This window comes from Coregonus clupeaformis, chromosome 19 (genome assembly GCF_020615455.1).
Source record: "Coregonus clupeaformis isolate EN_2021a chromosome 19, ASM2061545v1, whole genome shotgun sequence".
Taxonomy (NCBI): domain Eukaryota; kingdom Metazoa; phylum Chordata; class Actinopteri; order Salmoniformes; family Salmonidae; genus Coregonus; species Coregonus clupeaformis.
The window spans coordinates 42,764,269-42,836,357 of record NC_059210.1 but is presented as its reverse complement, the minus strand read 5'-3'; the positions used below and the strand labels follow the sequence as shown (position 1 = coordinate 42,836,357).

The 72,089-nt window shown below is 43.3% G+C and overlaps 1 protein-coding gene across 6 annotated transcripts; it reads left to right on the top strand.

Moving 5' to 3' along the window:
- Positions 1-44,784: 44,784 nt before the first annotated feature.
- Positions 44,785-70,841, top strand: LOC121531938 (NACHT, LRR and PYD domains-containing protein 12). Of its 6 annotated transcripts, XR_005994218.2 has the most exons (20): positions 44,787-44,987; positions 45,097-45,144; positions 54,917-55,162; positions 55,651-55,701; positions 55,828-57,619; positions 57,792-57,965; positions 58,102-58,275; positions 58,357-58,530; positions 59,117-59,293; positions 59,439-59,612; positions 59,961-60,134; positions 60,265-60,432; positions 60,519-60,692; positions 60,811-60,984; positions 61,146-61,319; positions 61,430-61,600; positions 61,797-61,937; positions 69,169-69,273; positions 70,285-70,432; positions 70,555-70,841. XR_005994218.2 is itself a non-coding variant. In XM_041837508.2 (17 exons), the coding sequence occupies exons 2-17, from the start codon at positions 45,111-45,113 to the stop codon at positions 61,840-61,842; spliced, it is 4,020 nt and encodes a 1,339-aa protein (XP_041693442.1). In that variant the 5' UTR covers positions 44,787-44,987; positions 45,097-45,110; the 3' UTR covers positions 61,843-62,470. The 6 variants fall into 6 exon arrangements, 4 of the variants coding, with proteins under 4 accessions (XP_041693444.2, XP_041693442.1, XP_041693441.2 ...); XR_005994219.2 differs by lacking the exons at positions 69,169-69,273; positions 70,285-70,432; positions 70,555-70,841 and adding an exon at positions 62,171-62,470; XM_041837508.2 differs by lacking the exons at positions 69,169-69,273; positions 70,285-70,432; positions 70,555-70,841 and having other exon boundaries at positions 60,018-60,134; positions 61,797-62,470.
- Positions 70,842-72,089: the final 1,248 nt, after the last annotated feature.

Sequence of the window (72,089 nt, the reverse complement as noted above, 5' to 3'; positions counted from 1 at the left end):
GGCAGGACCACCTCCGATCATCCTAGGAGGAGGAGGAGGAGGCGGAGGAGGCAACAGAGGACTGAGGAAGACAGGCTTGAGGCAGGAGACATGAAAGGTGGGATGGACTCTGAGCGTCCTCGGTAGTTTGAGTCGAACTGCCACTGGATTGATCACCTTCTCCACCACAAACGGACCAATGAACTTCGGTAACAACTTCCTAGACTCAGTCCGTAAAGGAAGATCCCGTGTGGCCAACCAGACCCTATCTCCGGTGGTGTAGGTGGGAGCGGGGATCCGCGACGATTCGCCTGGAGCTGATACCGGTCCGAAACTCCTAAGGAGTGCCTTTCTGGCCCGATGCCAGGTCCGGTGGCAACGACGAATATGGGCCTGAACAGAAGGCACTGAGAGCTCCTTCTCCTGAGAAGGGAACAAGGGAGGTTGGTAGCCATACAGGCACTGGAAGGGAGACATCCCAGTGGCAGATGTAGGGAGAGTATTGTGGGCATACTCAACCCAAGGCAACTGAGAGACCCAGGAGGTGGGGTTGGAAGAGACCAGACAGCGTAGCGTGGATTCCATCTTCTGGTTGGCTCTCTCCGCCTGACCATTGGATTGGGGGTGAAAACCAGATGTGAGACTGACTGTAGCTCCAATGGCCAAACAGAAGGACTTCCAGACAGCAGAGGTAAACTGAGGGCCACGGTCGGAAACGATATCACAGGGCAACCCGTGGACCCTGAAAACCTCCCTAACCAGGATCTCGGACGTCTCCGAGGCAGAGGGAAGCTTGGCAATAGGCACAAAGTGGGCGAACTTGCTGAATCTGTCCACGATCGTCAGAACGACCGTGTTCCCCTCAGAAGCGGGCAACCCAGTGACGAAGTCCAGGGCCAGATGCGACCATGGTCGCGGGGAATAGGAAGGGGGTGAAGTAGTCCAGAGCTGGACCGATTGGTACTCTTATTCTGCGCACACACTGGACAGGCAGCAACAAAACCCCGAGTATCCTCGGCCATGGCAGGCCACCAAAAACGTCTGCGAAGAAACGCCATTGTCCGAGCCACGCCAGGGTGACAAGCCATCTTGCTGGCGTGGGACCATTTGAGGACAGCAGGACGAACCGACTCAGGCACAAACAACCGACCGGGTGGACCGTTACCGGGACCGGGCTGAGTCCGAAGGGCCGCCAGCACCTCCTCCTCAATCTTCCACATAACTGCTCCCACGACGCAGTTCCGGGGGAGGATTGTCTCGGTCTTGGACCCCCTCTCCTCCGTCTTGGAGAACATCCGGGACAAGGCGTCCGCCTTGCCGTTCTTAGATCCAGGTCGGAACGTCAGGGCAAACTTGAATCGTCCGAAAAACAACGCCCACCTGGCCTGACGGGGAGTTGAGACGTTTAGCCGATTGCACGTAAGCAAGATTCTTGTGGTCAGTCCAGACAATAAACGGTTGCTCCGCCCCCTCCAACCAGTGGCGCCACTCCTCCAAGGCAAGTTTCACCGCGAGAAGCTCCCGGTTACCCACATCGTAATTCCTCTCCGCAGGCGAAAGGCGGCGAGAGTAGTAGGCGCAGGGATGGAGTTTACTGTCCGTGGAGCATCGCTGCGACAGGATGGCGCCAACTCCCACATCAGACGCGTCCACTTCAACGACGAACTGACGGGCCGTGTCCGGTTGAGAGAGAATCGGTGCGTTGGTGAATCGCCTCTTCAAATCCAGAAACGCTTCGATCCGCCTCCGGATTCCACTTGAAGGTCCTGATACTGGAAGTCAAGGCAGTTAACGGAGCGGCCACACGGCTGTAATCCCGGATGAATCTGCGGTAGAAATTCGCAAACCCCAAAAATCTCTGGAGCTGCAATCTCGTACCGGGCTGGACCCATTCCAGAACCGCTCTAACCTTCTCCTGGTCCATCCTAATCTCTCCCCTGGAGATGATGTACCCGAGAAAGGATGTCGTGTGGGCGTGAAACTCGCACTTCTCGGCCTTCACGAACAGGCGATTCTCCAACAATCGCTGCAGAACCTGCCGGACATGCTGGACGTGGTCGGAAGGTTCCTTCGAGAAGATCAGAATGTCATCCAGGTAAACAAACACAAAGAGACCGATCATATCTCTCAGGACGTCGTTCACCATACTCTGGAATACCGCTGGAGCATTGGTCAGTCCAAACGGCATCACCTGATACTCAAGTGACTCATCGGTGTATTGAAACCCGTCAACCACTCGTCCCCCTCTCTGATCCGGACCAGGTGATACGCATTGCGTAGGTCTAGCTTGGTGAACACCGTAGCACCCTGTAAGGAGTCGAAGGCAGAACTCATCAAGGGCAGGGGATACTTGTTCTTGATCGTGATGTCATTCAACCCCCGATAATCAATACACGGTCGAAGAGAGCCATCCTTCTTACCCACAAAGAAGAATCCTGCCCCCAGGGGTGATGACGAGGGGCGAACGAGACCAGCAGCTAGGGACTCCTTGATGTAGGTCTCCAACGCCTCACGTTCAGGTCGGGAGATACTGTATAACCTTCCCTTGGGGTAGACAGCTCCAGGGACCAGGTTGATGGCACAATCATATGGTCGGTGGGGAGGGAGTGACAGAGCCTTCTGCTTACTGAAAACTTCCCCCAAATCGTGATATGTCTCGGGAACCAGGGACAAATCTGGGGGTTTAGCCTCAATCACCTGACTGGGAACCGAATGGGGGCAGGCAGTCTTGAGACAGTTAGCATGACAATCAAGGCTCCAACTCGTTACCTTGCCCGTCACCCAATCGAACGTGGGATTGTGTTCCTTCAGCCAGGGGTATCCAAGGACCAGAGGAACATGGGAAGACGGCAGAATGAAGAATGAAATCATCTCAGAATGATTCCCCGACAACCGCATCTTAACCGGTTCAGTCCTCATCGTAATACGTGCCAGACTACTGCCGTTCAGAGTGGTCGCTTCAATGGCTTCCGGCAATTGCTCCTTGGAAAGCCCCAGCTGTTCCACCAACTCGGCATCAAGAAAGCTTCCATCGGCACCTGAATCGATAAAAGCGTTAAGCGCTAAGCTCTGATTCCTGTTCACAAGGGTAGCCGGGAAACGGGGTCTGACAGAGGTACTGAGAGGTTGAAACTGGCTCGCTAAAAGTCCTCCCAACTTTAGCGAGCCGGGCAGTTTGACGACCGCCGGGAACAGGTGGAGATGTAATGTCCCGAGCTACCACAGTAGAGGCAGCAGTTGGTCTGACGTCTATGTTGACGCTCCTCCTTGGTTAACCCGTGCCGCCCCACTTGCATGGGTTCAGAATCGGGAGAGAGGACCTCTCCACTAATCCATTGTGGAGGAGAATGATCGACGTGTTCTGGTCCACCACCCGACCCGACTGGGAACTGAGAAGCTGATCGATTGGACGGACCCCATTGCTTCTCCCTCCTTCGCTCTCGGACTCGATTATCCACCCGAATAGACAAGGCTACCAAGCTGTCCAGGTCACTAGGCTCCGGATAGGAGATCAACTCATCCTTGAGCTGCTCCGACAGACCCTGGTAAAAGGCCGCTTGCAGAGACTCCTCGTTCCACCCACTCTCCACAGCCAACGTCTTGAACTCGATCACGAAGTCGGCCACGCTGCGAGTTCCTTGGTGAAGCGAAAACAGGCGCCTAGCTGCGTCCCTCCCTCGGACGGAATGGTCGAAGAGCTTCCTCATCTCGGCCGTGAACCCCTGGTATGAAGCCATGCAGGGGTCTTGTCGTTCCCAAACGGCTGAAGCCCACTCCAGCGCTCGACCACGCAGCAACGCAATCACAAAGGCTATCCTAGCCTTGTCTGTGGCATAAGAGTAGGGCTGTAGATCGAACACTAATCCACACTGCATAAGGAAGGAACGGCATCTTCCCAGCTCCCCCTCATATCTATCCGGCGTCGGAACCTCGGGCTCACGGAAGGACACAGCTCCCAAGCGGCAGGCGAGATGGGGGAAACCGGTAGTGGATCCTCCACCGGAAACTTGCGTTGGTTCTGGACCTCCGTCAGACCGGTAGAAAGGTTCCGAACTGACAACGCGATCTCCTGTAGTACCGTGCTATGATGGCCCAACATCTTCTCCTGATGGGTAATGGCATGGCGAACAGAGTCCAGGTCCGCTGGGTTCATTACTGGCCGGATCGTTCTGTCACGGTATACTACGCCAGAACCCAGAAGCAGACCAGGACAAGGTACTTAGAGGAAAAGGTGAGTGTTTATTAATTGACTCCCGAGTGAGGCTGAATAATCCAGGGACAGAGCGGGTGGCGTGGATGGGTTGTTGAGGGTGCAGTGGTAGGTCCAGACATGGCTCGGCAGCCGCCGACCATCAGGCAGAGGTTGGGTGAAGGTTCCGGGTGAGAGACTGCAGACAGAACAAAACGGAGGTGAGTACACAGCAATTCAACAAGGTGCAAAACAACAAAAACTAACGCTAGAACTCAAGGCTGATACGCTGACAAACATACTGTTCATGGCTAACGATCCGGCAGGAACTGGATGTTTGGCCAGAGCCTAAGAAGGGTGATGATCAGGACCAGGTGTGCAGATTGCTGATGGGATGCAGGTGCGGAAAACAAGAGAGCTCCCCGGAGCGTTCCCGAACCCTCGGGAAACTGGAGATCACGAACAGGAAAAACTAGTCACCAGACAGGACCCGACTCAGACTGCCGGGATCGTTACACTAACTTTAACCATCAGTTGTCAAAGCAGCTTACCGATCACTGCAACTGTACACAGCCATTCTGAAATTAGCCCACCCAACTACCTCATCCCCATATTGTTATTTATTTTGCTAATTTGCACCCCAGTATCTCTATTTGCACATCATCTTTTGCACATCTATCATTCCAGTGTTAATTACGAAATTGTAACTATTTTTGCACTATGGCCTATTTATTTATTGCCTTACCTCCATAACTTACTACATTTGCACACATATATATATTTTCTGTTGTATTTTTGACTTTATGTTTTGGTTACCCCATATGTAACTCTGTGTTGTTGTTTTTATCGCACTGCTTTGCTTTATCTTGGCCAGGTCGCCGTTATAAATGAGAACTTGTTCTCAACTGGCTTACCTGGTTAAATAAAGGTGAAATAAAAAATTAAATAAATAGGCACCTTCTGCAGCTTGAGCATGAAAATGTGATGAGAAATGACACTGAGTTGTTCTACACATGACTTAAGTACCTGTCCACCAATGTTGTCTGATCCTGGGCTCTTTTTAACTTTGTCGGTCTAAATAGGCTGGTGACACTCTGGACGCTAAATTCCATCTTGGGAGTAGCAATTGTCCTTATACACATCTCAGTAAATAATCCACTAAAGTTCTGATTGTCAAATCTGAGATAAAAACCATTTAGCTCATCAGCCAGTCCTTTGTTTGAGTTAAAAATATCAACCTGTATCATCTTGTTTCCCTTATCTTGTAGCCCAACCATAGTTCTCATTCCATTCCAGGCAGCCCTAAGATTGTTGCTACTGAGTTCACCCTCAATCTTCTCCTTATATTTCAGTTTGGCCTTCTTGATTTCTGATCTCACCTCAATTCTAGATTCCCTTTTAGCGGTCACATTGCCCTCATAGAAAGCAGTATTCCTTTTACACAATAAGCACTTCAATTACATTTACATTTTCATTTTAGTCATTTAGCAGAGCGACTTACAGTTAGTGAGTACTGGCCCCCCGTGGGAAACAAACCCACAACCCTGGCGTTGCAAACGCCATGCTCTACCAACTGAGCTACAGAGGGCATGAAAGGCATGGACCCCATTAAAAACATTGAGACTGTAGACGTGGAAGGGGTGTGTGCCAGGACCGATCAGAATCGAACAGTCGTGTATAGTCTGCAGGTGCAACCACAGTAGATAAGAAAATGGATGGTTAGATTTTACTTACTAGTAACAATTTTGCTAGGGATCACTGTATTTTCACAGAAGGAGATATAACTGCACACCACATCATTGATTTCATCTATATTGTCGCCAGAGTCTTGACACACAGCCCAATCTGTGCAGCAAAAACAGCCCTGCAACGCCAGATTGCTTTTATTGGTCCAAACCCCACTTTTGCCCTTTCTCCCTCTTCAGCACAGTCCTGTAGAGACGCAAACTCACAAACTTTTACAGATGCACAATTGAGAGCATCCTGTCAGGCTGCACTGCACTGCCCGCAACCGCAGGGCTCTCCAGAGGGTGGTGCGGTCTGCCGAACGCATTACCGGGGGCAAACTACCCGCCCTCCAGGACACCTACACCTACAGCACCCGATGTCACAGGAAGGCCAAAATGATCATCAAGGACATCAACCACCCAAACCACTGCCTGTTCACCCCGCTATCATCCAGAAGGCGAGGTCAGTACAGGTGCATCAAAGCTGGGACCGAGAGAATGAAAAACAGCTTCTATCTCAAGGCCATCAGACTGTTAAATAGCCATCACTAGCACATTAGAGGCTGCTGCTGCCTATTGAAATCACTGGCCACTTTAAGAAATGGAACACTAGTCACTTTAATAATATTTACATATCTTGCATTACTCATCTCATATGTATATACTGTATTCTATAATATTATACTGTATCTTAGTCCATGCCGCTCTGTCATTGCTTGTCCGTATATGTATATATTCTTAGATTCTTACTTAGATTTGTGTGTATTGGGTATATGTTGTGAAATTGTTCGATATTACTTGTTAGATATTACTGCACTGTCGGAGCTAGAAGCACAAGCATTTCGCTACACCCACAATAACATCTGCCAAACACGTGTATGTGACAAATAAAATTTGATTTGATTTGAGAAGATGCACTGTGTTGTGGTCAGATGAGCCGCTATAGACTTGTAGGCCCCTCTGATGGAGCCATAACATAGGTCCAGGGTCTTGTTGAGGCGAGTTGGGCAGGTGACATATTGATAGATGTTATTCAGAGTTTTCTCATGTTACAGTGATTAAAATCTCCTAAAATAATATTGGAGGCATCAGTTATTTTGCGCTCTGACAAGAGTGCTCTGAAATCGGAGTAGATATCCAGAATTAACAATGTCCATTGAGAACTCTATACCACTTAGCTAAGAATTATGTGAATAATCAAATCAATAAACGTTGGGTAGTTAGTTAGATAGCATATAGTATATAGTTAATATACTGCCTGGCAAGTTTGATGTATTAGTAGCCAACTAATGTTAGGAAGGTAACTAGCTAACATACCGGTACATACTATGCGGTTCGTAAGGACAGCGTAGCTACCAAATTGTCAGCCAACAACGTGTAACGTAACTTATTTGAAAAGTCATTACTTTATTACATTGCTCAACATTTTCTTAACATTTGTCCAAATGTTACTCCGGCTGCATATTTTCCGCCATTTTCTTCAAATCTGAAAACGTGAAGCCATGCCCATTTTGGAAGAATTGCATTATGGGCCCTAAAAGTACAGAAATAGTGTCCACTGCTTCTTCTTCTTCTTCAATGAGGTTTAACGGCGGTTGGCATCCAATTTGTTGCATTACCGCCACCTACTAGACTGGAGTTCATCTCCCTTATCTTTCCTTGACAAATAAAAAATAAAACAAAGCAAAGAAATATCCTACCATCTAACACCACACTCACACCTTCAACACTACAACTAATACTTAACCCCACCCTTCTCCACTATTTAAATATACTCAGTCCTACCTCATGCCCTCAACCTGAATTGATGGGACATCACCACTCAACATTCCCTGTAACTCTTCTGCTGTCAAGTCTCGCACACCCAAATATCTCTCTGCAGCTGCCACCACTACCTAAATTTTCTTTGATTTGCGTTCCATCCCTGCAGTACAATTAATAACCATTGCTATAAACGCTAAAAATTCAATCTTACTGACATATATCACTTTCTGGTTTATCCCTCTGTACTGGTACATCTCTACTACTCACACCATTTCTCTCAGGATCCCTCCCCCTTGACCCATCCTCCTCTACTTTCTTCACTGCCTCCGCATATGACAACTTCTTCTCTACTCTTACCCTGGATACCTCAACCTGCTTCTCTCGCACTGGACATGTCTGATCCCCAGCCCCATGGCCACCCCTACAATTAGCACATACCACCACTTTCCCCACTACTTCACACTCCTTGGTCTCATGCCCTTCTGCACACTTCTCACACCTTGGAATCTCCCTCCTACACACTGCTGCCACATGCCCATAAGTTTGACACACGTAACATCTTAAGGTATTCGGCACATATGCTCGCACTGGATAACTTATATATCCTAACCTCACTTTCTCAGGCAAAGTCTCAACTTCAAAACTCTAAAGAACAGACAATGACTCTTCTGTTTCCCCCCTCTCGCCACCCTGTTTACGTGGCACCAAACGACGAGCATCACACACACCGGGAATCATCTCCTTCAGTTGATCAACTTTAACATTCACTGCTACCCCAGTAATCACTCCTCTCAATGGCGCCCTTTTCTGAAGAGCGAAACAATTTACAATTCTTTCCCCCATTTGTTTAACTCTGAGCGCCTTCTCCCTCTGACCAACAGAAACACAAACAATGGTCATTAGACCACTTCTGGTTACCCTCACCGATTCCACTTTACCCAATGTTCTTTTCACCCATCTTGAAACCACAATTGGATCAGCCAAAAGGCAAGGATCCATTTTTTCCATAAACTTTACTCCTACTGTCACAGACTCCTCTTTATCCTGACCCGCTGTGCAATCCTCTGCCACCAAGTGCTTCACCACACCTTCCACCTCCGATACTTCACCCTCATTCACTTCCATTTCTACTCCTGTCTTCAGCTCACTTTGCTTACATTTCCTACCACTCTTCTTTAACAAACCTTCTCCCTTTTTCCCGCCATTTTTACCAGACTCAACCTCACAATCTTCCTCCATCTCTCTCTTAGACCTCATCTGCCTCTATTTTTCTCCTTATGATAATACTGCATTTCTCCTAACCACCATCTGTCTCTTGCCTTCTTATAGGACTCCATTTCCTCCCTCCCTTCTCTTCCGGCGTCTATTCTATCCTCGGTCTTGACCTCTTCATTGCTCTCCTCTTCTGATCCGCTTTCCTCCTCTCCTGAATCACCATCGTCTTCCGATCCCTCATCCGATCTGTTATCCTCACTATCATCGGAACTTACTCCCTTTCCAACTAGTCGTATTTTCACTGATGACGCCATGCTCCACCTTCACACCACAGCATGTTCCTCTTCTTTTCGAGAGATGAGCTTTTCATTACGAGGAGAGCAACGTCCAGTGTCCACTGCTTAGCAGTGTTCGAATACTCATACTAACAACACTAACCGTACTATTTGTGACGTGAATTGTGTATATAGTATGCTTATTGGTCATAGTATGGATATACAGTGAGGGAAAAAAGTATTTGATCCCCTGCTGATTTTGTACGTTTGCCCACTGACAAAGACATGATCAGTCTATAATTTTAATGGTAGGTTTATTTGAACAGTGAGAGACAGAGTAACAACAACAAAAATCCAGAAAAACGCATGTCAAAAATGTTATAAATTGATTTGCATTTTAATGAGGGAAATAAGTATTTGACCCCTCTGCAAAACATGACTTAGTACTTGGTGGCAAAACCCTTGTTGGCAATCACAGAGGTCAGACGTTTCTTGTAGTTGGCCACCAGGTTTGCACACATCTCAGGAGGGATTTTGTCCCACTCCTCTTTGCAGATCTTCTCCAAGTCATTAAGGTTTCCAGGCTGACGTTTGGCAACTCGAACCTTCAGCTCCCTCCACAGATTTTCTATGCGATTAAGGTCTGGAGACTGGCTAGGCCACTCCAGGATCTTAATGTGCTTCTTCTTGAGCCACTCAATTGTTGCCTTGGCCGTGTGTTTTGGGTCATTGTCATGATGGAATACCCATCCACGACCCATTTTCAATGCCCTGGCTGAGGGAAGGAGGTTCTCACCCAAGATTTGACGGTACATGGCCCCGTTCCTCGTCCCTTTGATGCGGTGAAGTTGTCCTGTCCCCTTAGCAGAACCCCCCAAAGCATAATGTTTCCACCTCCATGTTTGATGGTGGGGATGGTGTTCCTGCGGTCATAGGCAGCATTCCTCCTCCTCCAAACACGGCGAGTTGAGTTGATGCCAAAGAGCTCCATTTTGGTTTCATCTGACCACAGCACTTTCACCCAGTTCTCCTCTGAATCATTCAGATGTTCATTGACAAACTTCAGACGGGCATGTATATGTGCTTTCTTGAGCAGGGGGACCTTGCGGGCGCTGCAGGATTTCAGTCCTTCACGGCGTAGTGTGTTACCAATTGTTTTCTTGGTGACTATGGTCCCAGCTGCCTTGAGATCATTGACAAGATCCTCCCGTGAAGTTCTGGGCTGATTCCTCACCGTTCTCATGATCATTGCAACTCCACGAGGTGAGATCTTGCATGGAGCCCCAGGCCGAGGGAGATTGACATTTATTTTGTGTTTCTTCCATTTGCGAATAATCGCACCAACTGTTGTCACCTTCTCACCAAGCTGCTTGGCGATGGTCTTGTAGCCCATTACAATCTTGTCCCTGACATCCTTGGAGAGCTCTTTGGTCTTGGCCATGGTGGAGAGTTTGGAATCTGATTGATTGATTGCTTCTGTGGACAGGTGTCTTTTATACAGGTAACAAGCTGAGATTAGGAGCACTCCCTTTAAGAGTGTGCTCCTAATCTCAGCTCGTTACCTGTATAAAAGACACCTGGGAGCCAGAAATCTTTCTGATTGAGAGGGGGCCAAATACTTATTTCCCTCATTAAAATGCAAATAATTTTATAACATTTTTGACGTCTTTTTCTGGATGTTTTTGTTGTTATTCTGTCTCTCACTGTTCAAATAAACCTACCATTAAAATTATAGACTGATCATTTCTTTGTCAGTGGGCAAACGTACAAAATCAGCAGGGGATCAAATACTTTTTTTCCCTCACTGTATAGTGAGCATTATCTACAATGCAGTTAGTCTCAGGCACATGCACTTCCTCTGGCCACTGTAGAACATCTTCATGAATACATTAACAACATCCAATATAACTACAGTTGTGCAGTCACTTTGTTGTTCATTTTAAGTTACACTGTAGTTACAAGTCACCTACACTGTATCCAAAATAAAACACCTTCACTGCTTAGAATTTACAGCTACAATAATGGAGAAACAGAGCTTATGTAGACGTATGATCATGGCTAACTTACAGTGCCTTGCAAAAGTATTCATCCCCCTTGGCGTTTTTCCTATTTTCATTTGGATTTCATGTAATGGACATACATAAAATAGTCCAAATTGGTGAAGTGAAATGAAAAAAATAACTTGTTTCAAAGAATTCTGAAAAATAAGTAACGGAAAAGTGGTGGTGCATATGTATTCACACCCTTTGCTATGAAGCCCCTAAATAAGATCTGGTGCAACCAATTACCTTCAGAAGTCACATAATTAGTTAAATCATGTCCATCTGTGTGCAATCTAAGTGTCACATGATCTCAGTATATATACACCTGTTCTGAAATTCCCTGGCTGGGGCAGGTGATTAGAATGCCAAGAGTGTGCAAAGCTGTCATCAAGGCAAAGGGTGGCTATTTGAAGAATCTCAAATATAAAATATATTTATATTTGTTTAACACTTTTTTGGTTACTACATGATTCCATATGTGTTATTTCATCGTTTTGATGTCTTCACTATTATTCTACAATGTAGAAAATAGTCAAATAAAGGAAAACCCTTAAAACCTCTAAAAGTTTTGACCGGTAGTGTACATGTAGATAGAGTTAAAGTTACTATGCATAGATAATAAACAGAGAGTAGCAGCAGAGTAAAAGTGGGGGTGGGTGGGGGGGTGACAATGCAAATAGTCCGGGTAGCCATTTGATTAGCTGTTCAGGAGTCTTATGGCTTGGAGGTAGAAGCTGTTAAGAAGCCTTTTGGACCTAGACAAAAGGAAGGCCCTTTTGGACCACTTGCCGTGCGGTAGCAGAGAGAACAGTCTATGACTAGGGTGGTTGGAGTCTTTGACAATTTTTAGGGCCTTCCTCTGACACCTCTTGGTATATAGATCCTGGATGGCAAGAAGCTTGGCCCAAGTAATGTACTGGGCCGTATGCACGAGCAGTTGCTATACCAGGCAGTGATGCAACCAGTCAGGATACTCTCGATGGTACAGCTGTAGACATTTTTGAGGATCTGAGGACCCATGCCAAATCTTTTCAGTCTCCTGATGGGGTATAGGCTTTGTCGTGCCGTCTTCACGACTGTCTTGGTGTGTTTGGACCATGATAGTTTGTTGGTGATGTGGACACCAAGGAACTTGAAGCTCTCAACCTGCTCAGCTACAGCCCCGTCGATGAGAATGGGGGCGTGCTCGGTCCTCTTTTTCCTGTAGTCCACAATCATCTCCTTTGTCTTGATCACGTTGAGGGAGAGGTTGTTATCCTGGCACCTGGCACGACTTCCTCTGAGGCTGCCTCCTCTCCTTGTTCGGGAAGGCTTCGGCATCGTCGTCACTGGCCTTCTAGCCACTGCCGCTCCTCATCTCATCATTCCATTAGTTTTGTCTTGTTTCTTATACACACCTGGTTCATATCCCATCATCAGTACATGTATAAGTGTTCCCTCTGCCCCCTTGTCTTTGTATGTGATTGTTTATTGTGGAGGAGAGAGAAGCTTGGTGGTGCTCCGTGTATTTCGTATCGCCGGGAATATTCCCTGTGTGCCTTGTATTTTCCAGTGCGCCTGTTTTGCGCACTGGAGTGTTTTTACGCATTACTGCGTAACTCTGTGATTCAGAATAAATCCAGTCATTCTGTGATTTACACTCCTGCGCCTGACTCCTTCAAAATCTCCTCATCACAGAATCACACACCCGAACATGGAGTCAGCAGGAGAGGAGCACCTGCCTGGAGTCGTGGCACGGGTCTGGGAGCATTCGACTATGCTAACCAGCTTGGGAGAAGCGATGGATCGGGTTCTCCAGGTCATCCAACGCCTGGAGAGGAGAGGACCCAATCTTTTGGGACCAGCTGAGCGACCGGATCCAGCCACCCATACCCCAGCACCCAGAGGGATTCACATATCTCGACCACAAGATTTTGACGGGACAGCTGCCCTCTGCCAGGGATTCCTCCTACAAATGGATTTATACTTCTCGACCATCAGCCCGGCTACATCGGAACGGGAGAAGGTGTCCGCCCTCGTCTCCTGCCTCTCGGGGAAAGCCCTGGAGTGGGCCAACCCGGTCTGGAGTGAAGGAGAAGCCGCATTGGACAACTACTGGGAGTTCGCTTGCCTCTTTCGGGCCGTCTTCGATCACCCGCCCGAGGGTAGAGAGGCAGGCGAGTGGCTGGTCCACCTGAGGCAGGGGACAAGGACCGCGCAGGACTTCGCCCTGGAGTTTCGTACTCTAGTGGCTGGGTCCGGGTGGAACGAGCGGGCCCTCATCGACCACTTCCGGTGCCATCTACGAGAGGACGTCCGAAGGGAGCTAGCCTGCCGGGACACCACGTTGTCTTTCGATCAACTGGTGGACATTGCCATCTGGTTGGACAACCTGCTGGCTTCTAGAGGACGTCCTGGAAGGGACCTGCCCATTCTACCCCCCCAACCCGGATCATGAGATGATGGAGCTGGGTGGAGCGGCGATCCGGGAGAGTGGAGGACGACAATGCCAGTGTCATTATTGTGGCACGGGAGGACATTCTGCTGCACGCTGTCGTCTGCGTTCTTTTGGGTCTGTAGGCGGCAGGCAGGGCACTCTCGCGTCACCCCAGGTATCGAACACCCACACTCGTTCACATTTCCTGATTACACGTTAGTTCCCCAGTGTAAGGCGCTGGTCGATTCAGGCGCTGCTGGGAACTTTATGGACAGGTCATTTGCACATAGTCTAGGCATTACATTGGTTCCCCTATCCATTCCACTCCCCATCAGAGCACTTGACAGTCGACCATTAGGGTCCGGGTTCGTTAGGGAGGTTACAGCACCAGTCACTACGGTTACGCACAAGACTCATCGAGAGCAAGTCACTTTTTCTTATTATTGAGTCTCCTGATTTCCCTGTTGTGTTAGGTCTTCCCTGGTTAGCACTACACAGCCCCACCTTTTCATGGCCGCAGAGGGTTCTCACGGAGTGGTCGCGAGATCGTCAGGGTAGGTGTCTAGGTGTTTCCGTTGGAACCACGGTGGAAAGTCCAGACACTACATCCACAATGCGCATTCCCCCCGAATACCTTGATTTGGTGCATGCGTCCAAATTACCACCTCATCGGGTGGGGGATTGCACGATAAACCTCCGGGTAGACGCTGTGCCTTCCAGGAGTCATGTTTATCCCCTGTCGCAGGCTGAAACTGAGGCTATGGAGACACACGTCTCTGAGTCCCTGCGCCAGGGGTTCATACGTCCCTCCACTTCGCCCGCCTCCTCAAGTTTATATTTTGTGAAGAAGAAAGACAGAGGTCTGCGCCCTTGCATTGATTACCGAGCACTGAACAAGGGGACAATACGTTATAGTTATCCTCTACCCCTCATTCCATCTGTGATCGAGTCAATGCATGGGGTGCGCTTCTTCACAAAATTAGATCTCCGGAGTGCGTACAACCTGGTGCGTGTCCAAGAAGGGGGCGAGTGGAAGACAGCATTCAGCACAATCACGGGGCATTACGCATACCTGGTGATGCCTTACGGTTTGATGAATGCTCCATCCGTCTTCCAGTCCTTTGTGAACGAGGTGTTTCGGGACATGCTTGGTCGCGGTGTAGTGGTCTACAACAATGATATTCTGGTGTATTCCGTTACGCGCGCCGAGCATGTGTCCCTGGTTCACAGAGTGCTGGGCCGACTGTTGGAACATGACCTTTATGCCAAGGCAGAAAAGTGTCTGTTTTTCCAACAGTCCGTCTCCTTCCTCGGAATACCGCATTGCCACCTCAGATGTGGAGATGGAGGGAGATCGCATTTTAGCCGTGCATAAATGGCCGACTCCAACCACGGTTAAGGAGGTGCAGCGCTTTATTGGCTTTGCCAACTACTATTGGAGGTTTATCCGGGGCTTTGGCAAGGTCGCAGCTCCCATCACATCTCTGTTGAAGGGTGGGCCATCCCGGCTCCGCTAGTCTGCTGAGGCTGACAGGGCCTTCAGTTGTCTGATCTATTGGGCACACACATCCCCCTCCTCTGGTCACCCAGGTATTGGTCGTACAGTGCGCTGCCTGACCGGAAAGTACTGGTGGCCTACCTTTGCTAAGGACGTGAGGGTGTATGTCTCCTCCTGCTCGGTGTGCGCCCAGAGTAAGGCACCTAGGCACCTAAGTTACAGACCTTACCAGTTCCACAATGGCCATGGTCCCACTTGTGTATTGACTTCCTTACTGATCTTCCCTTCTCTCAAGGTAACACCACCATCCTGGTCGTTGTGGACCGCTTTTCCAAAGCCTGCCGCCTCCTTCCTCTGCCCGGTCTCCCCACGGCTCTGTAGACTGCGCAGGCCCTGTTTACACACATCTTCCGGCACTACGGGGTGCCAGAGGACATAGTGTCTGACCGGGGTCCCCAGTTCACATCCAGGGTCTGGAAGGCGTTCATGGAACGTCTGGGGGTATCGTCAGCCTGACCTCTGACCCCGATTCCAATGGGTAGGTGGAACGGGTGAATCAGGACGTGGGTAGGTTCCTGTGGTCCTACTGCCAGGACCGGCCGGGGGAGTGATCGGTGTGGTCGGTGTCCTTGCCATGGGCCGAATATGCACAGATATCTCTCCGCCACTCCTCCACTAGCCTAACGCCATTTCAATGTTTTAGGTTATCAGCCGGTTCTGGCACCGTGGCATCAGAGCCAGACCGAGGCTCCTGCGGTGGATGACTGGTTTCGGCGCACGGAGGAGATGTGGAACGCTGCTCACGTCCTCCTCCAATGCGCTGTGCGTCGCCAGAAAGCCAACGCTGACCACCACCACCGCAGTGAGGCCCTGGTCTTTGTACCGGGTGATCGGGTCTGGCTCTCGACCCGGAATCTGCCCCTCCTCCTGCCCTGACTCCTTCAAAATCACAGCACCACACGGCCAGGTCTCTGACATCCGGGAACTTTTGGCATACTAACTACATCCTTACTATGACCAATAAGCATACTACATATTCCATTTACTTCACAAATATTATGGTTAGTGCAGTTAGTATGAGTATGCGACCACAGCTATAGTCTCTCACAGACAGTTACATTGTTGCACCCCCCCCTGTGATTTCCCAGTCGAACTGCTGTCCCAGTGCAGTCGGAACAGACACCCAAATGCGTTTACAGTGCCTTGCAAAAGTACTCATCCCATTTTTCCTATATTTTTGCTTTACAACCTGTAATTTAAATATATTTTTATTTGCATTTCATGTAATGGACATACACAAAATTGTCCAAATTGGTGAAGTGGAATAAAAAAAAATATATATATAAATAACGGAAAAGTGGTGCATGCATATGTATTCACCCCCTTTGCTATGAAGCCCCTAAATAAGATCTGGTGCAACCAATTACAATGGCTTGCGAAAGTATTCCTGAGTGGCGCAGTGGTCTAAGGCACTGCATTGCAGTGCTAACTGTGCCACTAGAGATCCTGGTTCGAATCCAGGCTCTGTCCCAGCCGGCCGCGACCGGGAGACTCATGGGCGGCGCACAATTGGCCCAGGGTAGGGGAGGGAATGGCCGGCAGGGATGTAGCTCAGTTGATAGAGCATGGCGTTTGCAACGCCAGGGTTGTGGGTTCGATTCCCACGGGGGGCCAGTATAAAAAAACTATATGTATTCACTAACTGTAAGTCGCTCTGGATAAGAGCGTCTGCTAAATGACTAAAATGTAAAATGTATTCACCCCACTTGGCATTTTTCTTATTTTGTTGCCTTACAACCTGGAATTAAAATTGATTTTTTGGGGGGTTTGTATAATTTGATTTACACAACATGCCTACCACTTTGAAGATTCAATATATATATATATATATATATATATATATATATATATATATATATATATATATATAAAAGGCAAAACTGCTCCAGCTCCTGATGTATATTCTTCAATAAATTAGAACATAGAACTGGGTTAATCACGAACATTGAGTTAGAATTGTTTGTTACTGGGCTAGGAATTTTATTGGGGCATTTCACTGTGTGTGTGGGGGAGTAGAGGAAAACTGCCCTAGGGTCAAAGTGCTTGCTCTTACTTAAATCCATGGCTGCCTATTGTCTCTCTCTTCAAACATTGTGAAGAGAGCGGCACCAGGGTTGAATAGAGTTTGGGCTAGACCTTTGTCTCCTTGGTATGTTCTTGATTGATTACAGCTTGAGGGGGTGAGGTACAGGGGAGCGGGTGATTGGTTGGAGTAATAGTTCAGCCGTCCTCAGGGACAAAGGAAGTGGGCGGAGCAATAAAAGAGCGGGAAAACTGAAGAGGACTATATATAAGATGGAGAAAGACCTTAAGAAGGGGTGCTCCTCTGCAGATGAGTATCGGCTTTGTTGGAAACTTTAATAAAATAATTTCTTGGTGCAACAAAAACTCTGTAAGACCTTATTTGTAATAAAGTATGGTGGTTATTTTCCACAACATAATTGGCGATCCCGGCAGGACTGGTTAGAGACCTTTGATTGCTTTACCGTCTGAGAAAGTTTGAGCGACTCACACAGACTCAGTGGCCGCTGTTTAAAAGGTAAGCTATGTTCTTACTTAAACTGTGTGTTTCGATCAGGCTGAATCTGAGGGTGGGGTATGGAAGGGTTCTCTCCAGAAATGTAAGGACCAGGTTTAGCAGAAGAAGCAGAGTTTTTGTTGGAATGAGGAATAAGCATGCATGCAATTGATTGTTGATGAGTTAAATCCTACGGATACCGCTTTGGGGAGCTAAAATTAGCACCCCAGAGGACAGCTCGGAGGTAGGTGGCTAGCCAGACATCCACTGCGGATACCGCTCTAACGTGTTGATCATTGTTAGAGGCTGCTCGGAGGTAGATTGGACATACAGTACTGAAACGTCCCCTGCGGATACCGCTCTAACGTGTTTATCATTGTTAGAGGCTGCTCGGAGGTAGGTTGGACATACATTACTGAAACGGCCTACGGCTACCGCTCTAACGTGTTTATCATTGTTAGAGGCTGCTCAGAGGTAGGTGACGCATCAGCCTGGGTGAGGTGATGCACAAATTAGACAGCGAATCGGGTAAAAATTAAGTCATCCTGAGAAGGTGACAGCATAAATTGGATGTCGCGCTTTTCATCCCTAGTAGGTGAACGGTTGTGAACGCCGCCAGGGCTTCAAAGTATAGAGAAATAATAAGATAGAGTAGGTCTGCTCATCTTGTGCGGGGGAATAATTTGTTTGAGCGGCTGTGGTTCATTCAATTGTGATTAAGTTGTCATTTGGTCAGCTTCGTTCAATCGTCTGACACTATTGTTCGTCCTGCTTGTCATTCTGTCGGACTCATTTAAGCACGAGTGGGGGCTTATATGTGTGGATGATCGGACAACAAAAATAAATCCTGAAAATAATATCCTTGTCTTTGTGGAGAAAGTGTAAGGAAAGGGACTATATTTTAGGTCGTTTGAAGCTTCTAAGGCTGGTGGAGAAAGGGAAAGACCAATCTTGCATTAGGGAGAGAAGAATTAATAGTAAGTGGATATTCATTTACTAACGGAAAGGAGAGAGAGAAATCCTGTTGAAGGAACAGGTCACGTGTACGGGGGTGATCATATGACGTCGACACATTGAATTTCGGTCAAGCTTTTAGGGGGTAATTAAAAGTTGGGAAATTTTGAAGGGATTATGGTCAAATTGACCATAGTAAAGGAATATTCCGGTAGGTTATGCAAATAGTGATGAAGCGTGTTTGAGAACAACGTTGTGTGGATGTGGTATGATGAAGAGATAAAGAATGATCATGTTATAGAGCGTGTGGCGATGAAAAATTTGAAATACGAATGCGGTGGATGATGAATAATATTGACATATGATGTATGTTATGTGGGGGTAATTGATTAATGGAGAGTGGATAAAAGTGGAAGAATATAAGTGCTGGCTTGAGCACCAAAACACGTAGACGTACGTGGGGGGTGAGTGACAGTGCATAGAGCGTCTGGGAGAAAAGGTTTTAAGCAATATAATAATTATCTATCATTTCAGAAGCAGAGGTGATATAGTCAAGGAATTTTAGTATATTAGGGGGAAAATATAATTCATCTGGTTAAGTCATTATATCTGTTTTCAAATCATTGAATGTGGGTTTGACTCGTTGGCTGCTAAGGTATTTACGTTGAGCGTGTGAGATCTGTGTCCTTCAAAGCTATTTTGTGATAAATGCGGTATGTGCCAGATACTAAAAATACGGACCTTTTAGAATCTGAATAACGGAGGATTTACTTGTCATTCAGATAAAGCATAGATTCTGCATTAGATTTTCCAATTACGTTTATGGGGTTGCTTAGATTGATAGAACAGTCAGTGTTCATTTTGTGTTATAAGACTGAACGATTTAGCAGCTTGCTGATTTAAAATTGAACAACTCCCGTAGTTAACCGTCAGTTGGCAGACGCTCTTGTCCAGAGCGATTTACATGAGCGGTTAGGGTTGGGTGCCTTGCTCGGGGGCACATCGACAGATTTTTTACCACTAGGCTACCCGCCGCCCGAATGATTTGATAATTTGAAAGCTACTGAGAATAAAATTGAATATGGATGTGAATTAAATGTATGCTTGTAAATTATAGCCAGTGACTAACTTGACTGGAAGACAGTGCTTTGATAAATTGTAATTGTTATTACTTTATTCGATAGGTTGCTTAACACCAGTGGTGTATGCAAATAGTTGATGAATTCTAGAACAATAATTTATTTTCGTTACGGGGACCAGGGGATGCAAGTAGCTTTAGCTATTATGCTGAGGGAATAGCACCAACCTATAGTGGGTTCTAGATTTGTTGAATAAACAAACTTATATTTTAAACTAAAGTAATGCAATAGGCTACAATTATAACATTATCAGAAAAAGGCACAATTTAATGCGAAATAGTTATTACGAGTGTCATTGATCCAGTAATGATAGAAGGGTAGTAAAGGAAAGGCAAGGGATAAAATCTCATTTAAGGAAAGGGGAGAGTTGAAAGCCAAGGTTTGGGAATAAATGTCGAGACAGAGATTAGAAAGAGAACCACGGGAAAACAGAAACAAAAGTTTGGATATGGGGAAAATAGAGTACGTTAGTACAACGGGAGGGTTTTTGAAAAATAGAGTAACGAGGATATTGATCGGGAAGTAGGGTGTGGTCTAGCGACCTAGAATGAATAGGGTACTGGGAAAATAGCAGGGGACAGGAAAAGTCTCCAGTGCTATTTTATAGGTTTGGGATAAGGGAACAAAAAATAAGAAGAATATTAGAAGAGGGAGAAAGAGAGAAAATGGAGAGAGGGAGTGAACCAAAAAAGGCTGGTTCAACTACACCACCACCATACGCAGAAGGGGGGCAGTATTCTCAGGTCACAGGTTTAGTCGCAATAACAGGGAATGTAGAGATAGAAGTAGAAAAAAGGAAGCAGCAGGTTTCCACACCAGGAAGAGGAAAACAATCACATTTAGATATAGACTGTTATGAAAGACTGAGGGGGATGTTAACGGAGCTGGAAAATTATGGGATAGATGAACAAGAGTATGATGGGCAAAGAGATGGGGGGAATACAAGTGATGAGGAAGGTGAAGAATTTAGACAGTATGCTGACTCTGATCAAGGACAGAGTGAGACAGAGGGACTAACGTCAGAATCACGCAAGGAATTGTGCGACCATATTATCCACGCAATGGAGAGATACAGGAGGGATGAACGGAAATTGGCGAAGCAGTGGAGAGAGATTCTGAGAAAACTGGGACAGTTGCAGCTGGAAGAGCTGACAAGAAAAAACAAAAAGAGAACACAAGCTCCAGTGATTACTTCGGTCCCGACGGAGGAGGGTGACATGGCACCTGTCATCCAGGGAGGTCAACAACTACCGCCTCAGCAGCAAGGCCAAAGAGCTCATGCCTTACCAGTAGTGAATGTGTACACACAACAATCCCCTGGGCAGTGGCAAAACAAGAATAATGAAAATGGACCCAAGAATCAATGGTACCAACCACAGCATCAAACACACCAGAGTGGTGGACCAAGAAGACCAGGTGTCTGCTGGAGGTGCAATCAATTAGGACATGTGAGAAGGGATTGTCCTACCAACCCATGGCTGCCTAGGCAACCACAACAGGAAAATTGGCAAATAAATGGAACCAGCTAAGATGAATGGCAGCAGTCTTAGAACTCATGGGGAGGACCACATCAGGGTAGCTAGAGAAGCATTTATTTTGGACTAGGGGACAGGACTAACTTTTTGTAGGTTCTGGATTGATTACACAACAATTTATATTTTTACTAAAATCAAGGCAGCAAATTGAAATAATTAGAATACTGGAAAGTGGTTATGGGTTTGTTGTGTTATAGGTGTATTCCACTTAATGAAACATTACAATGTCTGATGTGTCTTGACTGGGAGTCTTTCTTCACGGATTGATGGAAATCCCATACAGTATGTATGATGAGGGAGATGTAGGAGACCCACGTCTCAAACAACATTTTAATAGATACTTGGGATCAAATATCACTGATTCCTTACACTGAGGAATTGACTGTATTTGTGAGAGGGAGAAGTATTACATTCAGTGGGGTTAAAGAATCCTTCCGAGGGTCAAAGATATTAAATTCTGAAAGGTGAAATGTAAATTGACAGTATGTATGGGTGACAGCGCGAATGAGGGTTACAAATAGTAGAATGGTGTATCATGCTGCATTTAAACAATCGCTAGAGGGGTTGAATTTGTGTGTTATGGATTGTAGTAAAGTGTTATGGGTGTCGAATGACGATGACGCTAATGGGAGAAACCATCACATTAGTAAATTATTTTATAGGAGGGGGACCACAGGGCATATGGGAGAGTACAACCAACGAGGCAAGAGATAGCATATTTGAGTTTCCGACTCACGAAGCATGTTGGGGGTGATTGAGTGGTAGCAGTGCGGCTAAGGAAAAGCCTAGGGGTTTAAATCATATGGGATTTTATTTCGTTTTATGTGCACTAGATTGTGGAATTGTTTGTTTGTTTGTTTGTTTGTTTGTTTGTTTATTGTTTTACTATATGGTGTTCAAATAACCACAAACAAACCACTTCGTATGAATGTTAGCTGTATAGGATTTTTTATTTGGGTTTTGGGTTTTTTCACAGGATGGAAGTGAAATATCTTAAAGGGGCAAACACATGTAATTTGGGCTTTTATTTACTGAGGGATAAGTAAATACGTGTGATTTATTTTGAAAAGAGCTGTACTAAAGACATACTGTACACTTGGGATACAACATTTATTAAATGTTTTGACGGTTGTTAATGAGTAGTATACTATTTGATGGAACAATTAATTGAATGATTTCAATGACCTCTGCAATCTATCCTGGCTTTATAGTGTGATCTGATCATCCACACTATACATATTGGAGGCATGCTTAATTAGGGGTTCATTATAATAAGCAATTGTAAAGAAGTATATAATTTGGCATTAATCCTATATATCATCCCAAACAGGACAAAGATGAAGTGGGAGAGTTAGTCTTGAAGGAGAGATATCCTTGAATAACGAATGCAATTGGGTTAAGATATCATCAAGGATTGTCATTTTAAGTTCAGTTATTATTTTTGGTTTAACAAGCAATGTTGTTGTTTTGTTTTTTGAACACATGAATCACGATGCGATGCATGTGTCCAAAGGGGGGAAGGTGTTAACGATTTTGATTTTGGGCTTACAGGAGTTTTAATGGTTTTTAATGGTTTTAATATTTTTAATGTTTTTGTGGTAAGATATGCAAATTGTATTAAGGATATGAGCAGTAGTAATAATGTGTTATGGGTTAGGTTAAATCTTTTTTGTTTTTGTGATAGGAGGCAGGGTGTAGAGGTCTGTCTATGAATTGAGGGGACTACAACGAGCTGGAAGGAGGTGCGCTTCATAATCTCAAGGCTTCTCCTAACGGATGAGAGGACATAAGTAGCATACTGTGTCTCACCTAACCTAACAATGTTCTTAAGATTTTTTTCCCATGAAGGGAACTCTGCCCAACGGAGTAGGAGAATCTGAGTGTTTTCTGCACCCTGGAGACTATGTAATGGTAAAAGACTACGGAAGAAAGAGTTGGAAAGACCCTATGTGGAGGGGCCTGTACCAGGTGTTGTTGGCTACCTCAATGATGGTAAAAGTGGCGGAGACAGATACTTAGATCCATGTTTCCCACTATAGGAGTGTTCCAACCCCAGCCATTGCGTAGCATTGTTGTCTTTTGTGTGTGTGTGTGTGCTTGTGTGTCCTTGCAGCAGTAACTCAGAGCTTACTTATGGGTAGGCTGATAGAAGGACACTCTTCGCAGACCGATGTCGATAGATTGAGAGGGACTCTGTCTGATCCGGAGACCCTAGTGACGGGAGAAGGTTAACAGCTAAAGTGACCATACATCATCGTCCCGGTTACACCAACGGCGGTACGGATAGAGGGTAGCGCGATCGGGTATCATCTAAACCATTGTACCAGAGTGAGGGAACTGATGACTAAGAGACCGCCAAGAGATTCCAGACCTCCAAGACATTCCAGACCGCCGAGAGATTCCAGACCTCCAAGACATTCTAGACCACTGAGAGATTCCAGACATCCAAGACGCACCAGATATCCTCATCATTGATTTCTCTGCACTTGACTAGTTCCCTGAGAATGAGGGGAATGGGGTACTGATAATAGTAAACAGCAGAAGAACAAGACATAGAAGGGATAAAGACAGGATTAGAATGTATATTCCTGCACAGGCAGGAACCATAACTAAAATACAGAAAGGGATCACTATTAAAATACAAGTGTTAAATGGTTATTGGTGTGGGAGGAACCAACACAAGGATTATGGGGAAATCACATGGGGTAACTGTGACCTTAAGATAATAAAAGAAAAAGACAGATGGATCATAGACATAAGAAACAGCCCAGGTCTTAGATAAACAATTGGATGTAGTACTTATACAGTGGGGGAAAAAAGTATTTAGTCAGCCACCAATTGTGCAAGTTCTCCCACTTAAAAAGATGAGAGAAGCCTGTAATTTTCATCAAAGGTACATGTCAACTATGACAGACAAATTGAGATATTTTTTGTTGAAACAAAAGTTTCTCAATACTTTGTTATATACCCTTTGTTGGCAATGACACAGGTCAAACGTTTTCTGTAAGTCTTCACAAGGTTTTCACACACTGTTACTGGTATTTTGGCCCATTCCTCCATGCAGATCTCCTCTAGAGCAGTGATGTTTTGGGGCTGTCGCTGGGCAACACAGACTTTCAACTCCCTCCAAAGATTTTCTATGGGGTTGAGATCTGGAGACTGGCTAGGCCACTCCAGGACCTTGAAATGCTTCTTATGAAGCCACTCCTTCGTTGCCCGGGAAGTGTGTTTGGGATCATTGTCATGCTGAAAGACCCAGCCACGTTTCATCTTCAATGCCCTTGCTGATGAAAGGAGGTTTTCACTCAAAATCTCACGATACATGGCCCCATTCATTCTTTCCTTTACACGGATCAGTCGTCCTGGTCCCTTTGCAGAAAAACAGCCCCAAAGCATGATGTTTCCACCCCCATGCTTCACAGTAGGTATGGTGTTCTTAGGATGCAACTCAGCATTCTTTGTCCTCCAAACACGACGAGTTGAGTTTTTACCAAAAAGTTCTATTTTGGTTTCATCTGACCATATGACATTCTCCCAATCCTCTTCTGGATCATCCAAATGCACTCTAGCAAACTTCAGACGGGCCTGGACATGTACTGGCTTAAGCAGGGGGACACGTCTGGCACTGCAGGATTTGAGTCCCTGGCGGCGTAGTGTGTTACTGATGGTAGGCTTTGTTACTTTGGTCCCAGCTCTCTGCAGGTCATTCACTAGGTCCCCCTGTGTGGTTCTGGGATTTTTGCTCACCGTTCTTGTGATCATCTTGACCCCACGGGGTGAGATCTTGCGTGGAGCCCCAGATCAAGGGAGATTATCAGTGGTCTTGTATGTCTTCCATTTCCTAATAATTGCTCCCACAGTTGATTTCTTCAAACCAAGCTGCTTACCTATTGCAGATTCAGTCTTCCCAGCCTGGTGCAGGTCTACAATTTTGTTTCTGGTGTCCTTTGACAGCTCTTTGGTCTTGGCCATAGTGGAGTTTGGAGTGTGACTGTTTGAGGTTGTGGACAGGTGTCTTTTATACTGATAACAAGTTCAAACAGGTGCCATTAATACAGGTAACGAGTGGCAGACAGAGGAGCCTCTTAAAGAAGAAGTTACAGGTCTGTGAGAGCCAGAAATCTTGCTTGTTTGTAGGTGACCAAATACTTATTTTCCACCATAATTTGCAAATAAATTCATAAAAAATCCTACAATGTGATTTTCTGGATTTTCTTTTCTCAATTTGTCTGTCATAGTTGACGTGTACCTATGATGAAAATTACAGGCCTCTCTCATCTTTTTAAGTGGGAGAACTTGCACAATTGGTGGCTGACTAAATACAATTTTTCCCCACTGTAGCCTTTGTAATACAGGGACCCCTCAAAGAAGAATGTATCAGGCAGCAGGATCAAGTATTACAAATGAGTATTAAGAATGAGTGGTGAAACATAATACTTTGTCATATAGTCAATGTTAATAGGGATGTTTTGGATTGGAAATTAACTCAACTGAACTGTTGTGATCTGTCCTTTCCCGAGGTTACTACGGATGGTGTCGTAATGCATAGCAGAGATAATTCGGTCCAGAACGGTGTAAACCTCAATAAAAACCAAAAACCCTCTACCCGGCTGAAGAGGACCAACAAAGGCGTTGAAGACGTTCCTGTCCGACACCACCTCTGCCAGGAGACCTGAATCCAGCATCAAATCAAAGCAATCAATTGCCTTCTCTTTTGTGCCTTTTCTCTGTGGAGTGAGCAGGAGGAAAGATCTATGCCAATACAAAGTTCTTCATAGTTACTGGTTGGCAAAATGGACAAAACAGAATGATGGTGGAGGTGGGGCGGCTCAGGTGTGACATTGGAATTGGGGCATTGCCATGGGCAATCCAAGATTAACTATGAAGCTATCTGAAAGACATAAGGAAGACGCCAGAAGACTGAGTGCCGGTAGAGGAAGGGAGTGTTAGTTGAGGTAGTATGTTGGATTGAGGAGTTATTATACACTGCTAAATTGATAGTAATTTAGACTAGGAATGCATTAAGATACTGATCTGTTGTAATTCTCGTTATGAGGAAGGTAATGCTAAAATTATGGATAATATAAAGGTACATTCTGTTAGTGTCAATATGTGCCGAGGTGAGGGTTTAAACTTTGAATGAAGGAACCAAGGTGACTGGCTAAGAATTGTCATTCTAAATTTGTTTTGGGTAATTAATTTGAGTATGATTATGAATTGTAAGCTGACTGATTGATCTGAATGAAGATATGTGAGTTAAAAATGTTGACACTATTCTTAAACATGTCCTAGGTAGTATGGTTAAAACAATGCTGGACAGGACGCACGTGATTGGGATTGGTTTGACTTAATTATTGGAAAATGGGGAGCAATGTTTACTAAAATGGCAATGATGATAGGTATAGCACTGATAGTAATGGGAATAGTATTTTGTTGTGTGTTGCCATTACTGAAATCCCTTTTAATCAAAAAAACTGTAAAACAAACGACTGTGAGAAAGATGGCTATAAGGACCAAAACGGAATGGGACATGAAATTGACAGAGGTGATTCCTATTCCAGGGAAACCAGGACATTATATGAATTCTAACAGGAAACCTTGCAACATCAAAGGAGGGCCACTTGACTGTCCTTATGGAAACCCAGAATGTGTATATGGTGTAGTGGCAGGAGGAGGATGGGCTTGTCATGGCTACAAGGAGCAGCAAGACTTGGGCAAATCTGGAAGTGAAGATTATAATCTCTCTGACTTGTATCCCATTCCATATTATTTTAGTGATGATAAGGACTCTAAATAATATCAAAATGACTGTTTTAAATAGGGATCATGATTAAAACAATTTTGCATGTATTTTATGTATTTTAATGTGTTAGGATACTAACACTTATAATGGAATTATTTTGAGTAGAAATAGTGATTTTTACAATGAGTATAACCTTGAATGCAAAGATTGTGATTGATAGCATAAACATGATATACTTTTGTAAATTTATGGGATTAGTAACCCCATTAGGAGGGATATGATGTATATTCTTTAATAAATTAGAAGATAGAACTGGGTTAATCACGAGCATTGAGTTAGAATTGTTTGTTACTGGGCTAGGAATTTTATTGGGGCATTTCACTGTGTGTGTGGGGGAGTAGAGGAAAACTGCCCTAGGGTCAAACTGCTTGCTCTTACTTAAATCCATTGTGAAGAGAGCGGCACCAGGGTTGAATAGAGTTTGGGCTAGACCTTTGTCTCCTTGGAATGTTCTTGATTGATTACAGCTTGAGGGGGTGAGGTACAGGGGAGCGGGTGATTGGTTGGAGTAATAGTTCAGCTGTCCTCAGGGACAAAGGAAGTGGGCGGAGCAATAAAAGAGCGGGAAAACTGAAGAGGACTATATATGATGGAGAAAGACCTTAAGAAGGGGTGCTCCTCTGCAGATGAGTATCGGCTTAATTGGAAACTTTAATAAAGTCATTTCTTGGTGCAACAAAAACTCTGTAAGACCTTATTTGTAATAAAGTATGGTGGTTATTTTCCACAACACTCCTTCAAGTTGGATGGGTTCTGCTGGTGTACAGCAATCTTTAAGTCATACCACAGATTCTCAATTGGATTGAGGTCTGGACTTTGACTAGGCCATTCCAAGACATTTCAATGTTTCCCCTTAAACCATTCGAGAGTTGCTTTAGCAGTATGCTTAGGGTCATTATCCTGCTAGAAGGTGAACCTCCGTCCCAGTCTCAAATCTCTGGAAGACTGAAACAGGTTTCCCTCAAGAATTTCCCTGTATTTAGCGCAATCCATCATTCCTTCAATTCTGACCAGTTTCCCAGTCCCTGCCGATGAAAAACATCCCCACAGCATGATGCTGCCACCACCATGCTTCACTGTGGGGATGGTGTTCTCGGGGTGATGAGAGGTGTTGGGATTGCGCCAGACATAGCGTTTTCCTTGATGGCCAAAAAGCTCAATTTTTGTCTCCTCTGACCAGAATACCTTCTTCCATATGTTTGGGGAGGCTCCCACATGGCATTTGGCGAACACTAAACGTGTTTGCTTATTTTTTTTTAAGCAATGGCTTTTTTCTGGCCACTCTAATGTAAAGCCCAGCTCTGTGGAGTGTAAGGCTTAAAGTGGTCCTATGGACAGATACTCCAATCTCCGCTGTGGAGCTTTGCATCTCCTTCAGTGTTATCTTTGGTCTCTTTGTTGCCTCTCTGATTAATGCCCTCCTTGTCCGTGAGTTTTGGTGGGCGGCCCTCTCTTGGCAGATTTGTTGTGGTGCCATATTCTTTCAATTTTTTAATAATGGATTTAATGGTGCTCACATAATTAGTTAAATAAAGTCCACCTGTGTGCAATCTAAGTGTCACTTGATCTTAGTATATATACACCTGTTCTGAAAGGCCCCAGACACTGCAACACTAAGCAAGGGGCACCACCAAGCAAGCAGCACCATGAAGATAAAGGAGCTCTCCAAACAGGTTAGGGACATGTTGTGGAGAAGTACAGATCAGTGTTGGGTTATAAAAAAATATCAGAAACTTTGAACATCCCACGGAGCACCATTAAATCCAGAAAAGAGTCCACAGACGTGTTAAGGGATTTATCAAATCAAATAAAATCAAATTGTATTTGTCACATGCGCCGAATACAACAGGTGTAGACCTTACAGTGAAATGCTTACTTACAAGCCCTTAACCAATAATTCCATTTTAAGAAAGAATACCAAAAAAACAAAAAATTCAAATGTTCAAAAAATACTATATAAAATAATACGAAATAAAAGTAACAAATAATTAAAGAGCAGCAGAAAAATAACAATAGCGAGGCTATACACAGGGGGTACCAGTACAGAGTCAAAGTGTGGGGTACCGGTTAATCGAGGTAATATGTACATGTAGGTAGAGTTATTATAGTGACTATGCATAGATAATAAACAGAGAGTAGCAGCAGCGTTAAAGAGCGCTGGGGCAATGCAAATAGTCTGGGTAGCCATTTGATTAGATATTCAGGAGTCGTAAGGCTTGGGGGTAGAAGCTGTTAAGAAGCCTCTTGGACCTAGACTTGGCGCTCCAGTACCGCTTGCCGTGCGGTAGCAGAGAGAACAGTCTATGACTAGGGTGGCTGGAGTCGTTCACAATTTCTAGGGCCTTCCTCTGACACCGCCTGTTATAGAGGTCCTAGATGGCAGGAAGCTTGACCCCAGTGATGTACTGGGCCATACGCATTACCCTCTGTAGTGCCTTGTGGTCGGAGGCCGAGCAGTTGCCATACCAGGCAGTGATGCAACCAGTCAGGATGCTCTCGATGGTGGACCCATGCCAAATCTTTTCAGTCTCCTGAGGGGGAAAAAGTTTTGTTGTGCCCTCTTCACGACTGTCTTGGGGTGCTTGGACCATGTTAGTTTGTTGGTGATGTGGACACCAAGGAACTTGAAGCTTTCAACCTGCTCCACTACAGCCCCGTCAATGAGAATGGGGCATGCTCGGTCCTCTTCTTTTTCCTGTAGTCCACAATCATCTCCTTTGTCTTGTTTATGTTGAGGGTGAGGTTGTTGTCCTGGCACCACACGGCCAGATCTCTGACCTCCTCCATATAGGCTGTCTCGTTGTTGTCGGTGATCAGGCCTACCACTGTTGTGTCATCGGCAAACCTAATAATGGTGTTGGAGTCGTGCTTGGCCAAGCAGTCATGAGTGAACAGGGAGTACAGGAGGGGACTGAGCACGCACCCCTAGGGGCCCCCGTGTTGAGGATCAGCGTGACGGAAGTGTTGTTACCTACCCTTACCACCTGGGGGGGTGGCCCGTCAGGAAGTCCATGATCCAGTTGCAGAGGGAGGTGTTAAGTCTCAGGATCCTTATCTTAGTGATGAGCTTTGAGGGCACTATGGTGTTGAACGCTGAGCTGTAGTCAATGAATAGCATTCTCACATAGGTGTTCCTTTTGTCCAGGTGTGAAAGGGCAGTGTGGAGCGCAATAGAGATTGCATCATCTGTGGATCTGTTGGGGCGGTATGCAAATCCAAATGGGTCTAGTGTTTCTGGGATAATGGTGTTGATGTGAGCCATGACCAGCCTTTCAAAGCACTTCATGGCTACAGACGTGAGTGCTACGGGTCGGTAGTCATTTATGCAGGTTACCTTAGTGTTCTTGGGCACAGGGACTATGGTGTTCTGCTTGAAACATGTTGGTATTACAGACTCAGACAGGGAGAGGTTGAAAATGTCAGTGAAGACACTTGCCAGTTGGTCAGCACATGTTCGGAGTACACGTCCTAGTAATCCGTCGGGCCCTGCGGCCTTGTGAATGTTGACCTGTTTAAAGGTCTTACTCACATCGGCTACGGAGAGCGTGATCACACAGTCGTCCGGAACAGCTGATGCTCTCATGCATGTTTCAGTGTTACTTGCCTCGAAGCGAGCATAGAAGTAATTTAGCTCGTCTGGTAGGCTTGTGTCACTGGGCAGCTTGCGGCTGTGCTTCCCTTTGTAGTCTGTAATAGTTTGCAAGCCCTGCCACATCCGACGAGCATTGGAGCCGGTGTAGTACAATTAGATCTTAGTCCTGTATTGACACTTTGCCTGTTTGATGGTTCATCGGAGGGCATAGCGGGATTTCTTATAAGCTTCCGGGTTAGAGTCCCGCTCCTTGAAAGCGGCAGCTCTACCCTTTAGTTCAGTGCGGATGTTGCCTGTAATCCATGGCTTCTGGTTGGGGTATGAACGTACAGTCACTGTGGGGATGACGTCATCGATGCACTTATTGATGAAGCCAGTGACTGATGTGGTGTACTCCTCAATGCCATCGGAAGAATCACGGAACATATCCCAGTCTGTGCTAGCAAAACAGTCCTGTAGTTTAGCATCTGCTTCATTTGACCACTTTTTTATTGCCCGAGTCACTGGTGCTTCCTGCTTTAGTTTTTACTTGTAAGCAGGAATCAGGAGGATTTATCCACCAATGCTGGGCGATCCCATTGTAGCAGGAACTCCCGTGAGTATTGTTTTATGTTCGTTTGTGAGTGGCAGAGTTCATGAAAGCCCATAATGAGATTCAGTATAATCCAACACCAAACGAGTGAAAAAGTATCTCCATTTTACGAATGATCTCATTAAAACATTTTGGACATTTGCCACATCTAACTGGACAAAACAGACTCACTTTGGACTTTACAAACAATATAGTTACCGAAAGTGTAACAAAAACATGCAGAGACACAAACACCTGTTGCCAGTCGCTTTCTGGAGCTGCGCGCTAAATGTGCAGTGCATTTGGAAAGTACTCAGACCAAAATTGATTAAATTGTTTTTTTCCCTCATCAATCTACACGCAAAACACCAGTCTCAACGTCAACAGTGAAGAGGCGACTCCGGGATGCTAACCTTCTAGGCAGAGTTGCAAAGAAAAAGCCATATCTCAGACTGGCCAATAAAAATAAAAGATTAAGATGGGCAGTCTGAGTTATGGCTTTTTCTTTGCAACTCTGCCTAGAAGGTCAGCATCCCAGAGTCGCCTCTTCACTGTTGACGTTGAGACTGGTGTTTTGTAGGTACTATTTAATGAAGCTGCCAGTTGAGGACCTGTTAAGCGCCTGTTTCTCAAACTAGACACTCTAATGTATTTGTCCTCTTGCTCAGTTGTGCACCGGGGCCTCCGACTCCTCTTTCTATTCTGGTTAGAGCCAGTTTGCGCTGTTCTGTGAAGGGAGTAGTACACAGCGTTGTACGAGATCTTCAGTTTCTTGGCAATTTCTCGCATGGAATAGCCTTCATTTCTCAGAACAAGAATAGACTGACAAGTTTAAGAAGAAAGTTATTTGTTTCTGGCCATTTTGAGCTTGTAATCGAACCCAAAGTTGCTGATGCTCCATATACTCAACTAGTCTCAATAAGGCCAGTTTTATTGCTTCCTTAATCAAAACAACAGTTTCCAGCTGTGCTAACATAATTGCAAAAGGGTTTTCTAATGATCAATTAGCCTTTTAAAATGATACACTTGGATTACCAAACATAACGTGCCATTGGAACACAGGACTGATGGTTGCTGATAATGGGCCTCTGTACGCCTATGTAGATATTCCATAAAAAATCTGCAGTTTCCAGCTACAATAGCCATTTAAAACACTAACAATGTCTACACTGTATTTCTGATCAAATTTTATATTATTTTAATGGACAAAATAATTGCTTTTTTTTTTCGAAAACAAGAACATTTCTAAGTGACCCCAAACTTTTGAACGGTAGTGTAATCACTCAATCTTGCCAAAGCATATTCTGTAGGAGGGGTTAATATGAATTTTAAATAATTTGACATGATTTATATGAATCGTGTCATGAACATATGAACTTTGAAATGAACAAGGGAAAGGTTAAATGTAGGCTAAATCTGGCATAAGCTTATACCCACACTTTACAATAACTCTGTTCGCAGTGGTTTTAGATAGTCTCCGTATAGGATATTCCCTCCATTGCGACACAGCTGCCCAGTTGAAGAGTTTGTGATCTCCATGCAGCACCACAGCCCCATGCGCCTTAGGTAAAGCACCACTCAGCCTCACAAGATGCCCTTCTGGAGGCATGCAGCCATAGAGTCATTATACCCTAATGTAGGCCTATTTGCCTACTAGCCAAATAAAGTGCAGAGCATGCATGATGCGTGCAACTCATCATTCCAACATATTTGAAAATGTTATTAATCCTTCATTCAGTTCAGTCAGTCAGTATGTCATCCAGTTGCAATAGGAACTAAATCAAAGAGAATAGAACAGTCTTATTCATTTGTTTATTGAAACTTGTGTGTATTCAAAATGATCTAAATTCTCCAAAGTTCTTTAGCCTATCACTTTAATAATTCAATGTTTAATTTAGGCCTATCCAAATAAAGAAAATAGGCCTTCAAATTGCTCAGTTTGGCCGGGCAGCCAGCTGTAGGAAGAGTCTTGGTGGTTCCAAACTTCTTCCATTTAAGAATGATGGAGGCCACTGTGTCCTTGGGGACCTTCAATGCTGCAGAAATGTTTCGGTACCCTTCCCCAGATCTGTGCCTCGATACAATCCTGTCTTGGAGCTCTACGGACAATTCCTTCGGCCTCATGGCTTGGTTTTTGCTCTGACATGCGCTGTCAACTGTGGGACCTTATATAGCCAGGTGTGTGCCTTTCATGTCCAATCAATTGAATTAACCACAGGTGGACTCCAATCAAGTTGTAGAAACATGTCAAGGATGATCAATGGAAACAGGATGCACCTGAGCTCAATTTTGAGTCTCATAGCAAAGGGTCTGAATACTTATGTAAATAAGGTATTTCTGTTTTGTAAAAACCTGCTTTCGCTTTGTCATTATGGGGTATTGTGTGTAGATTGCTGAGGAATAGTTTTTATTTAATCCATTTTAGAATAAGGCTGTAACGTAACAAAATGTGGAAAAAGTCAAGGGGTCTGAATAATTTCCGAAGCTGGAGATTATGAATATGAAGTTGAATAATTATTAAAATGTGCCTTTATGCCATACAATTAAGAAACACCATGTTCATTTATAGCCCCTAAATTTAAACTTAGTTTAGACTGAAGTTGTACACTTTTCTGACAGTTTTTGTAACTTCCGGATTGGAAGCGCATTATGGACCCAATGAAATTTGAGAACAAACTGCTAGTCAATCAAAATACAAAATAATTCACGATTGTAGCCTGGAGAGGGCCTATGGTATGTCTCCAGCTTGTTCTAGCCCCATTTTACCTGGTTCTAGTGGTTCTAATATGCGTATTTTGTTCTGATTTTGTACACATTCTGATTGTGCCCACATTTTTAGGCAGATGTAGATGATTAAAAGACTCATCTGTACCACCTCTGGAGGTAGTCAGAAACGCATTGTGTCTGGAGATCATACAAGCGTAGATGGATCTGGACAGTGAAACCATTTAAATCCTAATTATCCCGCCCTCTGAAATCATTGACAGGCGACGTCATTGATTTATGGCATCAATACGTGTTGCAATATGTAACTTTCTGAGCGACCCGACCAAATTCACATAGAAATGTGAGTTATAGATCAATGATTCTCATTAAGTGCAAGTCTAAGAAGAGGTAGATCTGTTCTACGTGCGCTATTTATATTTATATGCGTCCCGTTATTAAATGTAGTTTTTACGTCTTTTAGTTTCGGTTTTGTACACCAGCTTCAAACAGCTGAAAATACAATATTTTTGATTATGGAAAATATATTTCACAGCGGTTTAGATGGTACAATGATTCTCTACTTCAAATAAAATAAAAATACATTTTATTTGTCACATACCCGTGTTTGGCAGATGTTATTGCGGGTGTAGTGAAATGTTTTTGCTTCTAGCTCTGACAGTGCAGTAATATCTAACAAGCAATATCTAACAATTTCACAACATATACCCAATACACACAAATCTAGTAAGGAACGGAATTTAAGAATATACAGTGAGGGAAAAAAGTATTTGATCCCCTGCTGATTTTGTACGTTTGCCCACTGACAAAGAAATGATCAGTCTATAATTTTAATGGTAGGTTTATTTGAACAGTGAGAGACAGAATAACAACAAAAAAATCCAGAAAAACGCATGTAAATCTTTTTATAAATTGATTTGCATTTTAATGAGGGAAATAAGTATTTGACCCCCTCTCAATCACAAAGATTTCTGGCTCCCAGGTGTCTTTTATAAAGGTAATGAGCTGAGATTAGGAGCACACTCTTAAAGGGAGTGCTCCTAATCTCAATTTGTTACCTGTATAAAAGACACCTGTCCACAGAAGCAATCAATCAATCAGATTCCAAACTCTCCACCATGGCCAAGACCAAAGAGCTCTCCAAGGATGTCAGGGACAAGATTGTAGACCTACACAAGGCTGGAATGGGCTACAAGACCATCGCCAAGCAGCTTGGTGAGAAGGTGACAACAGTTGGTGCGATTATTCGCAAATGGAAGAAATACAAAAGACCTGTCAATCTCCCTCGGCCTGGGGCTCCATGCAAGATCTCACATCGTGGAGTTGCAATGATCATGAGAACGGTGAGGAATCAGCCCAGGACTACACAGGAGGATCGTGTCAATGATCTCAAGGCAGCTGGGACCATAGTCACCAAGAAAACAATTGGTAACACACTACGCCGTGAAGGACTGAAATCCTGCAGCGCCCGCAAAGTCCCCCTGCTCAAGAAAGCACATATACAGGCCCATCTGAAGTTTGCCAATGAACATCTGAATGATTCAGAGGAGAACTGGGTGAAAGTGATGTGGTCAGATGAGACCAAAATCGAGCTCTTTGGCATCAACTCAACTCGCCGTGTTTGGAGGAGGAGGAATGCTGCCTATGACCCCAAGAACACCATCCCCACCGTCAAACATGGAGGTAGAAACATTATGCTTTGGGGGTGTTTTTCTGCTAAGGGGACAGGACAATTTCACCGCATCAAAGGGACGATGGACGGGGCCATGTACCGTCAAATCTTGGGTGAGAACCTCCTTCCCTCAGCCAGGGCATTGAAAATGGGTCGTGGATGGGTATTCCAGCATGACAATAACCCAAAACACACGGCCAAGGCAACAAAGGAGTGGCACAAGACGAAGCACATTAAGGTCCTGGAGTGGCTCATACCAGTACTTATAATCTTTACCAGGATATGGGTGGTTTCCCATACTGACCAATCACCTGTCTCCACACAACAGACTTCCTCTGTTCTATGGGGTGTCCCTCTAAAACTGCTCCCCCTAAAACTGAATAAACATCCTCTCAGGTTCCACTTTGAAAACATTACCAAAGTCATAATCCCTCAGACACTACATATTTCCCCCCTTTGAGACAAATTAAGTCTCGAAAACAAACAGAATAGGATTATGACAAGTAACAATTTATCTTATTGAGTATCTTTAACAATAAACCAAAAACACATTTTTCTATGGAGTGTAAATACATTTCTATGAAATATGAACAAATCTTTATGAAGTGTGAATACATTTCTATGAAATATGAACAAATCTCTATGGAGTGTGAGAGCGAAAAACCTGTCTGGCAGCCTTCTTTCCAAATATCCATCCATCAATCAAGACAGTAAAATTCTCTCACGGCCCCTCTGCCCCAGGCAACCACCTAAGTACTCCAGATCAATTCATAAATCTTTATCAATGCATTTGAAACTATGATGCAACTAAATACACATGAAAGCCTCAGCAAACAAAATACTATCAAAAATGTCCACACTCAGGCTGGTCGACCCATCGGACCCTACTGTGGATTCTCTCTATCCCTGCCTAGACCCAATATCCCTAAGCATCCACGAAATAAACAAAAACATCTGAGATCCCCACATGTACCCAATAACAGCAAATATCATTCTACAAAAATGAATACAGAAAGAATATGACACAAATTATGTATTACACATGCAAATATGTCTATATATCATTGCAGACACTGGAATGTAGTCCACTACACTTCATCTCCTCAGCAGTGTCGACTTCCAATGCATCGTCGATGATGGAATCGGAACATTTCCACACCTTCCTTGTTCCATCTCCTCCAGTCCCTTCATATTGTCCTTTCATATTGTCCTTGTTTGAGCATTTGAATCCCCTCTACATATTCCCCCATATGCTTCTGGAAGAAAAGAAAAGACCAAACAGTATCTTTTGCAAAACAACACATTCAAATTAAAACATCAATATCAACTAAGAATATAAAAATGATATATAAAATGAATCACATTCTATTTCCCCATTTTGATTCATAACAAAATACTAAAATCACACTAATATTGAAAAACATTTGAAAAATGATCAGATAATCAAAATTGATATTTATCCATCAATACTCCATCCAGTCCCACTTGTCCATCTTCATCCAGATCAGTAACAGTCAACAACGGCATCTGAGTGTTGTCTCCAGGCATCACAACTCCAACCCATCTCAATATCATAGCCTTCGCAAAAGTCAGTAACAAAGTACAAAAGCAAAACATCACACACAGTGCTATCAGAGCTGCTACTAAAATCTGAACCATCACTGCTCCCACTGGGCCTAACTGATCTTGCAACCAAGTCTTCGCTGACCATCCAGCTCCTTCAGATCTACCAAACGCATCCCTTATATTCTTCAATGCATCTATAACACTAGTGATATTATCGGAACTATCTGGGATCAAAGTATAACAATCATCCCCGTCAAATTCATAGCCAAACATAAGCCACCCTGTTTTGCTAAAATATAGTCAAGAGCCATGTCATGTTTCAACAGCGTCAGTCTGTGACTTCTTTGAGTATTCGACAGAAGGTTAAACCCTCTTATCGTTTCATTTGCAAAACCCTGCAAAGTATAGGTAATATTATCAATATGATCTGCCAAAAATGTTACACCATACCATGGAAAAAGTCCCAGTCCCCACTTCTCTCCTAGACTTATCCTCCAATGGTAGGCTTCCAGACTATGAAATTCCGCCATATCCCTTTTCACCCTATTTCCAAACCTAGACTCAGATTTATCTGTGTCCGGCGCTTCCCCTCTTTCAATGGTAAAAACCTCATATGGAAGCTTCAACGTCGACATGTAACAACATCCTGTCCATCCATAGGGTAAGAATATATACGCTTTATCACCACAAACCCACCAAATATCTCTAAAATTCCCAATAGTCACATTACCATTAAAAACTTCTCTCCACATGAGAGGAACGTCACCTCTACACATTCCTTCTCTCACATCTACAAGGAAATTGAGCTTTATCACCCATCCTAACCCTAATGACAGTCTTTTCCTCTAAAATTGGTGCTGAAGCGATTGGCTCCCTTGTAATCAAATGTGATATAGTTATAGCTTTAATAACTGTCAATGTTGAAAGAGTTAAATTTCTTTATTTATTTTTTTTTTTTTGGTCATTTAGCAGACGCTCTTATCCAGAGCGACTTACAGGAGCAATTAGGGTTAAGTGCCTTGCTCAAGGGCACATCGACAGATTTTTCACCTAGTCGGCTCGGGGATTAGAACCAGCGACCTTTCGGTTACTGGCACAACGCTCTTACCCACTAAGCTACCTGCCACTATAATATGCTGTTATAATATGTTATAATATGCTGAAGTGTTGATGTCATTGTTGATAATTCATCTATTTTCCCTAAAGCTTTGAACTCTTTACTTGTATTTCCATCTATCACCACTAGTGTCACTACATTAACTCTCAATCCCAACTCTAATCCCTCACTTTCAAACTGTTGATTATAAAAAATACACTTATAATCACCTTGATCTTCCTGCTGGGAATTGTAAATATAGATACTACAATTACCCTCAATCTTCTCTTATCATTCAGCAACGCATACTTTCTCAATGCAACTGCTCCTTACAGATCTAAACTCCTACCATATCTATCTTCCCACTGAACTCTAAATTTCCTTCACCACTGTTCTCTCTCTCTTACTACTAACTAACATTGAAGCTTAGCTAACTGTCCTAGAGTTCCTTCAACCCTAGTTCTCATAACTTTTTAATCTGACTTTTTCTCATAACTTTTAAAAACCATTTCACTGATTTATCCACAAAATCCTTTCCCACTAATTTTAGAATATGTGATCGGGAAGTCCCCACCTGCTTATGACTTCTTTACACACAGACTTGGCAAACGACTGAGCATCTTTTAGCCTAATTTGACATCTTATGCACCTCTTGGTGTATGAATATAACCAAGAATAACAGTCACACCCTGTAAACATTATTTTTCAGACAGATTGTCCTCCTTCCTCTCCAATTCTTTCACAGTCCAGAAACTATCTATGGATATGAAACAACTGGAACCGCTATTGGTGGCTGATACAATTGCGGTTGGAACTGGTCCTGTTGAAGTTGTGGCAATGATTGTTGATTTGGTGCACCCTGATTCTGCATAACCAAAGCTTGTTTCTTCTCCGTCTTATTCTCCACCAGCTGTATTTGATTGAGTTTTCTGAGAGTTTCTTGGTCCTGTTCCTTTTTCCTGTTCAGATCCACTTGATGGGCTATATGATCTGTATAGACGCCTTTTGTCATGCTTCCAAGTCCAACCACCTCTGCCAGTTTGCTCCTTACTGGTGAGGGCAGTCCCATCTGCAATTTAGCTCTCAAAATTGACTGCTCAATTTGACTCACATCTGGATCATTTCCAGTAATATTTCTCCACACTTGATGGACTCTTGACACATAGGCTCTCGGATTTTCTTGTTGTCCTAGTGAGTCAATCAGAATGTTATCAGGATGCACATTTGTTGGAAACGTATCTTTCAGTGCTCTCCACAGACGATTCCTACTTGCAGCCAACAATTCAGGGTCGTTCACTGCAGTCCCCACATATATATTGAGTCCCGCTCTCTGAAAAATTTCTTCCATACCTGGAATCCCAAGGAGATTAGCCAAAAGTCTCTTAATGTCTCCTATAGCAGACTGTGTTCCCACCGTAATTTCTTCCAATTTTGAAATCCAAGGATAGGCTCCATCTTGAAGAGTAGGCAGCTTCTCAAGTATATCTGACATATCGGTATTTTGCAAAGGCTTATATTCTAAGTTTTGACCTCGAATGATGACTGGCATCATCTTCTTACTGGTGCTCCCTTGTCTTGGCCTTAATGTATACCTCTTCTCCAATTATTGGGATCCTTTTTTCAGCAGTTTTTTCTTCTGTATCTTCAGCTTCTTGAGTTGTTCTTCCAGTTCTTTTACTTCTTCTAAATCATTCGCTTTATTCAGGCATGATACGCATCGGTCTATATCTCGTTCTATTTCTTCTGTGCTAGTCATTGTAGGATAAAATCCTCTTGAATATGAAGCATCTTTAATCTCCAAATCTTTATCGCTGTCTCCATTTTTACTTTCATCAGAACTCGAATCTCTTGTATTCTTCTTCTTCAAACATCCATCACCCCTTCTTTCCGCTCTGGCCAACCTCCGTCTGATCACAGGGTCATATCCACCCATGATCTCTTCTGAATCACTCTGATCATCATCATCATCATCATCATCATCATCGTCTTCAAGTTCCATCCTCCTGAACCTCATTCTACCCTTAGTTTCCAGACATCTCGGTTTTTTCTTACTTCTGGAGTATGGATTCATTTTTATGGTCGTTTCTGCTTGTCCTCTCTCTATTATTCGTTCATCTTCATCTCTGATGCAATAATCACCCTCCTGAATGATCACTGGAAGCTGAGGATAGACGTCCTTAAACTCTACTTCTTTCTCATAAGGTGGGGGTCTTTTTGCTGAATCCGTATGTGAGAAAGGTGTACTAACTTCTGTCATTAGTTTTTCTGTTACCTTCACTGCATTTACAATTTTCTCTATACCTTTGTTTCTTTTATCGCTGGTATCTTTTATCAGTTTTTGTCCTTCATTTTCAAACAACTTAAGAACACCCAGCTCTCTTTGTCTCTATTTTCTTTACGTTGTTCCCTTTTTTTTCCTTTCTTTTGATCTGCTTTATGAATTGACAGAAGCACTTTCATTATGTTGATGACGTCAGGGTTAAGAGTCCCTTCCACTGGCCATAGTTGTTCAATGTCAGGCCAACGTTTATTCCATTTTCCAGATAACCTTGCAATACCATTAACTAGAGGTTTACTATTTTGTACTATATCAACAGGTGTAATTACCTTCATAGTCTTGATGTCCTTTTTCCCCATTGTAACAACTGTTTTATATTCCTTTATTGTGAATTATTTTATTATTTTAGACTATATAGCTTATAGTTTCCTCCCTTTAATTATTAATAAAAACTAAAAAATAAGATTTTTTAAAATAATTTATGTATTAATTAATTAATTAAACAATTAATCAATCAATTTATGAATAATCAAAAATAAAATAACATTTATTTTTATTTTTATTTTATTTTACCAAGTTATTAATTAGTGGCAATCTTACCACCTCCGATCAGGAAAAGTAAAGGAAAGTAGTCAACTTCAGAGCAATCCAAAAAAGAAAAGACCTATAATCCAGCAACACTACAGTACTCATAAACCAATTGCTTAATAAGCACCCAATGACCTTAATTTTACAGAATAATGTCAGTACTCGATTCCCAACACAACTCTAATCAAACCCACTCATGCACAAAAACTCCAATACGCAATTATGTCAATTGATCAGTCTGTTGCCAAGTCCCTGTCAAATTGTCATAACATCAAATATGCTAGGCACACAAAATATCCTGTATGGGAAGGTAGGTTTTGTAAATAAGACAGCACTGGCCTTAGTTTGACTGGGTCCCGTTGCAGCAGACTCTTGTCGCGTGATGTATACGTCAGCACTTCCGCTCTCTCTCTCTCTCCTCCTCTTATCGTCTCTCATATGACAGAATAACAAAGGACAAACAAGAATTTTGTATTTTATGCACACACTGAGTTATGTCAATCATTCAATACTCCTCCGTTCACATTTGCGCTAAGAAATAAGCAAACAACTTAACTCCGGAATATTATAAATAGCTCAATAACATTTTATTTTATATATTTTTAATCCGTCAACATATCTCTAGTTTATCAATTCAATAGGTCTCAAGAAAACAGTTTCATCTTCAAACAACAGCCGATGTAACAACCAGAATACACTATTAGTCTCTAAATCTCTATCTCTTTGTTCGTCTGTATCTCCCCGCAGAGGAGTGTAGGCAGAGGAGTGGCATATTTACCCCTACGTAACTCTAGAGACATAAAATCACGCGCATGCGTAGTTCAAACATCAATACGATTTCACAGTGGAAGGACCTCTCTCCCAGCTCTCTCCACGCCAGACAACAGAAAGTTAACAGTCCCGCTATACCTCCTCTCTTTTACCCCTCATAGACAAACAATAACACTTAACAGAGCTCACAAACCATAGGACACAAATCCCACACTATTCTAAACACAGTTTTGGAGGCTCTATCCATTCCTATGGACCCCCAAGGTAACATTTGTAGCATGTAGCATGTATCATTTATCATGTAGCATTTAGCAATTAGCATGTAGCATGTATCATTTACCATGTAGCATTTAGCAATTAGCATGTAGCATGTATCATTTACCATGTAACATTTAGCCTGTTACCTCTGTTGCGCCGTATAATTCCTTTGTTCTCTAAATTTTTGCTACCACGAGGTCCCGCGGAAATTCAATGAGCGGTCACATCACCCATATGATTCGTCAACCCTATGTTGAGCGGTAACATACAATCGAATATATATACCACAGCCTCAAGCCCCATGGACTTACCTAACTTCACCTAACGTGTTATTAGGATTTTTGGCCCATCCTAGTGATCACCTCCTTTAAGAGGGTTTTTCCATAGATTCGCAACGGTTCTAAGTTGTACACATATACCTTGGCCTTATTCCTTTCAATCTATTCTTCTTGAACTTTATTCAAGCAAAATATCCCTATAGACACTCCCCCCTATTTGCGTCGTTTACCAGCGCAAACAAATTTAGAATTCTTAGAACAGACCCCCATCCCACAGCAATAACAGCAACATCAGCACACACAAGTCCTTTACACGGTACATCTCCCCAGCGCACACACCCATAACCAAGCGAACCAAACCGCACACAAGATTGTGAGAAATCTCACCTCATGAGCCGGCGTCTTGAGCGGGAGTCACTTCGCTGCTCATGAATGTAACACAGGAGAGACGCAGACCGCCCCAATCACTCGTCGCCATTTTGTTGTGTCGAGTAAACGTTGCTAATTATGCTGTGAAACCAAGGAGTCCGCTTATACTGTACTTTGATTATAAGTTTTATTTATATCACAAGATTTCAGCATAAGTTTACAGACGTCTGCAGCATCTGGAGAACAGTGTCCCAAAATAATATGTCTGTTCTGATCTTCTTTGTCTCAACTCAGTACTTATAATCTTTACCAGGATATGGGTGGTTTTCCATACTGACCAATCACCTGTCTCCACTCAACAGACTTCCTCTGTTCTATGGGGTGTCCCTCTAAAACTGCTCCCCCTAAAACTGAATAAACATCCTCTCAGGTTCCACTTTGAAAACATTACCAAAGTCATAATCCCTCAGACACTACAGGGTCAAATACTTATTTCCCTCATTAAAATGCAAATCAATTTATAACATTTTTGACATGCGTTTTTCTGGATTTTGTTGTTGTTATTCTGTCTCTCACTGTTCAAATAAACCTGCCATTAAAATTATAGACTGATCATGTCTTTGTCAGTGGGCAAACGTACAAAATCAGCAGGGGATCAAATACTTTTTTCCCTCACTGTATACATGGACAAGCAATGATAGAGTGACATGGACTAAGATACAGTAGGATATCATAGAATAGAATACAGTATATACATATGAGATGAGTAGTGCAAGATATATTAACATTATTAAAGTGACTAGTGTTCCATTTCTTAAAGTGGCCAGTGATTTCAATTGGCAGCAGCAGCCTCTAATGTGCTAGTGATACCTATTTAACAGTCTGATGGCCTTGAGATAGAAACTGTTTTTCATTCTCTCGGTCCCAGCTTTGATGTACCTGTACTGACCTCGCCTTCTGGATGATAGCGGGGTGAACAGGCAGTGGCTCGAGTGGTTGATGTCCTTTATGATATTTTTAGCCTTCCTGTGACATCGGGTGCTGTAGGTGTCTTGGAGGGCGGGTAGTTTGCCCCCGGTAATGCGTTCGGCAGACCGCACCACCCTCTGGAGAGCCCTGCAGTTGCGGCGGTGCAGTTGCCGTACCAGGCGGTGATACAGCCCGACAGGATGCTCTCAATTGGGCATCTGTAAAAGTTTGTGAGGGTTTTAGGTGCCAAGACAAATTTCTTCAGCCTCCTGAGGTTGAAGAGGCTCTGTTGCGCCTTCTTCACCACACTGTCTGCGTGGGTGGACCATTTCAGTTTGTCAGTGATGTGTACGCCAAGGAACTTGAAGCTTGATTTGTCACATGAACTGAAATTAGGCAATCTATTAGAATTTTAGCAACCAGGAAATGGCAGACAGATTTCTGCATAATGCACCTAGATAGAAACATATTATTTAGAAATAATATCAGTCAAATAATTTGCATATAGGGAGAGACCAGAATAACTGGTCACAATGCAGACACAGTGGAAAGATAACAGACATTTATTTTATTTATTTTATTTTTTAGTCATTTAGCAGACGCTCTACTGCCATGTGTAGATGCAACGGCTACAATGTAGGGCACAATCAGAAAGGGCACCAGGTATATTGTTTATTTGTTTTAATTTAACCTTTATTTAACTAGGCAAGTCAGCTAAGAACAAATTCATATTTACAATGACGGCCTACATATAAACGAGGCTTCTTTCAAAACCTAACATTCTTGAACTTTGCACCAGAAACCTGTGTGTGCAGACACTGACAGTGATGTCATGTCCAAAATAGGGTAGGAAAAAAACTGTTTAACGTCATCTCCTGTTATGTTTCAAAACTGGTTGGCTGACGTCTGCTTTTGGCACTCAGCCTTTATCTCACTAAACACACACTGTATCTGAACTGCAAACCAGGGAGTGACAAGCCAAGAAGAATAAAGGACAGGAGAAGCAGAAACTCTACTGCAGCCATCATCATGGGTGGATATACTAACAGGCAATTTACTGTTCATGGCTTAACAGTTTTAATTTTGAGGAGATATCCATAGACTGACATGATAAAGCTTTCAAATCTCACATCCAGTTAAGGTAAGGAATTAGGCTAATTTAACACTGAAGGCTTTTGGCCAGTTTCCTATGTTTACACAATGTAAAACTCTCTCTTTCTCTCTGTCTTTCTCTCTCAAACTGTCCCCAGGTTAAACTACAAGCATGGCTGAGTCTGCAGCCATGAGTTCAGATGATGGTACGTGACATTGTCTTTGTGATCAACTTTCAGTTCACAAATTATATTGAACTATTTTTATATGGCAAAGGATAGAATAACATTGAGCATAATATTAAAATCAAATCAAATTTTATTTGTCACATACACGTGTTTAGCAGATGTTATTGCGGGTGTAGCAAAATGCTTGTGCTTCTAGCTCCGACAGTGCAGTAATATCTAACAAGTAATATCGAACAATTTCACAACATATACCCAATACACACAAATCTAAGTAAGGAATGGAATTAAGAATATATACACATATGGACGAGCAATGACAGAGCGGCATGGACTAAGATACAGTAGAATATTATAGAATACAGTATATACATATGAGATGAGTAATGCAAGATATGTAAACATTATTAAAGTGACTAGTGTTCCATTTCTTAAAGTGGCCAGTGATTTCTAGTCGATGTCTATAGGCAGCAGCCTCTAATGTGCTAGTGATGGCTATTTAACAGTCTGATGGCCTTGAGATAGAAGCTGTTTTTCAGTCTCTCTGTCCCAGCTTTGATGCACCTGTACTGACCTCACCTTCTGAATGATAGTGGGGTGAACAGGCAGTGGCTCGGGTGGTTGATGTCCTTGATTATATTTTTGGCCTTCTTGTGACATCGGGTGCTGTAGGTGTCCTGGAGGGCGGGTAGTTTGTCCCTGGTAATGCGTTGGGCAGACCGCACCACCCTCTGGAGAGCCCTGCGGTTGCGGGCGATGCAGTTGCTGTACCAGGCGGCGATACAGCCCGACAGGATGCTCTCAATTGTGTATCTGTAAACGTTTGTGAGGGTTTTAGGTGCCAATACAAATTTCTTCAGCCTCCTGAGGTTGAAGAGGCTCTGTTGCGCCTTCTTCACCAAACTGTCTGTTTGGGTGGACCATTTCAGTCTGTCAGTGATGTGTACACCAAGGAACTGGAAGCTTTCCATCTTCTCCACCGTGGTTCTGTCGATGTGGATGGAGGGTGCACCCTTTGCTGTTTCCTGACATCCACGATCATCTCCTTTGTTTTGTTTTGATGTTGAGTGAGAGGTTATTATCCTGGCAACACACTCCCAGAGCCCTCACCTCCTCCCTGTAGTCTGTCTCGTCATTGTTGGTAATCAAGCCTACTACTGTTTTGTCGCCTGCAAACTTGATGATTGAGTTGGAGGCATGCTTGGCCACGCAGTCATTGGTGAACAGGGAGTACAGGAGTGGGCTGAGCACGCACCCTTGTGGGGCCCCAGTGTTGAGGATCAGCGTAGTGGAGGTGTTGTTTCCTACCTTCACCACCTGGGCCGGCCTGTCAGGAAGTCCAGGACCTAGTTGCACAGGGCGGAGTTCAGACCCAGGGCCTCAAGCTTAATGATGACCTTGGAGGGTACTACGGTGTTGTATGCTGAGCTATAGTCAATGAACAGCATTCTTACATAGGTATTCCTCTTGTCCAGATGGGATAGGGCAGTGTGCAGTGTGATGGCGATTGCATCGTCTGTGGATCTATTGGGGCGGTGAGCAAATTGAAGTGGGTCTAGGGTGACAGGTAAGGTAGAGGTGATGTGATCCTTGACTAGAGGTGACAGAGGTGAGTGCTATGGGGCGATAGTCATTTAGTTCAGTTACCTTTGCTTTCTTGGGTACAGGAACAATGGTGGCCATCTTGAAGCATGTGGAGACAGCAGACTGGGAGAGGGAGAGATTGAATATATCCGTAAACACACCAGCCAGTTGGTCTTCGCATGCTCTGAGGACGCGGCTAGGGATGTCGTCTGAGCCGGCAGCCTTGCGAGGGTTAACACGCTTAAATGTCTTACTCACGTGAGCCACGGAGAAGGAGAGCCCGCAGTCATTGGTAGTGGGCCACGTCGGTGGCACTGTGTTATCTTCAAAGCAGGTGAAGAAGGTGTTTAGCTTGTCTGGAAGCAAGACGTCGATGTCGGCGACATGGCTGGTTTTCCTTTTGTAGTCCATGATTGTCTGTAGACCCTGCCACATATGTCTTGGGTCTGAGCCGTTGAATTGGGACTCCACTTTGTCTCTGTACTAACGTTTTGCCTGTTTGATTGCCTTGCGGAGTGAATAGCTACACTGTTTGTATTCTGCCATATACCCAGTCACCTTGCCATGGTTAAATGCAGTGGTTCGTGCTTTCAGTTTTGCGCAAATGCTGCCATCTATCCACGGTTTCTGGTCAGGGTAGGTTTTAATAGTCACAGTGTGCACAACATCTCCTATACATGTCCTGATGAACTCAGTCACCGTTTCAGTGTATTCGTCAAAATTATTTTTGCAAGCTACCCGGAACATATCCCAGTCCGCGTGATCAAAACAATCTTGAAGTGTGGATTCCGATTGGTCAGACCAGCGTTGAATAGTCCTTAGCACGGGTACTTCCTGTTTGAGTTTCTGACCTTTAGGAAGGGAGGAGCAAAATGGAGTCGTGGTCAGATTTGCCGAAAGGAGGGTGGTGGAGGGCCTTGTAAGCATCCCAGAAGTTTGAATAGCAATGGTCGAGTGTTTTAGCCGCGCGAGTACTGTTGTAGAAAATTATCAAACAAAGTATTTTCAGAGTTTTTGTAGAATTAAGATGACTCTATTGCTTGTGCAATAAAGTCTGAGGTGGTCTGCAGAGCATCTAACTTTCCACCTCTCAGTTTATATAGTCATTTTACATACTTTTTAGCTTAAACCCTCCCTCTTTGGTTCCTCCACCACTGTCTCCAGTTTTCACCTCTTGACCGCGCTGCCCACTTCCTCAATGGCAGTATCTGACTTCCCTCCCTTCTAGTTCCACGTCTGGAAACAATAGTGGTGGGACCAAGCCCTGTCATGCAAAAATACCAGAGCCCTTTCTTGGCTCCGTTCTGATCCCCTAATTTATTCCCAAACCTATCAATCGATACTTAAACATGGTGTTACGAACCCCGTGGCTTTAAAAGTCTAGAGTGGATGGTAAAGAGGCCCGTAACATAACTCATGCGAATTAGAATAGTGAAAAGGAACAGTGAGAACAAAATACACAGACAACCAATCCTATCGTCAAACACAAAAAGTTTATTTTAAACACACGGTAAACGGTTTGGGGAAAAGGGGCTGAGCTGGACCCAAGGAATTAAATAATAAATTCAAAAACCCCTAAACTGATCCTGCCTGCCTCAAGAACCGCTTAGCTTGCTACTAACTATACAAAAATACAGGGGTGGTCCTCTCAGGTCTAACTAGTGTTTTTAGACAAAGTTGTCCTACGGGTAGTGTATGCCCAAGGGCGACTTGCTAAAAATCCCCTTTTCCCAGGCACAAACAAACAACATAGGTAAAATAGGGACTAAACACCAAACGAGTGACTAGACAATAGCAAACAAGACACCACAGGACAAAGTGAGATGTATGGGCTATGAATATGTGGTGTATGAAGGAACAAAGGTAGTCTGTCTACCAAAAAGGTCTGTGACAAGAAGTTTGTATCTGTGTAGCCTAATGTGTGAGAAAGCAACAAAAAGTGTCTTGGTGAGAAACACAACTGACTGGGTTTTTAAACCAGGGGATGTGTGATGTGATTGGGTAATGAAAACCAGAAACAGTTGGTGCAATCAGAAGGAGTGTCCACTGATTGGTCCACCTCAGCAATCAGCAGATGAACTGATGACTGACAGGCGGGACACACCAACAACCTCCAATCAGGAACAAAAGGGACACCTGTGATTAGGGCAGATGAAGAGGAAAAACACAAATACACATACAGGATACCTGTATCCGTAACACATGGCTTAAAACATAGCAGGTCCATAATCAATCTCTCAAACATATACAAGCCTCCTTCCTCTGTATCACCCAGTGTAAACGCCCCTCATGCTGTGATCAACCATGTTTAGTCTGAACTCTGTTCAACCCTGGCTCCGTTCCAGGACTATGCCTGAGGAGAGAGGCAAAGGGCAACAGTCTGGTTTCAGTCACTGATAAGGTAGATTAGGGAGGAGCGAGGAATTTGACCCGAAGACAGGTCAGATGAAAAAAGAAGAAACAGCCATAACAGCCCTATAGTTTACTGAGTCTGAAAAGATCCCACTATAGTCCACTGAAAAATTCCCATCAGTACAACAGTCGATATGTTGATAGAACTTCGGCAGCCTAGTCCTCAAATTTGCTTTGTTAAAATCCCCAGCTACAATAAATGCAGCCTCAGGATATGTGGTTTCCAGTTTGAATAAAGTCCAGTGAAGGTCTTTGAGGGCCGTCGTGGTATCGGCTTGAGGGGGGATATAAACGGCTGTGGCTATAACTGAGGATAATACGGTCGGCATTTGATTGTGAGGTATTCTAGGTCGGGTGAACAAAAGGACTTGAGTTCCTGTATGTTACTACAATTACACCATGAGTCGTTAATCATGAAACACACACCTCTGTGTCACGCCCTGGCTCTGGGACTCTGTTATGTTGAGCCAGGGTGTGTAGTTTCTATGATTTTGTGTTCTAGGTTCATTATCTAGCTGATGTGTTTTCTATGTTGGCCGGTGTGGTTCTCAATCAGAGGCAACGTGAATCAGCTGTTGATTGTTGTCTCTGATTGGGAACCATACTTAGGCAGCCTGTTTTGCCACAGTGTTTGTGGGATCTTGTTCCGTGTATGGTTTGTGTCTGTTACTAAGGACTTCACGTATCGTTTTGTTCGTTGTGGTACTCTAAATAAAGAAGTATGTTCACTTATCACGCTGCGCATTGGTCCACTTCCTCCAACGATCGTGACACTCTGCCCTTCTGCTTCCCGGAGAGACATTTATTTCTGTCTGCGCGATGAACTGAGAACCCATCTGGTTGGACCGATTTCGACAGAATATCCCGAGAGAGCCATGTTTCCGTGAAACAAAGTATGTTACAGGCCATGATGTCAACTTTGTTATCCAAAGACTGAACATTTGCGAGTAATATACTCGGAAGTAGTGGGTGGTGTGCGTGCATCCTAAGTCGAACCAGCAGGCCGCTCCGAGTGCCTCTCCTCCGCTGGCGATGTTTTGGGTCGGCCTCTGGAATCAGTTCAATTACCTTGGGGAGAGCGAACAAAGGATCTGCTTCGGGAAAGTCGTATTTCTGGTCATATTGCTGGTAGTTCTGGTGAGTTAACGCCGCTCTGATATCCAATAGTTTTTCCCGGCTGTATGAAATGATACATTTTCTGAGGTAATAATGTTTTAAAAAATACATAAAAAAAAAAATACCACAAAGTTTCCTAAGAGCTAGTGGCGAGGCCGCCATCTTCGTCGGCGCCAAGTATTTGTATGGGTATATAAAATGTTTCTAAGAATAATATAGGCAGAGAGGAAGAGTTGAAGCGAGAGGATTTACGCACAAAGTCTGTCCGCGTGAGAAAAGCCTTCTTTTGTATGGAGGTCTACGAGAGAGTCGAATTACGTGAGGCTTATTTGATCTAATATACGTTTCGTAATGTTTAGGCCAGGGATGGGCAACTGGCAGCCCGCGGGCCCCCCTTTTGAAGGCATATTTATTTTATTTATTTTTGTAGGAACTCAGTCGGGGTCTCAACTTACTGTTGCAAGTTAGAATAGTAGTAGCAAAGTTGAAATTTGGTTGTGCATCAGCAGTGTTTCTCTTGTTAGAGTGATAGTCACTCAATTAGCCCATGTCAGCTAAACATTTTTGATTGGTGAATTAGTCTAACAGTCAGCTATCAAAATGTTGTAATCATGGTCAAATTACCTGACAGGGGACCTCCATTGATTTAGTTAGTCTCACTCCAATATAGATCATCTTTGGTATAGGGGAATCACAGATTGGTCAAAACGAGAAAAAGCTGTCACTTCCGCTTGGGGCTTCCTCTGTTTACCATATAAAGAGAGGGAGTCCAGTGGCAAGGCAGAGGGAGAAGATGCAGCAAGATAAAACTAGGGCGATGTTCTGCTTATTTTCTCATACACAGTACAGTGCCTTACAAAAGTATTCATCCCCCTTGGCATTTTTCCTATTTTGTTGCATTACAACCTGTAATTTAAATGGATTTTTATTTGGATTTCATGTAATGGACATACACAAATTAGTCCAAATTGGTGAAGTGAAATGAAGAAAATAACTTGTTTCAAAAAATTCAAAAAATTAATAACGGAAAAGTGGTGCGTGTGTATGTATTCAACCCCTTTACTATGAAGCCCCTAAATAAGATCTGGTGCAACCAATTATCTTCAGAAGGAACATACAGTGAGGGAAAAAAGTATTTGATCCCTTGCTGATTTTGTATGTTTGCCCACTGACAAAGAAATGATCAGTCTATAATTTTAATGGTAGGTTTATTTGAACAGTGAGAGACAGAATAACAACAAAAAAATCCAGAAAAACGCATGTCAAAAATGTTATAAATTGATTTGCATTTTAATGAGGGAAATAAGTATTTGACCCCCTCTCAATCAGAAAGATTTCTGGCTCCCAGGTGTCTTTTATACAGGTAACGAGCTGAGATTAGGAGCACACTCTTAAAGGGAGTGCTCCTAATCTCAGTTTGTTACCTGTATAAAAGACATCTGTCCACAGATCAATCAATCAATCAGATTCCAAACTCTCCACCATGGCCAAGACCAAATAGCTCTCCAAGGATGTCAGGGACAGGATTGTAGACCTACACAAGGCTGGAATGGGCTACAAGACCATCGCCAAGCAGCTTGGTGAGAAGGTGACAACAGTTGGTGTGATTATTCGCAAATGGAAGAAACACAAAAGAGCTGTCAATCTCCCTCGGCCTGGGGCTTCATGCAAGATCTCACCTCGTGGAGTTGCAATGATCATGAGAACGGTGAAGAATCAGCCCAGAACTACACAGGAGGATCTTGTCAATGATCTCAAGGCAGCTGGGACCATAGTCACCAAGAAAACTATTGGTAACACACTACGCCGTGAAGGACTGAAATCCTGCAGCGCCCGCAAGGTCCCCCTGCTCAAGAAAGCACATAAACATGCCCGTCTGAAGTTTGCCAATCAACATCTGAATGATCAGAGGAGAACTGGGTGAAAGTGTTGTGGTCAGATGAGACCAAAATGGAGCTCTTTGGCATCAACTCAACTCGCCGTGTTTGGAGGAGGAGGAATGCTGCCTATGACCCCAAGAACACCATCCCCACCATCAAACAGTGGAAACATTATGCTTTGGGGGTGTTTTTCTGCTAAGGGGACAGGACAACTTCACCGCATCAAAGGGACTATGGACGGCGCCATGTACCATCAAATCTTCGTTGAGAACCTCCTTCCCTCAGCCAGGGCATTGAAAATGGGTCGTGGATGGGTATTCCAGCATGACAATGACCCAAAATACATGGCTAAGGCAACAAAGGAGTGGCTCAAGAAGAAGCACATTAAGGTCCTGGAGTGGCCTAGCCAGTCTCCAGACCTTAATCCCATAGAAAATCTGTGGAGGGAGCTGAAGGTTTGAGATGCCAAACGTCAGCCTGGAAACCTTAATGACTTGAAAAAAGATCTGCAAAGAGGAGTGGGACAAAATCCCTCCTGAGATGTGTGCAAACCTGGTGGCCAACTACAAGAAACGTCTGACCTCTGTGATTGCCAACAAGGGTTTTGCCACCAAGTACTAAGTCATGTTTTGCAGAGGGGTCAAATTCTTATTTTCCTCATTCAAATGCAAATCAATTCATAACATTTTTGACATGCGTTTTTCTGGATTTTTCTGTTGTTATTCTGTCTCTCACTGTTCAAATAAACCTACCATTTAAAATTATAGACTGATCATTTCTTTGTCAGTGGGCAAACGTACAAAATCAGCAGGGGATGAAATACTTTTTCCCTCACTGTAATTTGTTAAATAAAGTCCACCTGTGTGCAATCTAAGTGTCACATGATCTCAGTATATATACACCTGTTCTGAAATACCCCAGAGTCTGCAACATCACTAAGCACCACCAAGCAAGCGGCACCATGAAGACCAAGGAGCTCTCCAAACAGGTCAGGGACAAAGTTGTGGAGAAGTACAGATCAGGGTTGGGTTATAAATAAATATCAAAACCTTTGAACATCTCAAGGAGCACCATTAAATCCATTATTAAAACATTGAAAGAATATGGCACCACAACAAACCTGCCAAGAGAGTGACACCCACCAAAACTCACAGACCAGGCAAGGAGGGCATTAATCAGAGAGGCAACAAAGAGACCAAAGATAACCCTGAAGGAGCTGCAAAGCTCCACAGCGGAGATTGGAGTATCTGTCCATAGGACCACTTTAAGCCGTACACTCCACAGAGCTGGGCTTTACGGAAGAGTGGCCAGAAAAAGCCATTGCTTAAAGAAAAGAATAAGCAAACACGTTTGGTGTTCGCCAAAAGGCATGTGGGAGACTCCCCAAACATATGGAAGAAGGTACTCTGGTCAGATGAGACAAAAATTGAGCTTTTTGGCCATCAAGGAAAACGCTATGTCTGGCGCAAACCCAACACCTCTCATCATCCCAAGAACACCATCCCCACAGTGAAGCATGGTGGTGGCAGCATCATGCTGTGGGGATGTTTTTCATTGGCAGGTACTGGGAAACTGGTCAGAATTGAAGAAATGATGGATGGCGTTAAATACAGGGAAATTCTTGAGGGAAACCTGTTTCAGTCTTCCAGAGATTTGAGACTGGGACGGAGGTTCACCTTCCAGCAGGACAATGACCCTAAGCATACTGCTAAAGCAACCTTCGAGTGGTTTAAGGAAAAACATTTAAATGTCTTAGAATGGCCTAGTCAAAGCCCATACCTCAATCCAATTGAGAATCTGTGGTATGACTTAAAGATTGCTGTATACCAGCGGAACCCATCCAACTTGATGGAGCTGGAGCAGTTTTGCCTTGAAGAATGGGCAGAAATCCCAGTGGCTAGATGTGCCAAGCTTATAGAGACATACCCCAAGAGACTTGCAGCTGTAATTGCTGCAAAAGGTGGCTCTACAAAGTATTGACTTTGGGAGGGTGAATAGTTATGCACGCTCAAGTTTTCTGTTTTTTTTGTCTTATTTCTTGTTTGTTACACCCCCCCAAAAAATTTGCATCTTCAAAGTGGTAGGCATGTTGTGTAAGTCAAATGATACAAACCCCCAAAAAATCCATTTTAATTCCAGGTTGTAAGGCAACAAAATAGGAAAAATGCCAAGGGGGGTGAATACTTGGCAAGCCACTGTATGTACACATTATTCTGTTCTCAAAACTAGAATGTGTTACCAACAGAGTACGCTGAGTTTTGTAGACTTGACTTATTGCCAAACTTTCAAATAATTGTTGTTTAGAAAGATGCAAGGGTGATTTCAAGTTATTGGACACCAGCACTTCAGAGAGTTGGCATTTCCTAGGATTAATATGCAAATACAATGCACCAATAGGATATTGCTAGCTCATGCATGGCTCTGCCCAACTTTTTACTTGTTTTTCCCACAATGTGACAGCGATTCCAATTGTAAAAAGCCTATATGAACTACCTTGACTTAGTTATAAGAACCGTTGGTACATGTACTGTAAATACAGTTATATGCTACCATGTTTTGTGCAAAATCAAAGCACTGATTGTCCTTAAAGATTAACATTGCAATAACCTGGCAAGAATTATGCCACAGTACTATCACAGAGACTTTGACAGATGTTTGTAAAGTCATATTTGTGAAATGTGATATTAAAATCTTCAAAGCATTCCTCCTAGTCCTACCTACTTAGGAGCAGATTCACAGAGAGCATGTCTGTAAGATTGGCTTGACAACTTTGCCTCTCTCTTTTCTAACATCACACCCAGATGCCCAGTTTGTGGATCTGCACATGGCTGACCTCATTCAGAGGGTTACTACAGTGATGAATATAGCAGATATCCTGCTACAGAGGGGCATGATACACAAGGAGATGTACTCTAATATCCGTGCTGCCAGCACCAGCCAGCAACAGATGCGACTACTGTATGAGGCCTTGAATGGAGGGGTAAAGGTGAAATCAGCCTTTTTCAGGATTCTACTGGAACAACAACCTCATCTAGTCCAAGATCTAGGTAAGATCATCTCTCTCCCTCTTTAGCTGTGTTTACACAGGCAGCCCAATTCTGATATTCTTTCCACTAATTGGTCATTTAACCAATCAGATCAGCTCTGAAAAAGATCTGATGTGATTGGTCAAAAGACTAATTAGTGGAAAGAATATCAGAATTGGGCTGCCTGTGTAAATGCAGCCTTTGTGCTGAAGAAACAATGTATAAAGTTGGGATATCTTGGCTTTCTACACATTTGCTATTTTTCACTGTCCCATAAATTAAACCAAAGCCAGTACCACAATCACAGCTCAGCCCTGATGCAATGTCATTGCTGCTGTTTAGGCTAAATGGTTAACATATGCAAGGATCAGTTGATTATGCATCAATAAAAATGCTACAGGTAATGGTAAACTATGCTGAGTCTCTCTCTCTACATCCACACCAACAAATAAATGCATTGATAAGAAGGCATTGGTTGCTATTAATGTTCTGTTGCTCCATCATCCCAGGTCAACCCTCCGCAGTCCATGCCAGCACAACTCTGAATTCTAAAGGCAAAGGTACATGATGGCTGTGGGATCATCAACACTTGATTGACTGACTTCCTACGAGATAAAAATCCTGTCCTGTGTTAAAAATGTTATGCAACTGAAGAATGTTTTGCATTATTCACCAATATTTTTCAGATGAGAATATTGAAGTGTGCCAAACAGAACTGAAATCTTACCTGAAGAGAACATTTGAAAGAATATTTCCTGGAATAGCAATACAAGGACGTCCTACACTCCTAAACAAGATATACACAGAGCTCTACATCACAGAGGGTGGAAGTGGAGAGGTCAACAAAGAACATGAGGTGATGCAAATTGAGGCGGTATTAAGGAGACCAGTGACACAAGAGATAGCAATCAAATACAACGACATTTTTAAGCCGTTACCTGGACAGGACATGACTATCAGAACTGTGCTCACAAAGGGAATCGCTGGCATTGGAAAGACTGTCTCAGTGCAGAAATTCATTCTGGACTGGGTTGATGGAGAAGCCAATCAGGATATACAGTTCATATTTCCAATTCCTTTTCGGGAGCTGAATTTGATGAAGGAAAAGACACTTAGTTTGACTGAGCTACTTCATGAATTCTTTGAAGAAATCAATGAATCTGGACTTTCAAACTTGAAAAAAATCAAAGTTTTGTTTATCTTTGATGGGTTGGATGAGTGTCAACTTCCTCTGAATTTCAAGACAAATGTGATCTGCCGTGATGTCACAAAGTCAACCACAGTGGATGCACTGCTGACAAACCTCATCAAGAGGAAACTGCTTCCTTCTGCACTTCTCTGGATAACTTCCCGACCAGCAGCATCCAATCGGATCCCACCTGAGTGTGTTGACCAGGTGACGGAGGTACGAGGGTTTAGGGATGAACAGAAGGAGAAATACTTCAAGAAGACGGTCAGTAATGAGAAACTGGCAGAAAAAATTATCACACATCTACAGTCATCAAGGAGCCTCCACATCATGTGCCACATACCAGTGTTCTGTTGGATTTCAGCCACTGTTCTAGAGAAACTGTTGAGTAAAGCAGAAAGTGGAGACTTACCCAAGAATCTGACACAAATGTTCTTACAGTTTCTGATCTTTCACATAAAACAGACAATGCAGAAGTATCACGAAGACCCTGACACAGATCTCCACTGGGATAAAGAGACCATAATGAAACTTGGAAAACTGGCTTTTGAACAGCTTGAAAAAGGCAACCTGATTTTCTATGAGAAAGATCTGAAAGAGTTTGGCATTGATGTCAGAGAAGCTTCTTTGTGCTCAGGAGTGTTCACACAGATCTTAAGAGAAGAGTGTGTGTACCAGGAGGTGGTCTACAGCTTTGTTCATCTGAGCCTTCAGGAGTTCATTGCTGCTTTGTTTGTGTTTCTCTCATTTGAAAACAACAATGAAGATGTTATAACACCACAGCTACCATCCAACTCGACTGGAATCGTCTTGTATGAAGAAAATCTTCCAGACAACATCTACAAGAGTGCAGTGGATAAGGCCTTAAAGAGTGAGAGTGGACACCTGGACCTGTTCCTCCGCTTCCTTCTCGGCCTCTCACTGGCGTCCAACCAGACATTCCTTCGAGGCCTACTGACAAAGACAGGAGGGAGCTCACAGAGCAAGAAGGGCACAGTCGACTTCATTAAGGACAGGATCAGGAAAAATCCCTCTCCAGAGAGGTGCATCAACCTGTTTCACTGTCTGAATGAGTTGGACGACCATTCTCTGGTGGAGGAAGTCCAAATCTACTTGAAGTCAGGAGGTGATTCGAAGGTCGAACTCACATATTCTCATTGGTCAGCTATGGCCTTTGTTATGCTGTCCTCAGACGAGGAGCTGGATGTGTTTGATCTGAAGAAATTTGTCAGATCAGATGAAGGTGTTCTGAGGATGATGCCAGTGATGAAAGCCTCTAAAACAACTCTGTAAGTTCTCCCTCTCTCTCCTTCCCATAAAAATTAAATTAGTGACAGGTAAACCCATCTCAGATTCAGATTCAAAACATACAAACTTGTGCTGGTCTACAGACCAACGTTTGAGAAGCACTGGACTAAAACACTTTGAGCGGGATATTCAAATGTTTCTTATTTCCCCAAGGTTGAATTCTTGCAATATCACTTGGAGATATTGTGAGAAGCTGGCCTTAGCTTTCAGCTCGAGTACCTCAAGTATGAGAAAGCTGGATCTGAGTCACAATCGCCTGACTGATACAGGGGTGGAGCTGCTCTGTGTTGGACTAGGGAATCCACTCTGTAAATTGGAAACACTGAAGTGAGTATTATAACTATTACATTATATTATTGTGATGAAGGTAACACATCTATCTCCAATCTATTATTTGTTGTGAAGCTTCTCAGTTGTGGTTTTGTATCCTGAAAGAGTGAAACCCTTTCCTACTTCTCTGCAGGCTGTCAGGCTGTAAAGTCCAAGAGGAAGGCTGTGCTTCTCTGGCTTCAGCTCTGATGTCAAACCCCGCACACCTGAAAGAGCTGGATCTGAGCTACAATAACCCAGGAGATTCAGGAGTGAAGCAGCTCTGTGCTGCACTAGAGGTTCCACACTGTAAACTGGAGACACTGAGGTGAGCATCTCTCCACTCAACATGGTTATGTTGTTAACTCTGGTATTTGATTAAATATACAGCAATGACGTTCTTTTTTAGTCTGGTTAATTGCAGCTTAACTGGAACATGTTGTGAAGCCCTGGCCTCAGCTCTACGCTCAAACTCCTCAAGTCTGAGAGAGTTGGATCTGAGTAAGAATGACCTGCACAATATGGGTCTGGAGCTGCTCTCTGCTGGACTGAGGAGCATCAATTGTAAACTAGAAACCCTGAGGTGATGATTGTAATTATTTAAAGCTGCAATATGTAACTTTTTGGGCGACCCTACCAAATTCACATAGAAATGTGAGGTATAGATCTGTAATTGTAATTGAAAGCAAGTCTAAGAAGCGGTAGATCTGTTCTATGTGTTCTATTTCTATGCTTCCTGTTTTTACATTTCGTTTTTTGCATCTTTTACTTTCGGTTTTGTACACCAGTTGAAAATACAGTATTTTTGGTTATGGAAAAGATATTTCACTGCGGTTCGCAATATTCTAATTTTAGTAACCAGGAAATGGCAGAGAGCGATTTCTGCATAATGCACCTTTTTAATGATTTGTATTGCATCAATTATCTTGTAATGATAGAACATTATATTTTACAATGCAGAATGATTGAGACACTCTTAGATGTTCTCTTTATTTCAATCCTTTTCAATAATTATAATTTATTAATTTCTGTACATGGCCTTAAAAAAAAACATATTGCCACACTGTGACAATATTAAAAATAAGTCTCTGTTAAACACCATGAACTTCACTGTGGAAGACGTGTTGTGTAAAACTGAAACATTGAAACTATTTTCTGCTTCTCTGCAGGCTGTTAGACTGTCAAGTCACAGAGCAGGACTTTTCTTTTCTGGGTTCAGCTATGGGCTCAAACCCCTCACACCTGAGGGAACTGGACTTGACCTCCAATCATAACCTACAGGATTCAGGATTGGCCTATCTTTCTGCTGCACTGGGGAATCTGCTTTGTAAACTGGAGACACTGAGGCAAGTGTTGATATAGAACAGTTTTTTTAATGTTGTTCCTGGAGACACCCTCTGGGTTTCAGATAGTTGAGACACTGATGGTTGACACTCAATAAATTGTTCAGGTTCAGCTGAAACAGAAAACATATTCCTCTCTTATCTGCAGGCTTGAAGCCTGTGGAGTCACAGAGGAAGGCTTTTCTTCCCTTGCCTGTGCTCTAAAGTCCAACCCCTCACACCTGAAACAGCTGGACCTGAGCAGCAATAAAGCAGGAGATGCAGGAGCAATACTGCTCTCTGCTGCACTGGAGCATCCAGGTTGTGAACTATTGAAATTGAGGTCAGTCTTTTTGTAACAATGTGTAACTAAACAGGGAAGGGATTTTTGAATTTGAGCAAAAGTTACTGTTCCAGCTGGTATCAAGATGGAGTGAAGGCCTCTTCCCTTCATTTGATCAGGCTGTCATTTTGTAGTGTCATGGAGGTTGGTTGCTGTTCCCTACAGATGTAGGATCTTAATCACTCTTTTGTTGCTGATAATTATTTTCCTGCTGTAGCAAACTGGCTCAAATTAAGATTCTACATCTGTAGCTTCAGCTCTTGTCTTATTTTTTATTTTCACAACCTTTGAATTAAATTTCAGTTCATCCTCAGAAATGGTTGAGTGAATTACTTTCATTTTCTGCAGGCTCTGTGATTGTGGTATGACAAATGAAGGCTGGGCTTTTCTGGCTTCCCCTCTGAGGTCAAACCCCTCACACCTGAGAGAGCTGGACCTGAGTAAAAATGCCCTCGGAGACTCAGGAGTGAAGATACTTTCTACTTTACTGGAGGACCCACACTGTGAACTCGAGACACTGAGGTACAGTTATATAACTTACAACAATACTTCATTCATATAATTAATTATTACATTTGAGAGTCAAAATGAATGTCTGTTGCTCTTAACTAGGTGTTTTAGTTATACCATTTGATTCGCTTTTTCTCTGCAGGCTTGCATACTGTGCAGGGGAAAGCTTTGTTTCTCTGGCTTCAGCCCTGAAATCAAACCCCTCACACCTAAGAGAGCTGGACCTGACCAGGAATAACCTAGGAGACTCAGGAGTGAAGCTGCTCTCTGCTGGACTGGAGGATCCATGCTGTAAACTGGAGAAACTGAGGTGAGTTTTATAATTGGCTGTGTTTAACGAATTACTGTGGTTAAGAGGAAATTCTGTTTCTCATGATCTATTGACATTTTTACCAGCCTGTTTTGTTGTGAACTGAGTTGGGAATGCTGTGAGGCACTGGCAGCAGCTCTCAGCTCAACCTCCTCAAGTCTGAGAGAGCTGAACCTGAGTCACAATAATCTGGAGAATTTGGGAGTAAAGATGCTGTCTGCAGGATTGGGCAATCCACATTGTAAACTGATGATCCTGAGGTAGTGAAATGGAATGTAACTACTTTTACAGATTATTTTCTTATTTTTTTAAGGTTATTTTTATTGAATTTTTGTTCATCCTAGAAATGGTTGAGTGAATTACTTTCATCCTCTGCAGGCTCAGTGGCTGTGGTATGGCGGAAGAAGGCTGTGCTTCTCTGGCCACAGCTCTGAGGTCAAATCCCTCTCACCTGAGAGAGCTGGATCTGAGTTTAAATTCCCCTGGAGACTCTGGAATGAATCTGCTCTTTGCTGTGCTGGAAGTTCCCTGTTGCAAACTGGATATTTTGAGGTGATTATGACAAGCTTTTATGCCATTACAATCACAACTATTATTGTGGGTTTGATTTAGTTAAGCTTAACAGACATGGTTATAGATGTATTATAGGAAGGCATTCTTGTCATACTACAGTTTGCATCCTGAGTTCAAAGGTTTTTTGTTTGTCTCTCCAGCCTGGATAACTGCAAACTCACCTATAATTGCTGTGCAGCTCTGGCCACTGCTCTCAGCTCAAACTCCTGTAATCTGAGAAACCTCAACCTGAGTAACAATAACCTACTTGATCCAGGAGTAAAGCTGCTCTCTGCTGGACTGAAGAAACCACAGTGCAAACTGGAGAAGCTGAAGTATGTTCACATGACTTATCCTTAGTCAATGCAGATGTGGGCTTTATACTGAAAGGTTTTATACATGAATGATTTATCTGAAATTAAATAATTTGATTATCTTCCTACAGGCTGGTAAACTGTAAGTTCAACAAGGATGGCTGTGTTTCTCTGGCCTCAGCTATAAGCTCTAACCCCTTCCACCTGAGAGAGCTGGATCTGGACCATAACACGTATGGGCGTGGAAAAGCCATGCTCAAAGCACTGCAGAAGGATCCACACTGTCAACTAGAGAAAGTGGGGTGAGTGTTTGAAAAGCAATTCAATAATTGTGGTATAGTGTCAACATGATCACACATTTCGTTCAAGGTATATTTTTGTCTGTCAATACAAATAATTCTGAATCATTAATAATGCAGGGTGACTGAAAGCAAATATTGCTGTTTGTTCTCCTGTATATGTATAACTCATTATTATTGTTCTGCAAAATCCTTTCAGATTGGTCACACTCTTGGAAGTAAGGGTCCCCATTTATCTACAATAAACTTTTTCCTGAAACCACTGCACTAAAAACATGTGATGTGTAGACCAAAAGTGAAACATCAGATGCAGCGAAACATGAAACTCACTACAAAAAATGTGAGATCAAAAGTAATTTTTATTATTCTTTATCATTCTTAAAGGGATAATCCACTCCAGAAATGAAATGTATGAAACACCTGTCAATTTGGTGATCCTCTATGTTCTATGAGTGTAGTGGATCATTTTATATGCTCTCTGTGTTCTTTCTTAAGGTTCGCATGTTCTGTAAATTGTCTGACAATGAGAGTTGTTGTTTTCTGTTATCAAGTTGAAATGTGCTTGTGGTTTAGTCACAGGGTGGGGGGCGACAGAAGAAGCGGAGCTAGATTGACATCTTGAGCTATTGGCTCAACGCCCAGGAAAGTGCTTTGACAGGATAAAGGCCTCTCTCCTCGACCTTGAGACTCAGCCTGAATAGATAATATGTTTCTCCTTGGTCATGTTTGTGAAACTTGTTTGTGCAGCAGCGTATAATGGAGAACTGAAGGGACTGACCCGTGAGAGCTTATGACAGACTTGTACCCTGCGCATTAAGTTTGTTGTAACCTCTCCAGCTTGCTGTTAATAAAGAATGATTCATTTAAGATTGACTTCAGGTGTCCCTGGTGTTAAATATCCACCACAAGTGGATAAAATAACTATTTTCACCATGATTTAACTTCTAAGTGGTTTGTCTGTGAAATCAGTAAATCGTGTTGTAACGGTTCTCGTCACTGGAGATGGGGAATAACATCACATTTCATAACTTCACTTTTATAACAATTACCTACACTACAGATCGCCAAATCAGCTAATAGATGATATGGGCATACTTGTCTAGAACACATCTAGCTGTCTTAACGAAAAAATGAAACATCTCTTCACAAAATATATTGATCTCACATATTAGTATTATTGAACACTGTAAATCATAGGAATTAGTGGTTTTGGGTGGATTATTCCATTAAGACGCTCAACACCTACAGAACAAATGTCATGCGTTGTCACGGATCCCCCCGGTACTGCTGCTCATTCCGTTCACCAGCTCCGGATGTCTACGTCACCGGCCTTCTAGGCGTCACTGATCTGGTTCATTACCACCAACCCCGGACTGTCTTGTCTCATTACGAACACCTGGTTCCCATTCCCCCTGATTAGTATGTGTATATATGTGCCCTCTGTTCCCCATTGTCCTTGTCGATAATTGTCCCATGTCCGTTGGTCTCGTGAGTACCGTGTATTGTGCTCTTGTTGTTAACGGGTCTCATCCCGTGTATTGTGTAGAGGTTACACCTCACTCTTTGTTTGGGTTACATCCCTTTTTATATATATATATATATATATATATATACAGTGGGGAGAACAAGTATTTGATACACTGCCGAATTTGCAGGTTTTCCTACTTACAAAGCATGTAGAGGTCTGTAATTTTTATCATAGGTACACTTCACATTGTATGATTTTTAAGTAATTAATTTGCATTTTATTGCATGACATAAGTATTTGATACATCAGAAAAGCAGAATGTAATATTTGGTACAGAAACCTTTGTTTGCAATTACAGAGATCATACGTTTCCTGTAGGTCTTGACCAGGTTTGCACACACTGCAGCAGGGATTTTGGCTCACTCCTCCATACAGACCTTCTCCAGATCCTTCAGGTTTCGGGGCTATCGCTGGGCAATACGGACTTTCAGCTCCCTCCAAAGATTTTCTATTGGGTTCAGGTCTGGAGACTGGCTAGGCCACTCCAGGACCTTGAGATGCTTCTTACGGAGCCACTCCTTAGTTGCCCTGGCTGTGTGTTTCGGGTCGTTGTCATGCTGGAAGACCCAGCCACGACCCATCTTCAATGCTCTTACTGAGGGAAGGAGGTTGTTGGCCAAGATCTCGCGATACATGGCCCCATCCATCCTCCCCTCAATACGGTGCAGTCGTCCTGTCCCCTTTGCAGAAAAGCATCCCCAAAGAATGATTTTTCCACATCAATGCTTCACGGTTGGGATGGTATTCTTGGGGTTGTACTCATCCTTCTTCTTCCTCCAAACACGGCGAGTGGAGTTTAGACCAAAAAGCTCAATTTTTGTCTCATCAGACCACATGACCTTCTCCCATTCCTCCTCTGGATCATCCAGTTGGTCATTGGCAAACTTCAGACGAGCCTAGACATGCGCTGGCTTGAGCAGGGGGACCTTGCGTGCGCTGCAGGATTTTAATCCATGACAGTGTAGTGTGTTACTAATGGTTTTCTTTGAGACTGTGGTCCCAGCTCTCTTCAGGTCATTGACCAGGTCCTGCCTTGTAGTTCTGGGCTGATCCCTCACCTTCCTCATGATCATTGATGCCCCACGAGGTGAGATCTTGCATGGAGCCCCAGACCGAGGGTGATTGACCGTCATCTTGAACTTCTTCCATTTTCTAATAATTGCGCCAACAGTTGTTGCCTTCTCACCAAGCTGCTTGCCTATTGTCCTGTAGCCCATCCCAGCCTTGTGCAAGTCTACAATTTTATCCCTGATGTCCTTACACAGCTCTCTGGTCTTGGCCATTGTGGAGAGGTTGGAGTCTGTTTGATTGAGTGTGTGGACAGGTGTCTTTTAAACAGGTGCAGTTAATACAGGTAATGAGTGGAGAACAGGAGGGCTTCTTAAAGAAAAACTAACAGGTCTGTGAGAGCTGGAATTCTTACTGGTTGGTAGGTGATCAAATACTTATGTCATGCAATAAAATGCAAATTAATTACTTAAAAATCATACAATGTGATTTTCTGGATTTTTGTTTTAGATTCCATCTCTCACAGTTGAAGTGTACCTATGATAAAAAATTACAGACCTCTACATGCTTTGTAAGTAGGAAAACCTGCAAAATCGGCAGTGTATCAAATACTTGTTCTCCCCACTGTATGTACAGTGGGGGAAAAAAGTATTTAGTCAGCCACCAATTGTGCAAGTTCTCCCACTTAAAAAGATGAGAGAGGCCTGTAATTTTCATCATAGGTACACGTCAACTATGACAGACAAATTGAGAATTTTTTCCAGAAAATCACATTGTAGGATTTTTAATGAATTTATTTGCAAATTATGGTGGAAAATAAGTATTTGGTCACCTACAAACAAGCAAGATTTCTGGCTCTCACAGACCTGTAACCTCTTCTTTAAGAGGCTCCTCTGTCCTCCACTCGTTACCTGTATTAATGGCACCTGTTTGAACTTGTTATCAGTATAAAAGACACCTGTCCACAACCTCAAACAGTCACACTCCAAGCTCCACTATGGCCAAGACCAAAGAGCTGTCAAAGGACACCAGAAACAAAATTGTAGACCTGCACCAGGCTGGGAAGACTGAATCTGCAATAGGTAAGCAGCTTGGTTTGAAGAAATCAACTGTGGGAGCAAGTATTAGGAAATGGAAGACATACAAGACCACTGATAATCTCCCTCGATCTGGGGCTCCACGCAAGATCTCACCCCGTGGGGTCAAAATGATCACAAGAACGGTGAGCAAAAATCCCAGAACCACACAGGGGGACCTAGTGAATGACCTGCAGAGAGCTGGGACCAAAGTAACAAAGCCTACCATCAGTAACACACTACGCCGCCAGGGATTCAAATCCTGCAGTGCCAGACGTGTCCCCCTGCTTAAGCCAGTACATGTCCAGGCCCGTCTGAAGTTTGCTAGAGTGCATTTGGATGATCCAGAAGAGGATTGGGAGAATGTCATATGGTCAGATGAAACCAAAATAGAACTTTTTGGTAAAAACTCAACTCGTCGTGTTTGGAGGACAAAGAATGCTTAGTTGCATCCAAAGAACACCATACCTACTGTGAAGCATGGGGGTGGAAACATCATGCTTTGTGGCTGTTTTTCTGCAAAGGGACCAGGACGACTGATCCGTGTAAAGGAATGAATGGGGCCATGTATCGTGAGATTTTGAGTGAAAACCTCCTTCCATCAGCAAGGGCATTGAAGATGAAACGTGGCTGGGTCTTTCAGCATGACAATGATCTCAAACACACCGCCCGGGCAACGAAGGAGTGGCTTCGTAAGAAGCATTTCATGGTCAAGGAGTGGCCTAGCCAGTCTCCAGATCTCAACCCCATAGAAAATCTTTGGAGGGAGTTGAAAGTCTGTGTTGCCCAGCGACAGCCCCAAAACATCACTGCTCTAGAGGAGATCTGCATGGAGGAATGGGCCAAAATACCAGCAACAGTGTGTGAAAACCTTGTGAAGACTTACAGAAAACGTTTGACCTGTGTCATTGCCAACAAAGGGTATAAACAAAGTATTGAGAAACTTTTGTTATTGACCAAATACTTATTTTCCACCATAATTTGCAAATAAATTCATTAAAAATCCTACAATGTGATTTTCTGGAGAAAAAAAATCTCATTTTGTCTGTCATAGTTGACGTGTACCTATGATGAAAATTACAAACCTCTCTCATCTTTTTAAGTGGGAGAACTTGCACAATTGGTGGCTGACTAAATACTTTTTTCCCCCACTGTGTATATATATATATATATATATATATATATATTAGGGCTGTCAAAAATAGCGCGTTAACGACGTTAATTAGTTGTTTGCTGTTAATTACGTCAATTTTTTTAACGCATTTCACGCATGCGCAGTGTGACAAATTATTCAGGTCAGGAAAGTGGTTGGGAGCTAGAGGCGAGATGGAGCAAGGTGAGCAAAGTGGGCCTATTGACGGATTCAAATATAAAAAGAATGATGATGGTACAGTTAACAAGTACAAGGTTATTTGCAAGATTTGTAAGAAGGAGTTTCAATTTCACCGGAGCTGTTCAAGCTTGAAGTACCATGTCAACGCCAAACATGCGTTTGCTGGGCCGTCAGATTCAGCAAGTGGTTTGCGCCAGACCACGCTGAATGTTTGCAGGCAATTAACAAAATCAACCTCAGATAATTTGACCAACACAATAGCAAAATGGATTGCAAAGGATTGTAGACCCATTAGCATTGTAGAAGACTCAGGTTTCCTTGATGTTTTGCAAGTGGCGTCTCAAGACTCATTCTATAAGCCACCGTCAAGAGCCACAGCCAAAGACAAATATTATGGTGTGTAGTATGTTTCAGCTTGATTTAAAACACCATTATTTGGCTGTGTTAATAAACAGACATAATATGAAAATTATGTATCTGTGTCCTGTTATTTATCTTTTGGTATGCATTTCAGAAAAAAAATTGTTAGGATTCAGGTGTAATTGCAAATAGTGATTAATCATGATTAATCCACTGAAAATTCTGATTAATTTGATTAAAAATTTTAATCATTTGACAGCCCTAATATATATATATATATATATATACACAGTGAGGGAAAAAAGTATTTGATCCCCTGCTGATTTTGTACGTTTGCCCACTGACAAAGACATGATCAGTCTATAATTTTAATGGTAGGTATATTTGAACAGTGAGAGACAGAATAACAACAACAAAATCCAGAAAAACGCATGTCAAATTGATTTGCATTTTAATGAGGGAAATAAGTATTTGACCCCTCTGCAAAACATGACTTAGTACTTGGTGGCAAAACCCTTGTTGGCAATCACAGAGGTCAGACGTTTCTTGTAGTTGGCCACCAGGTTTGCACACATCTCAGGAGGGATTTTGTCCCACTCCTCTTTGCAGATCTTCTCCAAGTCATTAAGGTTTCGAGGCTGACGTTTGGCAACTCGAACCTTCAGCTCCCTCCACAGATTATCTATGGGATTAAGGTCTGGAGACTGGCTAGGCCACTCCAGGACCTTAATGTGCTTCTTCTTGAGCCACTCCTTTGTTGCCTTGGCCGTGTGTTTTGGGTCATTGTCATGCTGGAATACCCATCCACGACCCATTTTCAATGCCCTGGCTGAGGGAAGGAGGTTCTCACCCAAGATTTGACGGTACATGGCCCTGTCCATCGTCCCTTGATGCGGTGAAGTTGTCCTGTCCCCTTAGCAGAAAAACACCCCCAAAGCATAATGTTTCCACCTCCATGTTTGACGGTGGGTATGGTGTTCTTGGGGTCTTAGGCAGCATTCCTCCTCCTCCAAACACAGCGTGTTGAGTTGATGCCAAAGAGCTCGATTTTGGTCTCATCTGACCACAACACTTTCACTCAGTTCTCCTCTGAATCAATCAGATGTTCATTGGCTAACTTCAGACGGCCCTGTATATGTGCTTTCTTGAGCAGGGGGAACTTGCAGGCGATGCAGGATTTCAGTCCTTCACGGCTTAGTGCGTTACCAATTGTTTTCTTGGTGACTATGGTCCCAGCTGCCTTGAGATCATTGACAAGATCCTCCCGTGTTGTTCTGGGCTGATTCCTCACCGTTCTCATGATCATTGCAACTCCATGAGGTGAGAACTTGCATGGAGCCCCAGGCTGAGGGAGATCGACAGTTCTTTTGTGTTTCTTCCATTTCCGAATAATCACACCTACTGTTGTCACCTCTCACCAAGCTGCTTGGCGATGGTCTTGTAGCCCATTCCAGCCTTGTGTAGGTCTACAATCTTGTCCCTGACATCCTTGGAGAGCTCTTATGTCTTGGCCATGGTGGAGAGTTTGGAATCTGATTGATTGATTGCTTCTGTGATTGAACATTGCTATGTTTCAACAGTGAGAGGACTAGTAGGAAGTATCCTAATGTTGGACAAATCTGCTGGCACAAACAGACTGTCTTTGTGGCTCCAACACACATGGTAGTTAATGGTTAACTCTACAGTATGTGAGAATGTCCAGAGATGAGTTTTTCCTTGGAGCAGGTACACATAGAGCAGAACTAGGACAGCGTTATACTTTTTGCACTACAGGAACTTTATGTTACCTTGGCATTTACACTATCAGCATTTATAAACATTATCAATGTTATCCGCTAGGACACTTTGAGACTAAAAGGGTAACTCATGCATAAATTAAATGTTGCGATTTGTGACATCACAGTTTGGGTTGACCCTCTTCTTGTTGCAGGTAAGGCCAGGGTAATCACTTACAAGTCACTGTTGATCTAATAAGCTTTTTTCATAAATGTAGCTGGTGTGGAGTTGTGCTTATAAAACTAGATGTTCCTAAATCCATACCAGCCCACTTATCACTTGTTGTGGTTCCTAGTTTTGATGTTGCTAAACGTGTAATGTTTATATTTTAGTCAAGTTTCAACCACTGAGTCTTATATGGGCAGAACGTTCTGATAAGTGTGCAGCTATTCTTCTCTCTTGTCACATAATATTTCAGACACTTTGCACCTGTTAAATATACTGGATGTGCCTATGCTACTGTCACCATTTTAGGTTATCATCCCCCCAGGTCTGGGTGAAAACGACAAACCATGTCGGGCCGGTTTCAGTTCAAAGTGCTTCATCTTTAGAGTGGACAAGAGACACCTCCACAGAGACAGAGCTCTGGGCAAAGGTAACATCGAAACAAGCAGTGGCATCCACTACAGACACTACAATAAGAATAACCAATCATAACTTTTATAAAATAGTATTTCAACTTCACAGAAGTAGACTTGATAGAACTCAAAGCCATTATTTTAATCACACAGAGAATGCTCATGGTAAGAGTGAAACGAACATGAGTGGTGGTGTTTGAATGAGTTCAGGGTTTGAATGTTATGGATATACTGCCTCATTGGTGGAAATCATGTTTATGGTCTAACAGGTCTGCTAGACCATTGAGAGGAACTTCGCCCTCATTTAACAGATAAAAATGGAAGGAGGGAAGGGATTATTCAAATATATCTATTTCAATTCAGAAGTCCTCATCAACGATAAAGCCTACTCAGTCATCATCTCATGTCAAGGTCTGAGTAGTCCACCATGGCATAGACGTATCCCTCAGCTATCCACTACTCTGCTTTACAGTGGATCTTTCTGGCTGTGAAGGCCGTGGAGTTCAGCTCCTCAGATGTCCACTTCAAGGTGGTGTCAGATGGGGAGGTCAGAGTTCACAGAGATTTGAGACTGGGGTACAAACCCAGACACTTCATGGTCTACCTTCTGGGGTCAATAAATTCCTTTAACCCTGAGGGTCGTCATCATGGTGATCATCATCACATTTACATTTAGGTCATTTAGCAGACGCTCTTATCCAGATGACTTACAGGAGCAATTAGGGTTAAGTGTCTTGTTCAATGGCACAGACAGATTTTTCACTTAGTTGGCTCAGGGATTCGTACCAGCAACCTTTAAGTTACTGGTCCAATGTGCTTAACCACCTGCCGCCCATCACCATGCAATGGTGGGCTGATTGCCTGGTCCAGTTCAGGTGGGAATTTTTATGTTAGTAAAATGTTTATGTGTATGTGGTGTCTTGTTGTCACCTGACATGCTAGGCGTGGTGCTGTTGCAGATAACATTTTCCCCAGTTTATAGATACATTACTGCTTAATGAGATATGTACACAAACATCATCTCTCAGGGTGAGCCCTTCCCAGCTGTCCCTGTGCTAGAGTTCCCACAATCCCGTGCAAACCAGAGGAGGAGGAAGGAGGAAGAGGGATTGGGTCATCCCTCCAATCAATGTAGCCGAGAATGTCAGGAGCCCCTTCCCCAGTCCTATAGTACAGGTATGTGTCTGTTACTGTACAAACACACACACTCACACACGCACATACACACATACACACATACACACACAGGTACCTCCTCAACGTATTATTGACTGCTTCATGTTTCCTGTGTTGTTCAGATCAGGTCCAGTAATGATAACGCAGTGAAGATGCTTTATAAGATCACAGGCCAGGGGGCAGACCAGCCTCCAGTTGGCCGATTCAAGATCGAGAGGAACACTGGTTGGCTGTCTGTCACGGAACCCTTGGACCGGGAGCATGTTAGATATTACTTGTTAGATATTACTGCACTGTCAGAGCTAGAAGCACAAGCATTTCGCTGCACCCGCAATAACATCTGCTAAACACGTGTGTGTGACCAATAACATTTGATTTGATTTGAAATACACTGTACGGTAGCACCATGGCAACCGTTTACTGTCTGTTATGGGAAGACAAAAGGGAGGAATCCCATTGAGTTTCATCACTGTGACAATATTGTATGTGACTGATGTAGTGTACTGACTGTGTAGACAATCAGAGTATGAGTGATTTACAGTCGTGGTGAAAAGTTTTGAGAATTACACAATTCAATTTTCACAAAGTCTGCTGCCTCAGTTTTTATGATGGCAATTTGCATATACTCCAGAATGTTATGAAGAGTGATCAGATAAATTGCAATTAAAAGTGATAACTAAGTGGCTCGGGAACAAAACATCTACATTTTGGGTCCATGGCCAGGAAACTCCACAGACCTTAATCCCATTGAGAACTTGTGGTCAATCCTCAAGAGGCGGGTGGACAAACAAAAACCCACAAATTCTGACAAGCTCCAAGCATTGATTATGCAAGATGGGCTGCCATCAGTCAGGATGTGGCCCAGAAGCTAATTGACAGCATGCCGTGGCGGATTGCAGAGGTCTTGAAAAAGAAGGGTCAACACTGCAAATATTGACTCTTTGCATAAACTTAATGTAATTGTCAATAAAAGCCTTTGACACTTAAGGAACGCTTGTAATTATACTTCAGTATACCATAGTAACAGCTGACAAAAATATCTAAAAACACTGAAGCAGCAAACTTTGTGAAGACCAATACTTGTGTCATTCTCAAAACTTTTGACCACGACTGTAGTGTTAGGACCAGCAGACTTACTTACAGTATACCAATTCACGTAGCATGGACCTGTAGATCTTTCTCTAAAGTTTGACGGATGTATCCGTTAGATCTATGCCCATGCCAAAGCAGAGGGGATGGGTCTGTCTGAAGAGCCTACGGAGATCAACGTCATCGACATGAACGACAATAAACCACACTTTAGCCACAATCCCTTTCTAGGATGTGTCCCCAAGGCAGCAGAGATAGGTACAGTTGAGTTTGAATTTCGTATGAGCTAAAACAGCTCCACATTCACAAACACCAAACACAATGACTCACCTCTGTAGGATATGAGTTTATGCCACAGATGCAGATGAGCCTGGTCAGGACAGTTCTGATATCCTCTACAGCATCCGCAGCCAGGATCCAGCCCTACCCAGCAACCTCTTCTTTATAAACCCTGTTACTGGAGACACACAGGTGGCTGCCCCAGGCCTGGACAGAGAGGTGTGTGTGTGAGAGTGAGTGCGTGAGTGTGTTTGTGACTATCTGTCCATCTCTTTGTATATCCAGACCC

What these genes read in the sequence shown, in the direction of transcription:
- LOC121531938 (XM_041837507.2), top strand. Translation starts at nt 45,111, where the DNA reads ATGGCTGAGTCTGCAGCCATGAGTTCAGATGATG. An exon ending in TCTGAATTCTAAAGGCAAAG is followed by an intron (nt 55,702 to 55,827) that starts GTACATGATGGC and finishes AATATTTTTCAG; the next exon opens with ATGAGAATATTGAAGTGTGC. An exon ending in TGCAAACTGGAGAAGCTGAA is followed by an intron (nt 61,320 to 61,429) that starts GTATGTTCACAT and finishes ATCTTCCTACAG; the next exon opens with GCTGGTAAACTGTAAGTTCA.